Source organism: Arachis hypogaea, chromosome 19, assembly GCF_003086295.3.
Source record: "Arachis hypogaea cultivar Tifrunner chromosome 19, arahy.Tifrunner.gnm2.J5K5, whole genome shotgun sequence".
NCBI classification, from domain to species: Eukaryota; Viridiplantae; Streptophyta; class Magnoliopsida; order Fabales; family Fabaceae; genus Arachis; species Arachis hypogaea.
The window spans coordinates 103,495,521-103,567,609 of record NC_092054.1 but is presented as its reverse complement, the minus strand read 5'-3'; the positions used below and the strand labels follow the sequence as shown (position 1 = coordinate 103,567,609).

Genomic DNA, 72,089 nt, shown 5'->3' with positions numbered 1-72,089 from the left:
TTAACTGGAAGCTCTTGAGTTATCAACTATCCGTGATTGGTTGTTATGTCGGCTAAATTGACTGGTATTCCACTAACTCTAGTCTTTCCTTAAGAGTTGGCTAGGACTTAGGAATCTAACTAATTAGTTCACTTGACTTTCCCTTGCTTTCATAAGGGTTAACTAAGTGGGATTAACATCCATTCTCATAGGAGTAACTAGGATAGGACTTCCGAATTTTCATACCTTGCCAAGAGTTTAGTTTATAGTTATTTATTCATTTTACTTGTCATTTAAATTACTTGTTCCTTACTTTCAAAACCCCCAATTTACAAAACTCATAACCAATAATAAGAACATACCTCCATGCAGTTCCTTGAGAAGACGACTCGAGGTTTAAATACTTCGGATATCAATTTATTTAGGGGTTTGTTACTTGTGACAACCAAAACGTTTGTACGAAAGGATTTTCTGTTGGTTTAGAAGCTATACTTGCAACGCGAATACATATTTTTACATTTCTTTACCAATAGAAAAACCGATCGTCAAAATGGCGCCGTTGCCGGGGAGCTACAAACTTGTGCCTTATTATTGGTTATTGTAAATATTTTTCTTTTAATTGTTTATTTGTTTTTGTTTTTCCCTTTTTATTTTTATTAGCTACTATGAATTCTCACCCCTCTCGCTTTGAGTTTGTTTCTAATATTGTTGAAGGGAACGGAAGTTATAGCAGGAACATGCATCAAGGTCAGAGCAATCAAAGATGGATGGAGCCAAGAGGATCTGATCAGCCCTTTAGGCAACAACACCCTCCAAGATGTCATGGACGAGGACCACTATACAATGCATACCAAGCTAATAGACATGGTAGACCACCTTGCAATTACCAACAAGGCCCACCCTGTGCTTATAGACCATCCTCTCAACGTAGATTTGAACCACCACACTCACAAGTTTATTTTCACCATTGACCACCATATGACCCTTATCCGCCACAATCCCAATCCAATTACTCCCAAGAACCACCACATTCTTATTTTGAACCCTCTCCCCCAACCAATGAAACCTCACACCCACCCCAACCTCCAGTGAATGACAAACTTCGTGTTCTTCTTCAAGGGCAAGCAAAGATAGAAAAGGGCGTACTGGAACTCACTACTGTCGTAACTAAGGTAGTAAATTTAATAGCCTCCCGACATCTGAGAACTCAAGGTACTCCCATGGCTGCATGTGGAGAATTAAAAGAAGATCGTAGCATGAAGGAGACACTAGAGACCTCGGTGGACAATGAGGAGCATGACTTTGTACTGGAACGAGTAGAGGAAGCCATGATAGTTGTAGAGGAGGAAGTGGTTGAAGATTTAGGAGATGCTGAACCTCTATGGGAATCAAGAACCGTAAAGGATTCCGCTGAGACGTCCGAAATTGATACCAAGGAGGACAGTACACAACCTCCACAGCATATGCCTTGTGAAAAATTGGACGGAACAAACCAAGAAGTTGATTCCATGGGCAGTGACGATCTTGAATCAAGCTCTCCTAGTCATGAACTCACATCCGCAACTGAATTCCTTGAGCCTGAAGAACCTTACCCAAGTAAATACGAAGATGACGTCGAGGTAGATTTCTCTTAACCTCCAACGTATGACTTAAGTGATAAGGAAGACATAGAAGACTTTGATCAGGACGCAGTTGCAGCTGAAGAATTTTGCAAAAAAGTGGAGGAATTTACAGAAGATTACAAGGGAGTAGAACTTACAGAACCACTGGAAACACCTATCCCAAGGCCATTACCACCTAATACAAGCTTCAAGTGGGTACAATCCTTAACCTTTATCTTTACTTTTCTACTTGAATATAGTTTGCTTGAAACAGATGGCCAGCTTAGAGCTCTCTGCGGCTTTAAGAGTAAGAGGGAAATGGCTCGCACTCAGAGCTGGTGTACAAGCTTCAATAAGGTTCCACGTTTCAATTCGAAGTGCAAGGATTGGTATCAAGTTCAATTGAATGGGTCACGGAAGACGTTTGGTCATCTTGGTAAGAATACAATTTCTAAACCGCCCGGATGGAAGCATATAGATCAAGACAAAGGTGGATTTAAAAGAAAAGTTTGGGATCCTGGAATCTATTCTGACATTCGTCACCCCGGGAGCCTGACAACCTGTTTGAAGCTGCTCAAAAGCTTCACATGCCTAGTTTGGGACCCCAGAGGCTGTTGGCATTCCAAACATTGGTGGAGATTTCTGGATGAATTTAAGCATAAGCCGCCATAACAGGAAGCTCATCTAATGTCCAACTTAAGGACTTTAACTAAAAGTGCTAGGTGGAAGACAACCCACCATGGTATGGTCGTTTCTTTTTCAATTTTTATTTCGTACTGTTTGATTTTATGTTATATTATTGAACCTGGATGTTATTCATAGCATTTGCATTAGCATTACATACTGCATAATTGCATACCTGCATATATAAAAAAAAAGAGGAAGGCGTGCGACGCGACCGCACTGCTAACGCGTTCGCGTCAGTTGCGGAAACCACCTCCCACGTGTCCGCGTCAATCACGCGAACGCATGATCTGGAAATCGGCGTAAAAATCCAACGCCCAGAAATCTGGGCTGGAATCATGCGGCTGGTGTGCGTTTAGCACAAAACGGCCCACGCGTTCGCGTCCCTGATGCGAATGCGTCACTTGCAAAACACCCATCCCACGCGAAAGCGTGAGCGACACGTTCGCGTCACGTGGATATTATGGCACCCCAATGGAGACAGAGAGTTGCGCTGAAACGACGCTGGAATTATGCGTTTAGCACAAGTTTCAGCGACGCGGTCGCATGCCTCACGCGACCGCGTCATTCATCCTTTTACCCATTCCATGTGATCGGGTCACTCACGCGATCGCGTCAACCCCATTCCACTCTAGCCACGCGATCGCATGCCCCACGCGTTCGCGTGGATTCAAATTCACTAACCCCAGTGACGCGAAACCCTATTCCCCCCGCGTCCCTATTCTCCTTCTCCAGTCCCCTCTGCTCTCTTTCTTTCCTTCCTCTGCACCCATTACCACCGCCAACCACCCCTGACCGCCACCCCAGCACCAACCACCCAGAGCCACCGCGCCACCCACCCCCTCCTTCTTCCTTCTCCCCTCCTTTGTCTTCTCCTCTCCCTTCTTTCCCTCTGCCACTGCCTCCCCCCACCGCGAACCACCACCGTCCGCCCCCAGCAACACCTCCCACCATCACAACCACCCTCCGCCCCACAACCCTCGAACCCCCCTTCCCCTCCCTGTACCCCAACCCTAACCCAGCACCAATAAACCACCGCCGCGCCAACCACGGTTTGCCGCCGCACCATCCTACGTCACCGCTGCATTGCCGCCAACACCACCCCACTCCCACCACCTCTCTTCGTTCCATACTTGTGCCTCTAACCACCAGGTTCCGCCGAATGCCACCTTTCTTTCATTCGTAGTTAGTTGAATATTTTTCAGTTTATGTTTAAAATTAGGATAGTTAGAGATGTATGTTGTAGTGGATTCTAGGTGGTTAGGTAGCTAGGATGTGGTTAGTGGATTTAGGCCTGATAATTGCGCTGTTTGTGCTCCTTATTTTATCAATTTTGCAATTCTGATGTTGCTGTGATGTTAATACTGTTCATATGCTGTTCTTTACTGTTTCATGCTACTTTTTACACTGCTTTTTCATGTTCATATTCCGTATATGTTGCAGCTTTATTTTAATTTATATGAACTATTCTGCTTGCTGTTTATTATCTGGGAACATCCAATTTTAGCCAGAATGCTGCCCAATTTTCTGTAAATTGTTTTGACTTTCATTCATGTTTTGGTTTTGGCAATTTGAATTTGGCATTACTTAGCTTTTCCCAAACCACTTCATGAATGCACGGGTCAGCATTCTTATTCCTTTCGATTTCCTGGTTAATAAATTGCACTTTTGATGATTCGATTTTAATTTTTGCTATTTTTATATCATCATCAATAACCTGATATTTTTGAATATGAGTTGACTAGTCTTTAAATTTATGAATTTCTTGTTACTTAGGAAACATTTCTCAATGCCACTTACTTTGACTTTTTCCTTCTAACTCACTGCTTTCCACTTTTTCACTTTTCACCACTTTTAACTTTCTAACTTCTCCCTTTGCTTTTTAACTAACTCCTTCAACTTTTTACTTCATGGCATGATTATTGTTTTTCCTAATTAACAGGTATTCTACTTATAACATATTTTGGATTGTGATTTCTCATCTCAGCTTTTTAACTCCGAAACAATCCAAAATGCACAGTTATTCAACTCATTTCATAATTCTACTACTCCTTTGCCACTATGTGCTTATCTTGTTATTTGCCTACTTGTTTTTCTATTTTTATTATATCCTAGATTTTTGTGTCTGACCCTCAACGAAAAGGAAAAGGAAAGGCAACAACTGGCAAAAGGAAAAGAGGTGAATCCTCTATGTCTATCTTGGACATTATGCATGATGACTCCTGGCGAGAAAAGCACTTTACCCCGTAGGAGAAGGCTGACCAGCTCCTCCCTGCCAATGATCCCATTAAATTTGCAAACAGATACTATGAGCTGAAGTATCCAGTGTTTGCCACCTCCAGAAACCTGTACCTGGAGCGAACTCTGAAAATTCCAGAAGAACTACAGCAGTACACCTCTGATCAGATCAAACAGCGAGGCTGGTTCTTCTTGGAGAGAAACTTGACAGAGGTCAATGCTTCCTGGGTAAGAAAATTTTACTGCAACTATTTCAAGTCTTCCCTGGATGTAGTGCACCTCAGAGGGAAACAGATACTGGTCACTGAAGAAGCCATTGAGGATATTCTGCAGCTTCAGCCTAAGTTAGATCAGCCTGACGGTTACCAAAAGGCTGAAGAGGACATACGTTTTATGAGATTTGACTAGGATGCTGTCAAGCAGAGGATAGCCCTTGATCCGACTGTCCCATGGGTCATGGGTAAGAACACCACAATGCCTAAAGGAATCAAGCTTATGTATCTGAATGATGAGGCTCAGTTCTAGCACCAGATCCTGAGCAACTTTGTTATGCCGAGCACTCATGAGATGGAGCTGCCTGCCACTATGATCACCCTTCTCTGGTGTGTGCTGGAGGGTAAGGACCTGTATCTGCCACGACTCATCCGGCACTATATGGCCAGGGTCCATGTCAGAGGCACCCTTCCTTTCCCATACCTGGTCACCCAGCTAGGCCGTCGAGCTGACGTGCCTTGGGAGGATGCTGATGAGAAGCCACCTGCTGCGGACTGCAAGAAGATTATCCCTCACAGCAGGAAGTTTCGGGCTTTAGGCTATACACCTCCATTCCTGACCGCTTCTGATGAGACAGCCACGCCTTCAGCTACCCCTTCTTCTTCCACTGCTGCACCAGCCCCACCCACTGCACCTCCACCTGCCTCAAAGCCCGTTTACCACCTCATGCACCACTTATTCCAACAGCTGGACCAGATGGAGCACCGCAACAAGCGACGATATGAGAGATCTAAGCGTCGCAACAAGCGACGCTATGAGCACCTCAAGATGATGATCCGATCTGGCAGCGACTTTCCCTCCGAGCCTGACACACCATCAGAGCCATCTGAGGAGGAGACCCATCCACGGAGAGAGGCCGAGCAGGCAGGCTCAGAGCAGGCTACGCCACAGCAGGAGGAGCCACACCAGATTCAGGCCGCAGATCTAGAGATTCCTATCCAGTCAGAGCCTCCACTGCAGCAGACAAATCCTCCTACCCTCATCCAGTCTGCAGACCCTCAGGCCACCACAGAGACTCCAGCAGCCCATCCTTCCGGTGATGACACTCCTTCACACCCAGCTTGAGTGAGCATCGAGGATGATGCTTTATTTTAAGTGTGGGAAGGTCGCCATCTCTGGCATATCTTTTTGGTGAACCACTACAGACTCTTTTATCTTATTTTGTTTATTTTTTTGTATTTTTATCTTTATTTTTATTTTTATCTTTCAGTACTTATACATTGTTTTTTTCATGTATTTTTACTCTATTTCTGCATTTTGCACTTTAGTTCATATTTTAGCCATTTAGTTTAGTTTGCAATTCTAAACTTATTAGTTATAGAATATGTGGATTAATTAGTATAGTTTACCCTTTTAGCATATGATAGTTTGGTTTAAATTGAAAATAAAAAGGAAGTAAACTAGAGACTTTAACATAATCAAAACAATCCACACACCTTGTATATATAGCATTACATGTTAGTTAGTTAACAACATTTCATCAAGGAACAACACTAAAACTTTAAAGGCACCCTAAGATTTACATTGAGAATAATGGGAACTCTTAATTTCTACTTGCATGACATGTATAACTGATATATGATTTTTGAGCTAGAGAACACACAGCCTGTGAGTTTTGAGCTTAATTGTATGGTTACATTCAAACCATAATTTTTATTCCTATGTGTTTTGCCCTTCTTTTTCATTCTGGTGTTCTTTACTTTGTTTTAATCTATATGTCCAATTATAGAGCATAGATATATACTAAGAGATGATTGAGGCCATCATTTGGATTTTTTCTCACTTATCCCAAATTAGCCTACCTTTTACATCACCATTGTTAGCCCCCTTGAGCTTTTTAATCCCCTCTTATTCTATAAACCACAGTACTAGCCTTAAGCAGAAAAATAAAATAAAAATCCCAAGTTGAATCCTTGGTTAGCTTAAGATAGAAATTGTGTATTGTTTAAGTGTGGGGAACTTTATGGGAACATGGATGATGAAACAAAGGTAGAAAGTTAAAAAGAATAAAGATGTTTCAAAATAAAAATTTGTGAAGCATGCTCATGTGAAATAAAAATAATTGAATTACCATGTGCATTAAAAAAAATTTCGGTATTTAATTAAGGGGATACAAAAATTCCCCAATTGCAAAATAAAAAGAATCAATGCACATGGGATAAAATTAAAGTTAATGCACGAGCTTGCAATACAAAGTGAGAAAAGTTGGGCAATTAGGTTAAGAAACTTCGAATTACAAAATATGTATGTTAGGTGAGATCTTAGACTAATCAAGGATTCACTTATTAGCTCACTTAGCCTTATACATCTACCCTTACCTTTACCTTGGCCCCATTACAACCTTGAAAAAGACATCATGATTTTTGTATGCCTATATTCTATAATTGTTGATTGGTTAGATGAAGAACAAAGTTATAGAAAGTAAGGATAAAAAGAAGAATAGAGTGATTAACCCAATAAACACTGAGTGACTAGAGAGTAAACAAAAAATCCAGTGAGGGTTCAATAGCTTATCACCATATATCTCTGCTTAAATTGTTCATTGTCTTGCAAGTTTGTAAAATATTTTTACCCATCTCAATTGTAAAAGTGCTTTAACATTATCTAGGGTTTGGCTATGCATATATGATTCCTTGAGAATGTGAATTAATTTAACTACATGTAAGTTTTATATACAAGTGAATAACAATTAGAATTGCATGATTCATTTAGGTAGTTGCATTTAGGATAGATTGTATTGCATGAGATTCCACCACTTTAACCTTACCTTACTCTTTATCTTGGACTTAGCATGAGGACATGCTACTGTTTAAGTGTGGGGAGGTTGATAAACCCATATTTTATGATATATATTGTGCTCAATTTAAGTGATTTATTCAATCCTTCACCCACTTATTCATGTAAATTGCATGGTTTCACTTTCCCTTCCTTATTATGTGATATATGTGAAATACATGTTTCCTATGCTTTGAAATTATTTATTTTAATTACCCTTTATTACCATTCGATGCCGTGATTTGTGTGTTGAGAAGTTTCAGATCTTCTAAGGCAGGAATGACTTAAAGGATGGAAAGGAAACATACAAAAATGGAAGGAAAGCACAAAATGGAGTTTTTGAAGAAACTGGCAGTGACACGAACGCATGGACGACGCGGTAGCATGCCCAGCGCGAAAAGGCAGCGACGCGAATGCGTGACTGACGCGGACGCGCGCCATGAGCAGAACACAGATGACGCGTACGCGTGACCGAAGCGAACACATGATAAGGAAAACTCTGGATGACGCGACCACGTGACCCACGCGGACGCGCGACAGATGCCACGCACCAGAAATTACACAAAATGCTCCCAGCGATTTTTGAAACTCTTGTTGGCCCAGATCCAAGTCCAGAAGGCACAGATTAGAGGTTATAAAGTAGGGGAATGCATCCATTCATTATCATGACTTCAATTATTCACTTTTCATAGTTTAGATGTAGTTTTTAGAGAGAGAGGTTCTCTCCTCTCTCTTAGATTTTTAGGATTAGGATTCCTCTTAAAGGATTTAGAATTTCAACTCTTCATTAGGTTCAATATTCCTTTTACTTTATATTTCTCTTTTACTTTCAGATATTTTAATGCTATCCTTTAATTACTTATGTTGCCAGATTGGCTTATGAACTCTTTATGTTTAAATTGATTTTCTCTTATTAATGCAATTGAGGTATTTCAGATCATTGCTTCTTATTTAGCTTTTTATGTTATTGGCTTTAATTGATTAACTGGAAGCTCTTGAGTTATCAACTATCCGTGATTGGTTGTTATGTCGGCTAAATTGACTGGTATTCCACTAACTCTAGTCTTTCCTTAGGAGTTGGCTAGGACTTGGGAATCTAACTAATTAGTTCACTTTACTTTTCCTTGCTTTCATAAGGGTTAACTAAGTGGGATTAACATCCATTCTCATAGGAGTAACTAGGATAGGACTTCCGAATTTTCATACCTTGCCAAGAGTTTAGTTTACAGTTATTTATTTATTTTACTTGTCATTTAAATTACTTGTTCCTTACTTTCAAAACCCCCAATTTACAAAACTCATAACCAATAATAAGAACATACCTCCCTGCAGTTCCTTGAGAAGACGACCCGAGGTTTAAATACTTCGGTTATCAATTTATTTAGGGGTTTGTTACTTGTGACAACCAAAACGTTTGTACGAAAGGATTTTCTGTTGGTTTAGAAGCTATACTTGCAACGCGAATACATATTTTTACATTTCTTTACCGATAGAAAAACCGATCGTCAACTGGCTGAGCTTTTAACGCCCAATGGGGAGCACAAGCCTGGCGTTAAACGCCAGCCAGGGGGCACTGGCTGGGTGTTTAACGCCCAAGGAAGAGCATTAGCCTGGCGTTAAACGCCAGCCAGGGGGCCCTGGCTGGGCGTTTAATGCCCAAGAGGGAGGACCACTCTGGCGTTAAATGCTAGAATGCCAGCATTCTGGGCAGTTAAATGCCAGTAAGGCAGCATGGAGGTAATTTCAAAATTCTAATCTTCTCTTGATTCAACTCATCTTTTTCAAATTCAATTTCAAATATTCTTTGATTTTTAAGTTAAATGTTGATTAAATATTTCAATTTCAATTTAATTTCAAATTTCAAACATTTTTTTTTAAAACCTTTCAAATCATTTTTAAAAATTTCATATCTTTCCCAACTTGTTTTCAGTTTCTTTCAAAATCTTTTCTTATCATGTTCATATCTTTTATTAAACTTTCAAATCTTTTTCATATTTCTTATCTTATCTTTAAAATCTTTTTATCTTTTTAAAATCTTTTCTTATCTTTTAAATTTAACAACTTATCTTTTTCTATCTTTTTCAAAAATCTTTATCTTTCTTTCATGATTATTTTCGAAAATTCCTTCCCCCTCCCTATATATATGCGTGACCGTGCTCTTCTCCCTCACTCACCACCTCTCATTCGAATTCTCTCCTCTTTTTCTTCTTCTATTCTCTTTTCTTCTTCTTCCTTTCTTACTTTTTGCTCGAGGACAAGCAAATTTTTAAGTTTGGTGTGGCAAGAACCCTGTTCTCTCATCAAAAATTCAATTCTATGGCTCCAAAAAGTGGCAAGACCGCCCCAAAGAATAAGAAAGAGGACAACTCAACAGTTGTTTTCAAACTTGTTTGATTACTTACCAAGCAACATGAAGAACATTATCATAAGATAATGAGTAAGAGGCCAGTAATCCCTGAGGTGGGATTCAATTTAGGAGAAGAAGAATACCCGGAGATCCAAGAGCAGATTCGAAGGAGAGGCTAGGAGATTCTAAGTAATCCCGAATTAAATGTTGGATATAACATGATCCGTGAATTATGCAAATCTGTGGATGATAGATAAGCAAAAGAAAGATGGAACAACCTTCCATACTTTTCGCACCATGGTCAGGGGAAAGATCATATATTTTCACTTGGACAGGGTGAGAGAGATCTTTAAACTACGTCTGCAAAAGGATAACCATGAGTCATACAACAGAAGGGTTGTAGCAAACCAAAAGCTGGATCAAGTCCTAGAGGACATATCCCTGCCCGGAACTTAATGGATTGAGAATACAAAAGGGGAGCCATGCCAGCTAAAAAGTTCGAACCTCAAGCCTGTTGCTAGAGGATGGCTAGACTTCATTGGGCGCTCTATACTCCCCACAAGTAACCGCTCTGAAGTCAATATTCCAAGAGTTGTGATGATTCACTCCATCATGATGGGGAATGAGGTGGAAGTCCATCAAATAATCCCCTGTAAGATTTACAAGCTAGAAAACAGGGTGTCCACTAATGCAATGCTAGCTTATCCAAATCTCATCTTTCGCCTATGCCAAGAAGCTAAGGTTATGATCCCATCTGACAACTTTATTCTAGTAGAAAAACCAATCACCAAGCAGGTGATGGAGAGCTCCAAGATAGAAGACGATCACCCTAAGAGGAAGGCACCTGAGCCTTCCCAAGAGATTCATCCAATGGAGTATTGGGACTAGCTAAAGGCGTCTGTAATACAGTTGCAGAGCACTTTAGATTAGCTCAAAGAGGAGCAGAAAGATCAGACTAGCATGATTTGCAAACTGATCAAGGAGTAGGAGAAGCAAGGGTGTAAGCTGGAGGAGCTGAAGCGCCAGAAGCTCTCCCCTAAAGAGCCATGCATCCTTCACCCAGAAGAGTTATGCGTCCCTCAACCTGAAGGGCCCAGAGCCTCTCAAGCTGAAGGTTGTTGAGTTTCAACTCTGTGACTATTCCTATTCCTGTCTTGTATTTCCATCCTAATTTACATTTGCATGATCACTAGTAGTATTTAAGTCTTTATTTTTATTTTTATTTTTTTATGTCTTTTAATTTTTAGGATTAAATAAGCATTAGTAGTAATTAATTAATTTTTATTTTTCCAATTAGCTATAAATTATTCCTCTTATCATCATTAAACAATGAATAAAATTGTAGATTTTTTTAGAAGAAGTAAATATGCATAAATTTTTGAGTTTTCCAATAAAGAATAGTTAATTATTTTGTTGTGGTGACATTGCTTTAGTTTTTGAATGCATGAGTAAACAGTGCATGTTTGAAGTTGGAATCTTATGATGCTGGCTCTTGAAAGAATGAAGAAAAAGGAAAAGTATTATTGGTAATCTGAAAAATTAATAGAATTGATTCTTGAAGAAAGAAAAAGCAGCAAAATAAAAAGAAAGAGCATATTTAAAAAAATGGCGAAAAAGAAAGGAAAATAGAAAAAGAAAGAAAAATCCATTAGCTCTTTAAACCAAAAGGCAAGAGCAAAAATCCAGTAACCCTTTAAACCAAAAGGTAAGGGTAAAAGGATCCAAGGCTTTCAGCATCAGTGGATAGGAGGGCCTGCAAGGAATAAAATCCTAGCCTAAGCGGCTCAACCAAGCTGTCCCTAACCATGTGCTTGTCGCGTGAAGGTGTCAAGTGAAAAGCTTGAGACTGAGCAGTTAAAGTCGTGATCCAAGGCAAAAAGAGTGTGCTTAAGAACTCTGGACACCTCTATCTAGGGACTCTAGCAAAGCTGTGTCACAATCTGAAAAGGTTCACCCAGTTAAAGTTTCTGTGGCATTATTGTATCCGGTGGTAATACTGGATAACAAGGTGCTTAGGGTCACGGCCAAGACTCTAAAAAGCTGTGCTCAAGAATAAAAAAGAACTGAACTAGGAGAATCAATAATATCATCCAGACTCTAAGTTCCTAAAGATGCCAGCCATCCTGAGTTTCAATGGATAGTGAGATGCTAAAACTATTCAGAAACAAAAAGCTACTAAGTCCTGCTCATCTAATTGAAATTGAGCTTCATTGAAAACTCTAAAATTTATTATATCTTACTCTTCTTTTCATCCTATTTTATTTTTAGTTGCTTGGGGACAAGCAACAGTTTAAGTTTGGTGTTGTGATGAGCGGATATTTTATACGCTTTTTGGCATTATTTTCATGTAGTTTTTACCATATTTTATTTACTTTTATTAAGTTTTTATAGGTTTTAGTGTTAAATTCAAATTTTTGGATTCCACTTTGATTTTTTATGTTTTTGTACCATTTCAGGTATTTTTTTGCTGAAATTGGGGAGCTGAAGCAAAAGTCTGATTCAGAGACAAAGAAAGCACCGCAGATGCTGTCAAGATGTGACCTCCTTTCACTTGGAAGAGCATTTCTGGCGCTACAAAAGTCCAAATAGAGCATTATTAATGGCTATGAAAAGTTGACTTCCAGAGCTTTTCAGCAATGTATAATAGTATATACTTTTCTTCGGATTAAAAGGCTTAAAACTGGCATCCAACGCCAGCTTTTTGCCCCCTTCTAGGCGTCCAGCACCCACAAAGCAGAGCCCAGTGTCCAAACGCCCAGAGAGGACCCTGTAGCCAGCGTTTCATGCCCAAAATACCTCATAGCACATGGATCTCATCAAAGCTCAGCCCAAACACTCACCAAGTGGGTTTCAGAAGTGGATTTTACCACTAAAAAGACTGTTTTATCCTTACTAGTCATTAGTTTAGTATTTAAGGGATTAAATTCATGTTATTCAGACACTTTTACTTTACCTTTACCATATTTTCGAATTCATCATTGTATTTCTCATCAGTATGAGTTTCTAAACCTCTTAGGTTGAGGGGAAGAGCCCTGCTGAGTCCTATGAATTAATAAAAGTATTACCGTTTTTCTTCGATGCGTGTTTGATTTATTTCTAAGATGTGTATTCGTTCTTCAACATGGTGAGTAGGATGATCAGTGACAATCAGCTATGTTTATCATACTAAGATGAACGTGCCTGACAAACACCCGCGTCTACTTGGGTTCGTGTGAATACGTGGCCGGAAAGCGCGAACCAACAGCTATGCTTATACATCTCTCAGACGGCTAATCCACGACTTCGTTGGAGACTTCTCGAGACACCAGTTCAGCCGATTTCCAGGGAGATTAGGGTCTCCGTGGTATAGGCTAAAATTCACAGAAGCAGGATTCTCTGATCCGGAAGATTCGACCTTGTCTGTAGCATTGTGAGTAGGATCACCAAGAGAATGAATTGCTAGAGCTTCACTCTCCGTCAGATTGGATGACTACGGGAAATGGCGTTTGATCTGGAGCAGAGGAGATCAATGACCATGAGCAATCGCTTTGATCACATACAGCTTGCCATTGAAGAGATCACTCACAAGCAAAGAAGACAGTAATACCATAGTTAATTTAGAAAGTCTAAGCAACTCCAATCCTCAATTATAACCCTTTTACTGATTTCATTGACAAAATACCTTATACCCTTCTCTCATATTTCTCTTAATGCAATTAAGCCTCAATCCAACAACTTCTTGATTTCACTTGACTAAGATCTTCAGGATAACCATAGCTTGCTTCAAACCGCAATCCTCGTGGGATCGACCCTGACTCACTCAGGTATTACTTGGACGACCTAGTGCACTTGCTGGTACAGCTGTATAAAGGTGTAGGGATTCGTGCACCAATCACTCTTAGGATTTCCTTGCTTTCTAATAGTATTTTATTTTTCGTTTTATTTAAAGATGTCTTATGTATTCCACATCAAGCTTTAAAAGAAAAATCTATTAAAAAATAAGTAGTAAAATGCATAAGATCTTGAGTTATATTATGAGTTATTCTGATTAATTTGATGATGTGGCCTTATGTCTATTTTCTAAATGTATGATTTAACTGTGCATATTTGATATTGAAGTTGAGTATATTGGTTTCGGAGGAATAGGAATTTAGAGAAATATTATTGATTCTCTAAATTAAGAAAAAGATTGATTCTTGAAGTAAAAGAAACATTAAAAAGAAAAGAAATTAAAAAGAAAAATCAAAAGAAAAAGGTCCAAGGCTTTGAGCATCAATGGTTAGGAGGGTCAAAATTGATCTAAAAGCTCAAAAGAGTGGTTTTCCCTAACTATATGCTTGTGGTGTGAAAGTGTCAAGTAACCCTTGAGACTGAACACTTAAAGTTGTGACCCAATGCTGTTAAACAGTATGCCTAAGGCTCTGAGCACCACTGTCTGGGAATAAAAACAAAGTAAAAGTCGAATCCAAAGGGTTCCCCTAGTTAAGTGCTTGTGGTGTTTATGTATCAAGTTAAGCTTGAAGACAAAACACTTAGAGTCACGGCTAGGCTCAACGGTGCAAAGCACCAAAAGAAAAGAAAAGCTGTGTTCAAGAATCAACAAGAGCCTAAAGAAGAGAATCAATAATATGATCTAAGTTCTAGTTCTAAGGGACACCAATATTTTCGAGCTTCAAAGGATAGTGAGATGCGAAAACTGTTCAGAAATAAAGTGTCATTAGCTCCATGCAGTAATCAGACCTGAGCTTGACTGACAACTCTAATCTTGTGTATTTTCTCTTCCCTGATCCCATATTGTTTTTGGTTGCTTGAGGACAAGTAACAGTTTAAGTTTGGTGTTGTGATGCGTGAGCATCTTATACCCTTTTTCTAGTTGTTTTTATATTGTTTTCAGTTAGATTTTATTAAGTTTTATTATATTTTAGTGCAAAATTCATCTTTGGATGCTACTTTGTGTTTTTCTTGTGTTTTTATGGTTTTAGGTAAAATTCGGAGCAGTTTGGAGAAGCCTGGAGCAAGAAAGGAAAATGCTGTCAGCTCTCCCCTGGGCACTGAATGCCCAAACTGGCATTCAACGCCAGCAGGGGGCAAGTAGTCAGAGGCGCGTTTCCCTTCTGGTTGCTGTCCGTTTCACACAACTATTGGGCTTCCAAGTGGATTTGGCACTTCTTAGGCTTATCTTATTTTATCTTTGTAATTTTTATATTTAAAATAATATCTTTTAGGTTTAGCATTTATTATTTGGTTAGTATTTAAAGGAGAAGATCCATTAGGTTTATTAGATCTACTTCCTTCCGCACTTTTTCAGAATCTTGTTTTCTCTGTAAGTCATGAGCAACTAAACCTCCTGGTTAAGGTTAGAAGCTCTGTTTATTTCTATGGATTAATATTATTACTTTTCTATTTTAATATATGTTTGATTCAATTCTAAGGTGTGTTTTCATTCTTAATCTAATGAAACTGGGTGGAACGGAAGTTTGACCCTTTTTCTACATGTGTTCTCGTGAGACTCGGAAGAGGTATCGTGAACTATAGCTTGAGAATACACCTCCTAGATGGCTAATCCACAACCTGTTAGGGACATGGGAACATCTTCTCAGCCGAGATCTGGGGTGATTAGGGCCTTTGTGGTATAAACTAGTTTTCTAAACTTCACCCTCCAATTCGAATTGAATGACTATGGAAGTGGCATTTGATGAGGATCAAAGGAGATTAAATTGCTAAGGAATTAGAGTTTAATCACTTACAGTTTACCAAAGAATGAATCATTCATTGTTAAAATAGTTAGTAAGAAGTTTTAATCCGGAAATATAAACATATCTGAGACCTTAACTATTTTCTTATATTGATTTTACACCAACCTTTTATTGTGTTTCTTAATCACTTGTTTATGCGTTTTCAACACAACCATTTTTTACTTTTTGCCAAACTAAGTCCAGCAAGATAACTATTGCTTGCTCTGTCCGACAATCCTCGTGGGATCGACCCTCATTCACCTGAGGTATTATTTGGATGACCCGGTGCACTTGCCGATAAAGTTGTGCGAGTTCTAATTTCGCACACCAACAGAAGTTACATCCACTTAGATCTTTACAAAAACAATCAGGTACCTACTAGAAAAAACATGTTGAATAAGATTAAAAAAAAAAAGAAAAATGTATCAAAAGTGTCTCAAATGATGACGACATCCCATGTATACATTATCCTGAATTTTCTAGGTATTCTTTTTCTTCTGCGGTATGACCTTGAAAATTCCATGTCTTCAGCAATGGATGGCGAAGAAGGAAAAAAAAAAGAGATGGATAAGTTCCATAGTCGAATCCACATGTGTGTGTTTTGATGGTGGCACGTAATGGTCGGCGGTGAGACGCAGCGGGGCGGCGAGATTTTTCAATAACACAAATTAAGTGATTTTGCCGTAAAATACAACAGTACCAAACTCAATAAAGAATTATCCATATACATAGCAAAACAAACATCCTTTTGATGTGAACAGAAACATCTAAAAATTGGAGAGAAAAAAAGCTTTCCAATTCACCATCTTTCGATAACTAAATCAATTGTGATTAACATACAACATACAATCCAATTGAACATGTATAAGAAGAGTCAACTAATTACAACTATTCCCAATAAATTTAAAAACTATCCAAAGGAAAAACCAGCAGGTTCAGGACTCTGGGACGGAGGCGCTGCAGCAGTTAACGGCGGAAGAGAAAGGCGTCCAATGAACCTGGTTGGCAGGTGCTGCCGTTGGATGGTTTTGGATGATGCTGAAGTGAAATAGTGAAAGGGAGGGGGTAGCTAGGGTTAATTTGGTTCACCGGTAAATTGGGATGTTACTTCTTGCTAGTATGGTGAAATAGATTTCGGGGTCCAGCCCAATAGGAGCTGGCAGGAGTTGGCTGAACCCCCTCTTGGTTCCTAGTAGAATTGAAATGAAAAAGTAAGGCTCCCAAAGATGCATTTATGTATTATTTCAATCCGTTTTATATCAATATTTTAATATATATTTTATATAAAGAATTAATTTTGATAGTTAATTTTAGTGTACACCTAGTATAGTTGTTATAATTATAATTTATTAGTTAGTAGTAAATCTTTAAATGAAACTCTGATTCACGACAGATTAGTTCTTGATCTGTTAAGTTAAAAAATATTGTAAAAAATCAAAGAAAGAAAACATATAGTATATTTTTTATACCTGAAATTTGTCAAAAAATTTAAAAAATATCCTTAAATTTTATTTTGTTTTAATTTTATCTTAAAATTTTTCGATTTATATTAAATATATTCCTGACAATTAAATTGTCAAAAAATTTAGAACTAATCTAGTAAAAATTTTTTACAATTAGTAGCCACTATTGGCCATTAAACTATACTAATAATTTTTTTAACAAGTTTAGAATATTCAATATATTCAAAGATGCTGTTATAAGTTGCCAGCGTAAAACAGGTGGTATCTACTAAGTAAGTTTATAGTCAAAGAAAGTAAAAAATTACAAGAAGTTTATTAAGTATGCCTCAATGTTTAATCGCAGTGGGATTGTGGGAAAAAAAATTAAATTAAAGTTATGTTATATTGTTGTTGAAATATTTATGTAAATAAGTGATTTGGAGGCCAATTGATTGGCGGTTTCAAACTTGCAACTACTAATAGAACTTTGTGTCACATTTCTTGTATTGGAGGTTCTTATTATGAAATTATTAAATTAATTCTAAATTTATTGAAAAAATTAGTTTGTTAAGAATATCATATATTTGATGTGAACAAAAAATTTTGGAATAAAATTAAAATAAATAAAATTAGTGTTTTTATCTGTAATAACATTACGAAAATATAAATTTTTTGAAATTTCGTCAGCTTTTGTCTTGATATTTATAGATTATAGCAGAAAAGATTTATAGAACACAAACAATTTTTACAGAAAGATCATAGGAGACAAAAGTCTTCGTTGGCTAAGAAGATTAAGGTCTCCGCATGCAGATAAAAAAATAAAATAATAAGCTTTTTAGTTATTATTTTCATATTAAACAGTTTAATTTTTTACTAATAATTAATTTTAACATTTATTATCTAAAATTTGAAAGAATTCAATGTGTATACTTTTACATATGATTAGGTATTAAGTCAATTGTGTAAATAAAAATAATTAATTTTCAAATTTATTATTTAAAAATAATATTTTTCTCTCTATATATGAAAATATAATTAGATACTAGTATAAAAGATTTATATTAATATTTATAAAATTAACTCAAAATAATCTTTTTTTAAAATAATTGAATTTAGATTCTAATTATTAATTACAACATTAGTATTCTGTCCAAATTATATGTAAAATATTTGAAAAAGGAAAAGTAAAAATATATATGAGATAGATAAGTGGTAAAAGTTTAAAACTAAATAAAAAAATTTAAAAAGTATGCATATAATAATAATATATTCTTATGCAAATAATATTAAGGGATCATTTTTTATTATATTTAATTATAAATTTAATTAATTTTTTATAATTTATTTTATGAATTTATTTGAATTATATTATTTTATTAATTTTATTTTTTTGTAGATTAGAAATGTAAAAAGATATAGAAAATGAGATAGGAAAGAGAGGGAAAGATAAAGATGAGGAGAAATCGAGTTTATTAATTTTGAAGAGAATTTTTTTTTTAATTGTAAGGAAAGAATAACTCGTAATACATTTTCGTTTGTCAAATTAGTAATATAAAATATAAACTATAAGTTATGTATAGAGTGGGAAGGATAGAGAAAAATAGAAAAGGAGAGATAAGTAGATAATTAAGAGGATGGAAGAAGGGAGTTTATTAATTTTGTAAATAAATATTTGATCTCAATTTTAATAACACAATATCATGTGACACATTTTGATTATTAAATTAGTAATATAATATCATTATATTTTAATTTTAATTTTAATTGTAATTAGAGAACATCATATTATATATTTTGATTATCAAATTTATAATTAGTCGTTAATAATGATATATATATACATAAGAGATAAAATGGATGAAGAAATGAGAGATAAAAAAAGAGAGAGATGAGATGAAAACTCTTTAATTTTTAAAAAAATATATAACTTCAATTACAATAAGAAAATAATATGTAATATATTTTTATTATAAAATTAGTAATATATAATAAATAAAATTTAAAAATATTTAAAATTTTTTGACAAATTTCTAGTAAAAAATATTCTTCACCCTAATAACAAATAACCACATCACTTAGAACAAATAAATAAATAAATAACCACATCACAAAAGCCAATATTATGTCGTGATAGGTAAAAGCTATTTTTGCTGTTGATTCAGACTATGATATCATCATTTTCTTTTCATTAATTTTCACCAAACATAGGCAAATTCTTCTCTACTCTCTACCTTCTACGAGTGTCCCTATTAACATATGCTCTCAGTGATGGAGATTGAGTGAGAGCATCAGGAGCAATATTCTTGTTCTGCATTCTCCTTCTTGCTACGTAACCTCTGACCCAAGGAGTGACATCCTCATTGACCTTAATCATCACAAAGAAGATGATGCGGTACACGAGAATCATGCTGAAGATCACCCCTAGGTCGATCCACTTCGACCGGTTCACATTGATTTGGAAAACGTTCTCCAGGATGTATTCGCCCGGTATTTTGGGAAGGTCCGGCGATTGGTTGTCGAATAGCAAGCCCCTCAGATCATTTTGGTATTGTCCCTGAAAATAAGTTCATTGTTTTCTTCATCAAATTGAACCATAGAAGCAGCACAAATTCATTTAATTATGATCAACTAACAATGATTTGTACTAATGCTAGGTAGTTGTACCTGTAGTGACCAAAAATGGAAACTTATATATGACATTGGATAGCGCCAAAATGGCTTTGGGATATCATGTGGGAGCCGAAAGAAGCCAGAGACTAACATGAATATACCCTGATATTTAAAAAATTAAAGAAAACAGGAAGAAATATTATTAGTAACATTAACAATATGCCAAAACTTATAGTGTTATTACACACAACACTCAAATATTTATAAGTGAGGTAAAATAAAAGAGTATGAATAGGAGAACGCAGTGTAAATTAAGAGGAAAACTAAGATTACAAAACAATGAAATACGGTGTTGGAATTTTGTAATGAAAAGAAAAAAGAGCATTGTTTTGGATTTACGGAACGAGAAAATATAGAGAATCAACATTAGTCAACTTTAAAGTTTACATTTATAATTTAAATAAAGTAGATAATTTTAAAAAAGTTAGCTGATATTAGACCACAAAAAAATGGTTCCTTAATATTACCTGAATCCCTGCTCCAGTTATGATACCCATGAGGAAGTTGGGGACAACACTAGCAATGGCCATCATTAAGCTTTCTACCACCATAACGCTAGCAAAAAGGCACAAGACAAAGAACACATAATGTGAAAAGCCGGGATGCAGGCGAACCATGAAGTAACAAATGGTAGCCGAGAGAAAGGTGATTAGCATCAGGAATGGCATAGCGGATAACGTGTTGCTGATCACAAATGCTGTCACGCCATAGTGGCCATTAAGCCTCTCCCTTTGGAAAACCTGCAATTAAAAGCACACAGATAATAATCACTCACTCATATTAAGGCATTATGATATCATAGGGAAGAAATGGAATTAAATTGAATTAATTAATTACCTTCATGTCTTCAACAAACGACGGGAATCCACCAATTGACATGAAGGTTACAAAACCAAACACAAAAGATGCACATGAGCCCCTTGCCTGTGCCCCAAACAACATACAAAACGCATCAACCAAAAATAACAGATCAAAGAAAATGGAGCGTATGACTCACAAATACTAAATGACAATAACCATGCTAGGATACACAAAAAATCAATTACCAAATCAGTCATCTTTATAAAATATATTTTGAAAAATACAGGTTGAAAATAAGTTAAACAACACTTATATTATGATTTGTTTTTGATGTGCATATAACATTTTTGAAACGCAAATACCAGAATTGAGTCATAGCTTGTGCCGATGTTCAAATAAATGGTTCCAATGCAGATAGTGACCACAATGTAGATTACAAGCCTAAGCCAGTAGTAACCAAAATCTCTTGACATGTTAATCAACGAGCGCTTGGTTAAAGTGTATGACTGCCTGAAGAAACTAGCCTGACTTCCTCCGGCATCGAGCACGGTTCCCTTCTGAACCACATATTATGTATACTTAGAGAATGCAAAGTTTGATGAATTTCAACTACATATCTTGAATCACAGAAACTAGAACTTACAATTTTGGATATGTCGTCCACTTTCTGTATTGCAGCATAAGAATGCTGAGAAGTTCGGTAGTACTCATTGAGAGTTCTGATAGCTTCAGCAGTAGTTATCTTATCAAGGGGATCATCACTTGCCTCAAACTGATTGATCACATTTGTTAATGCATAAAATAAAAGTATGTACAAATAACACGTCTCATTTAAAGAAAATTATTATGATGAGTTTTATAATAAGAAAAATTAAAGGTAACACAAAAGGTTAGAGATCTGATAAGTGCCTCTAAATGAAATGGAGATTGGGAGCAGTTCAAAAATGCTATATCAATACTAAAAATTAATCATCAAATCAGTTGTTGTTTAACTTATCTTTCATATGTATATTGTATGTTAATATATATTTATAAAAAAAGCTAATTTCCTGACTGATTTTTTGTGTACACTTAATATAGATGATAAAAATTTTTACTCCAAAAATATACCTTTATGGATATATATATATATATATATATATATATATAAAGTACTTTGTTATTCTTAAAACTTTTTGATAAGAGACGAGAGATCAAAGTATTTATCATCCTGATTTTATTATTATACACATTTAACTAATTAAAAAAACATATTAAAAGGTACTTTCAGTATCTTTTAGTCTACCAATCATATGGTGTAAATAAAGTGAATGAATACCCTGAGTTTCATGGAGCCTTTAAGAGTGGCCTTGACTTTGTCAAAGTCAGAATTGATGCACCTAAGAAAGTGATCTGATGGGTTCCTCAAAGCAGGGCATGGAAATCCAGCTTGTGCAAAGAACTGTAGATATACTTATTTTATTATTATTATTATTAGCAAAACCTTATTAGAAAAAAAAAATTTTAAAAATACAAGAGTGGATACAGCGGCAGAGTTTAAGTTTATTGCCTCATATGCTGCAGAAGCGTGGCCAAAATAGACAGTTTTACCCCCAGAAAGCAAGTACAATTGATCAAATAGTTCGAAAACTTCACTGCTAGGTTGATGAATAGAAGCTATCACGGTTCTTCCATCCCTTGCCAAGGCACGTAATGTTTGAGTCACAAAGAAAGCTGATGCACTGCCACAAAACACAAAATTCCCATTTAGGAAGCATGGTTTGAACAATTGTACTTCATAATACATCAACTGGATCACGTAATGTTACCTACCTACAATATAAATACGAATCTGACACCTAATTAATCACTCACACTAAAGTAGGTAGAAACTATAAATGACTTATTTGACTGAAGACATTAAATTGTTTCTCCTTGAATTTGGAGGAATAGACCTTCCCTTACGAAAGGTATACTTACCATGTATTAAATCAGTATTCACTAGCTAATAAAATATTTCTAAACTGTCTATTTGATTAGACGGTGAAAATAAAGGTAAACTTTATCTATAAAATTCATATAATAAGCCAATTCTGTGTTAGTCTTTTATTTTGGTATTGAACCGACCAAACTTACTTTTTAAAACAAATGTCAAATTCTAAAACATTTATTAGTTTTTGTATCTTTTAAATCAAATATTGACTATTTAGTAATTTTTTTGACAAATTTAGAAACCCAATATTAAGCATGAAAACAAGCACAATTGGATCCCAACAAGAAGTAAAACTAAGGGTATGTGAACCTGTCAAGTCCACTTGTAGGTTCATCAAGGAAGAGCAATCTAGGCCTCATCAAGATCTCCAAGGCAATGCTAACCCTTCTCTTTTCTCCACCGCTTATCCCTCGCAAGTGCCAGTTCCCAATCACAGTGTCTGCACAATCCTGAAGCCCCATTGCCACTATGGTGCTCTCAACAAGTGCTTCCTTATCCGACGGCGACATCTTGTCCGGTAGCCGCAACTGAGCAGAGTATGAAATCGTCTCTCTCACTGTTAGTGTCCCAATCAAGTTGTCATCTTGTGTCACATAAGCCTGCATTTTAACCAAAATTATACCTTCATAACATTTCTTACCTCTTAGCAACAATATCCATACTTTTGGCTTCAAATGGATTTAATCGGTAATTTACATAGTCCTACTATTTGGATTGAATTTTCTAACTTATAAGAATTAAGACTTTAACAAATTACCTAAGGTTAATTCAATTTTCTTACACTATCTAGTTCAACTATACATTATCACATTACATCACTAAAAAGTTATATATATTTATGATTGGAACCTCTGTGTAATGATGCTTAATTAATTAATAATTTATAACAACATGAAAATATAAAAGACAGTATAGACTCATATCAAACTCAGAATCTTTGTTTGTGGTTCATGCCACTGTTTAGGGATTCAGGGAGACTTTCTTAAGAGAGTTTTAAATTTATTACGTTTTAACTTAAGAAAATCCAAAGCTATGAAATTAGTTTCTATCAAACCAGACATGTACTCATTACTTCCTCTGTTTCTCTATTTATCAATATGTCTAAATATAAGGAATAATAGTATCATATTTCAAATAACAAAAGAATGAAAAAAATTACTGCACAACTTTTATAAAAAAAAAAAACAAGGATATATTTGATTTGCATTTTTATTTCTATAATTTATAAAAGAATGAAAAAAAAAATTCCATTGTTTTTTCCTATTTCTTTACGAAATCTTCAACACATAAAGATAGAAAATGTAAACCAAACAAATCACTTGGTGCAAGAATACTGAAGCAAAACAGCATCTTTTAACTTAGGCTTCCCTATTCAACTAAAGAAATAATGAAACTACTTACAGCAGTGCCAAAAGAGAGATTGGCTTTGCGACCATTGAGAAGAACGGTCCCAGAGAGGAAGGCATTGGCGGCGAGGCGACCGGACAAGGCATCAAGAAGGGTAGATTTTCCGGAACCAGACGGCCCCATGAGAGCAGTGAAGGTCCCCGGCTCAGCGTAGCCAGTTAGACCTTCTAGAACATTCTGCGTCTCACCCGCCGTGCTGAGTGTGACAGTCACAGTTAAGTCCTTCCATGTCAGCCTGGCCGAGACGTCTCCAATGAGCTCTGTGTTTGTCTTTTCTCTCCAAAGAGTCTCACTCAGAGGGCTCAACCCTGGCCCCAAAGAACCCTTGTCACTTGATTCTATCTCCATAGCCGCATGCTTCATCATCCTAGCTACCTTGTATATATGTGTACTTCTAGTGTTCTGAAAGGGAAAAGGTTATGGATTGGCTGTGAAAAGACATGCAATGCAGTGATTTATAAATGGCAAATGAATGCGGAAATAGTACGACGGGGAATAATAATAAGTGAGAAAAAGTGTGAATGGTGAAACGGGGAATGTGTGATGCATGAGATTTGTCATGTTTTTGACTAAGGTAAAGGATTATTATTCAAGGGAACCTTCTATGACATGCAAAAGGAGCCTATAGACTTTAGCCCGTGGCATGAATTAATGAATCAGGAAGAAGAAAAGGAGTATATACAATATATAATATGAGAATCGAGATTCTCACTTTTATTTTGATAATGTTATTTTTTTTTTAAATTTATGCAAACGTATAAAGTAAAAAAGTCATGTATAGAGTAGCATTATAAAAAATAAGCGTAACAATATTATTATGCTGTAATAGTTGATTGCTATGCATTGATGAGGATGATGATGTAGTAGTAGTGGTAGTAGTAGTAGTAGTTATTGATAAGGTCAAACTAGTTAATACTCCCCCTAGCCTGTACAACTGATCAGCTCATTCTTTTTAAAAATCTCATTTAATTCCCTCCAATCTGATTTTGAATAGATCAAGATGATGATGACCTTTATTTTGTGAGTTGGTGGGTGAAATTTATGGCTTTCAGCTTCGTGTTGGTAGATTCATTTAATGATATGATCTATCCATTACCCCCTTAAGTTTATGATGGAATATGTACTAGAAATCTCTGATATGCGTAGTGAGATAGATCGAAGACTTGTGAGTCGAGGTGGTTGTCGAGTTGTCTGACTGGAACAACGGGGTCATATCTACAAAGACACTCCAACATCTAAGTCAAAATGGATCTAAAAGGTATATGTATGGATTAGGATCGTGAACATAGCTGAGAGGCCATTTGACTTCCTTTTGTATGACTGGATTGGAGCGCGGAGGGGGTCAGGCCCAGGTAATCAGGTCGGAGGTTGCTCCGACTTAGGTGGACTCGGAAATCGGGTCTGGAACAATTGCCCCCCGAACGAGAGAGTGAATGTGCTCGGTCTCATTGCTGAAGGAGCTTTTGGTCTCTGTTTGCGCGGCTTGGCGAGGAGTGCATCGTCCGGGTTCCTTGGTCGAGGTCAGGGATTCGGGAGGCACCTGGCCATTTCGTAGATGGGCAAGGAGTGCATCATCCGGATTTCTCAGTCGAAGTCGGGGGTACCGCCTGGCCGTTTCTTGGTTTGTCTGTTGTTTTTCTATAGGGGAGGTTTGTTCCCCTAGGCACCATGATAACATTTAATGTGAAGGGACTTTTTTTGGTTTCTTTTTCCAAATTTGCCCTTGCCTTTTCGTGTTTCTTTTTGAAATATTTTGGGTTTATTTTGTAACTGGTTTCTTTCTATTTCCCTCTATAACACCCTATCACCCTAAGCATTACCTCTAGCCGTAAAGCGAAGGTTAACAAAGTGTAATGAAAGTTCTAAAACTCATACGATAACATATATATGGAAGGAAATAATAATACTAGAAGCCCGATGAAAGGAATAAAGGATTGAAGACACATGGAATAGAGATACAAAGCGCGAAGCATTCACACACGATAACTAAAATGCATTAGCACAAAAATGACAAGGTAGAATATATATAAAAATAAACCTTGCAAATAGTTCTAGGATATGCAAGGTAATGAATAATAATAACAAGTTACACAAACACACACACACACACACACACACACACACACACACACACACACACATACACACACACACAAAAGGGAACTAACGCAACCCACGTAGTTTAGGCCGACTAGTTTAAACCTGATAAAATAGAGTTTCATAAAAAGATTACTTCCTATCTCTCAAAGTTTAAAGCATAGGCCTTTAAGGCAACAAAGTTATATATATACAAAGGTGAGAGAAACTACATAAAAATAAACAGAACATAAAAGATAGAAGCGATTCTCCGCTCCGCCACTATTTCGCAAACTCACCAAGGCGGGTTGCGACATGCATCTGAAAAATAAAAATATATGGTATGAGAATCGGAGATTCTCAGTATGGTAACAGTGCCCAATAGATAAGATATAAGGTTTCGGGTTGCCAAAGGCAATCCTAAAACTTCACATTGATACAAGTATTCAAGCTTAACGAATTATATAACTTAAAACCATATACAGGGTAATCTAACTTAAGGGATTTCTAACTAACACAAAAACTGCTATCCCACAGCCTTCGTCAGCCTAATCTCCATGCGATCCCATCGCAATCACCATTACCTATCGAGCTTCCTCAATCTCAGTAGAAAGCACAAATAATGCAAACAGGTAAAGCACAAGTAAAGTACATATATAGCAAGTAGAACAAATAGCAAGTAGGCATATGATTCATTTAGGATAATAGAAGTTAAGCAAAGCAAACAAACATATAGAAGATGCATATGATGAATGCCTGTCCTATTGGCTCGTGATATCACTTGTCAGTCCATAAATGCCAACCCGACACATCCTTTCGGATGTAGCCTTTCTGGCACGCTAGGGATATAGTGTCCTGTACACTATTGTGCACCCAAGGATATAGTGCTCTGCACACTGTAGACCCGTGGATGTAGTGCCCAGCACACTTGCATGCTTAACACAAGGATATAGTGCCTGGCACAATCTTGCGGCATAGAAGGTTATGCGAGAGGGATACTACGACAACCTTCATATTTCAATATAAGAGGGATTAACCACCGTTCTTACGCTGGCACCGCGACCTCGACAAGTGGGATTAACTACCATCACTACTAGAAATAGGGTTTTTTCGGACGAATTTTGAGACGAAATTGAAATAAATTTCGAACAAATTACAGACAAAATTTTTTTTTCAAACAAATTTGGGACGAATTTTTTTTGTCCCAAAAAGCCTTGTTGCTAAATTAAATTTTGTCCGAAATTTCGTCCGAAATTTTTTTCAGACGATTTTGTGACAAATTTCGAATAGGCATTTATCTGCTAGATTTCTAACTATTATGATGTATTTTAGACGAATTTCAGACAGATTAGCCAACATAAAAACAACGTATTTCAGACAAATTTCAAACATAAAAATATTAATTTTTAGACAAATTTCAAACAAAAAATATACTTTATTTCAGACAAATTTCTAACGAATTTAGTCAAATATAAAAAAAAATTTTCGAACAAATTTTAGACAAATCAAATATTTCTTTTCAATTAAATTTCAGACAAATTTAATTTAAAAAAATTTACGTATTTGAAACAAATTTCATACAAAATAAAAAATTATTTTCGCACAATTTTTCTACAAATTTAATATAATATTTCAAATAATTTTCATACAAAATAATTTGCTATTTAATAGATAAATATTTTAGAAAATAAATTGTATTCGATTTGCTTTCTATATTAAGACCATCATAATCATTTTTTTCATATTACATCATCCAAATTATAAACACATAATAAAATCATGAAAAAGTTAATTACCATAAAGGAGTTAAAAAAATATTTATTATTAAAATACTTTTGTCCATAAATGTAATCAAACTAAAATAAGAAAAAAAATACTTAAACTAAAACAAAGAAAGCCTTTAAAAAGGTCAAATATCATGAATAAAATAAAATATACTAACTAATTCACCTAAAATTCCTTAATCTAAATCAGAAGAAATATATACTCCAAATATCAATCGCTCATGTTATCATCACTAGAGCCTGTCCCAAGCTCATCTTCCGTAGGATCAGACAAGGTTGAAGGAAGTGAGAGATTCAACTTTTTATACAAAGCATGAATTGTCTTTTCAGTAGAACCAATTCTTTTCTGTTAAACTTTTAGTTGACGTCCTTGATCTTTTAACTTGTACTCAGCATCTTTCAACTTAACCTTTTGCTCTTCATTGATCATTTCTTGCTCCTTTGCTTTTACTTTCCACATGTGAAGTTCTTGCTCAATATTTAGATTGTCTTTGGATGCCTTTGAACAATTTCTGGAATTCAACTTTGAAGAGAGATCTAAACCAAAAGAACCTAAACCAAAGGCAGCTTTCTTTTTTTCCTTTGTCACAACTTCATTCCAAACAGTATAATCATCTGGTATATCTAGGCTTTCCTTAGATGCCTCAACATCTCCCTCATTATCCAAGGATAAAGCTACTTGAAAAAGTTCTGTCTTTCGCTTTTTGAATTCACCCTACAAAATCAATTAATGTTAATCGCAACTAAATATGTCATGAACAAATACTAACATATAGTGAAAATTAGCAGTTTAAAAAAATAAAAAGAAGAACAAATTAGCATCACATACAATGACTTTCTTAGATCTTTCATCAATCCAACTTTTGTCTTTTTTGGTGTGGCATTTAGTATAAACCTCTTCTAGAGAAGGTTTTACTCCCGTAGCTTTCTCCTATAATATAACAGTTTTAATCAATAGGAAAGAAAAAAGAATAAGAAAACATTGCACATAATAAGAACAAGAATAAAAAAAACTATTTTTATCTTACCATTCTGCGTGCATGTTCACCCATAGATATGGAACCACCAGTATGCATGGAACTTCCAGCATTTGATGCTCGATTCACAGTATTTGCTGCTGACCAGTTCTTAAATTTCGAATCTGTAGCAAAATAATGTAATAGTTCACGCCAAAGGGGTTCAGGAATATATTTTGGTACATGGTTAGGGTCTTTTGAATAATTGCTTCTCTCCTGATTCATCAACGATCTTAATCGAGCACTCCCTTTAATCTCAAAAATTTGACGAATTCTTGCATTGTGTTGAGGTTCCCACATACAATTTTTCTATAAAAAAAAAACAAACATATACATTGAATTACCCACTATGTATAATATCAAAATAACAAAAAAAATGATAATAAATACTTACCTTAAATTCAGTAAACCACAAATCTCGCATTTGCTCACTGGCATGTCCTCAGGAAGGGCAGAATTCTGAAAATTTGCTTTTAATGGCATTTGTTACATGACGAACAGCAGTACATGGATTAAACCTATAAGAAGTTCAAATAATGAGTAATTACACATGTATTCACAATAAAAACAATATAGAGAGAATGTTAAAACACAAAAGTGGTTGTTGTACTTACTCATTGCCAAAAGGCACTATTTTCAAGAGCCCTTCTTGAGTGACAGGTTCACCTTCTTGAGTAAGATATTCATCTTGATGATTTTCATCCGATGAGTGAGCATGATGTAAATTTCGTTCATTATTAGGAGCATTATCAAATGATTGAGGTTGGATAGGTGAACAGTATGGTGATTCAGTTGGTGATGGTGATGGTGATGGTGTATGGTCGGCATGGGAAGATAGTAAATTTCTCTTGAAGTTTTGTGGTGGCTGCGAAGAAGAGGGTGGTAATGTTGAAGGCTTTTTAGATACATGTGAAGGAACTGGAGCTCGTGATTTTGTAGGCTTAGGGTGTGAAAGCTTAGTTTTGTGTGCACTAATCACCTTTTTATTACCAGACTTTTGTACTTTAATTGACAAGTGTTTTTTATTTTTTTTAGAACCTGACATCTAAAACAACAAATATTTATAAGATTAGTAAGACATTGCAGTTAAATTTTAGTAACATGTACATCATCAAAAGAATTAAAAAAATAACAATGTAAAATAATATTTAACTGCCAAAATAATCAATTATGAGGTAAGATAAAGTGCTAGTATGCTTTAGTACTAAACTACTAATATATATGTACATATGAGCATTTTAAGAAGTTCATAGCAAGGATAATACTATATGTGTGAAAGGGGCAGATTATGTGAAAGGTGAAAACAGAAAATACTAGTAATTACATTATAGTTAGTAGGAGATCCTACACAAACCTGAACACGTGCTGGAACATCACTACTGTTATCCATGGCTACAGTGGATGATTCTATTCAATCTACAAGAAGAAAAATTTATACTTATGAAGAAGCCTTATATAATCTGTTTATAATATCTACTATCTACTGTATAATAATGAGTCATCACCACATGTAATATTTGTAAATTGAATTCTTTAACAGTCCTGGGACCATGTGCAACTCATATAACTCTCATCACCCCAGAAAATAAAAAAGAAGAAATAGCATGTCTTTTGAGAAAAAAAAAACGTTGAGAATGCTAAAAAAAAGGGGGTCATAAATTGATAATAATTATAAACGTTTTGATTGGACTATATACTAAGTATTTCTTAATCAATAATAGCTGAAGGCACGAAACCTATATATATAAAATAAGAGTAATTAATTAGTATATAGAGAATTGGTAGCATCTGCATATTATCAGTGGAATCTAAGCGCCATAATGGTAATATACACATATATGAAAAATATGCATTTTTCCTTTAAGATAATAACAATCAATAAGAATAAACAAAATTTATGTTGGCATACATATACATATACACATATATTATATGCAGAAAAGGGGGCAGACCAAGCTAAGTTACCAGCAATTCCATATAGTGCCATTTAATTAGAAAGTAGAAAATCAAATTTCAGTTGTGTTTGGCGTGCAACAGAGTGAAAGCAAAGCAGATTAACTAATGAAGGAAAAGCTTACTCTACAACTCACTGCGTGCAAGGTTCCCCCAAGAAGCATATGGAAGTGGGAGAAATATGATTCTGCATTCTAACTAGTACAAAATATCATCAAATCACATTCATAGCACATCTGAACCTCGGTGGCTTCAAGTTACAATATCAAACTAAATTATATATAAATTAATTATGACCTATTTATAAGTTTTTTAGTTTTCTACCATTATGGATACTAGACTAGTAATTACAACTTGTTTTCAAAATAAAAGAAATTAAATCTCTGGTTCAGCCACCAACCTACTTGACATTCTAAATTCAATAAAGTATTGAGTATTGATTATTGTAACTCAAATTAGGAATACGAAAATGATATACAGTTAGAATGCTAACAATTTAAAATAATATATCATACCATCATATCTATTTTTAGAGGAATTTGATCACACACAAACACTTCATCATCATTCACACTCTTTCATTTACTTAAACAATACCATTACCACACACAAATACTGCATTGTCATTATATATCAAAACAATCTACATGAGGTAGGCTAAAAAATATATCCTTATATATCAAAACTATAGCAAATCTCATAAAACATCATGGAAACTATGTTTGAAAACCAGACCACAGGCACCACTTCTACAATTTCTATTAATTATTTATTATTTTTTACCTATAAACACTTCTACAAGTAAAAAACACACTAAATCATAAAACAACAACAAATTAAAGAATCAGATTCCAAAATGAAAGAACATATAATAATATCTTATTGTTTGAAACAAGATAAATGGTATGAATATCAGTTTCCTATACTCCACGAACATGCATATTCTCAAAACTGCCAAAAATTTCTGTTCTATTTATATGCCTTTTGGCTTACTCAAAATAAAATCACATCCTGGGTACTATCAATTCCACCCCCATGACTGGAAAGGTAAATTTTTTTCTATTCTATTCACATACACAAATGTATATCAAGACCTGATCGATCATATTTCTCAAGCATAATTTTATAGATTTTAATTTTAGTCCATGTTTTTATATTTGCAGTATTGTTGCATGATTTTGAGAATCAATGTTGACTGCAATGCTTGCTGCCGATAATTAAGGAGAATTATTCTAAGGATTAAAGGTAAAAGGATTGTACTAATTAAAGGGAAAATTGACATTAACAACAGGAAAAACATGCATAAATAAAGGAAAAATAAAACCCTAATTCAAGCTGTGGGATGCACAAAAATTAGCAATGAAGACAGGAAATTAACAATAAACAATGAAGAAAGGAAATTAACAATGAAGGAAGGAAATTTTTGATAAACAAAGTTGAGTAACAATCACTACTCACAAAAATTAGAACCTGGCAGTGGCAGAGCACGCAAAGAGAGAAGAAGAAAACAAGGGCAATCCAGCAAAGCTAGAGGGTGGAGGTCGCCTCAAGTGCCGTGTATGAGGCTGGCGGGGATTCGGCTTCTGAGACCGGCGGAGGCGCCCACATGCAGGAGGCAGAGCAGTTGTTTGCGATTGAAAGCTGTTACCTGAAGCGCGAGTCACGATGGTGGAGGTGGTCTGAGGTGCGGGATTTGAGGCTGGAATGGTGGATGTCTTAGACCAGAGGTTCAAAGGTCTGAGAGTGTGAGGGTTGTAGCGTCGAGCGCGAAGCACCAGCGGCGACCACAGACGGGAGGCGGGAGGCAGAGCACGCAGAAGGAGCGCGAAGCACGAGCGGCGGAGCACGGAGTAGGAGGGAGGAGATCAAGAACGTAACTGACCTTGAAGCAAAAATTGAGGGTTCTGATAAAGAAAATTGGATTTTTGACAAGGTAACTTAGATGTGATACATGGTAGAAGGCACTCAAAAACTAAAATTCCTGAAACTAAAAGGCGGTTCTAAGTAAAGTTTTAATTTTTTGGCGCAAAGTAAATTAGTGACTTTGAATAACTATATATAACAAATTTTAAAATTAAAATTGTATCTAATTTTCACTAACAAATTAAACATGAATAAGATTACGACGAAAAAATATTCAATAAGTTATGAAATATTGTTATCTAAAAGATAGATATTTAAAAAAATTATATTTAATATTAATTTTAAAATGTTTAAATTAAATTATATTTTTAATTTTTGTTATATAATAATCTTTAAAGATAAATATTTAATAAAATTAAAATTTAAAATTAAATATTCCTTTTACAGTAATAGATAAGATAGATAAGATAAGATAACTGCTTCGAATTATATAAAGGAAAGCCAGAGATTCTTCAGTTATGTTCTTCATTCCACACACATATACTTCATAAATTCATTCTTACTTGAGCATCAGAATGTCCTTGCCAAGTACTCACCCCGTCGTTCCAGTCAGACAATTCAACAACTGTTTCGACTCACAAGTCCCTAATCCATCTTACAACCCGTACCAGAGACTTTTAAATAAGTAATTTTTTTCTAATTTCTTTATAGTGTTTATATAATTCTTGTATGCGTGACAAAATTTATTTTTTCATGTTTTTTAAAATATTAATGGATAGAACACTTTTTAAATTTTAATAAAAAAATTGAAAAAAAAACTTTTAAGTGGTCAACATTTTTTTAATGTTTTAATCTTATATTTATAAAATAATACTATTTACTATCTAATTTTTGTATTTTCTATATTAAACAGAAATTTTAATTCCCTAACATTCTCCATTAAATTAATGTCAAATATAAATCTGTGTCTAAACAAAACTTTATCCCGATGATGAATTGATTCATATATACATAATGTATTAGTTATATTATTTTCTTCTTCTAAGCATCACTTTATAGGTGCTTTATATTTGTATTTAAAAATCTATATGTAATAAACATTATTTCAAAAAGCTTAATGATTAATTTAACCAGTAAATTTTTAGATTAAATTTAAAGGTTCATGGAAAATCTCTACTTATTAAAACAATTTAATTATATGCATCTCGATGTTACGGTGATGCTAGTTATATTATTGTCATACAAAAAATTTTACTAACATATTACTAAGATATATATTTTGCAAACAAAAGGAAACATATATGAAAGTTTTCATAGATCAAAATTATTATATGGTTTGGTTATAAATGCTATAAGAAATCAAAAGTCAAATTTTTTTGTATATATATATACTATTGGCTCAACAGGCAGTGCCTATTCAGCCGCTTTTCTATTGAGTTAAAAAAATATTTTTTATTTTTATTTTTAAAATTATAAATTTAATATCAATTTAAAAAATAAATTATAAAAAAATAAAATATTTAATCACTCTCTTTTTCGCACAATTTTAATAGCTAAAAAATTTTATTTCTTATAATTTTATATTCAACATTTTAAATTATCTTTAGTTTTATTATTGTTTTAGAATTTTTAATTTTTAGTTTCATTATTCTTTTTTCTTATCATTATTTATCTATATATACCTCACCACCATTTTTATATTAGCTTGTTCTCTCTTTCTTCCTCCGTTTTTTATGTATGAGACATGCAATGAGTTTTGAACTCATGTCTTCTTGCTAGGCAAGGATAAGGAATGCCACCATGCTGGTGTGTTCATTTGGAAATCTATGTGCTAATTATTCTATATATTATATACATACACAACTGAATTATTTTATATTTATTTAATTTAATTTTAGTTTTATACTCAATTTTTTTTAATTTTTTAGAATTTATAGAATTATTAAAATAAGTATCAAATATTTTAATATTTACATTTACATATTAAAATGTTAGTAAAGATATTTATTTTAAATTGTTTAGAGTATTGAGTTAATAGGTCTTCGAAGATTTCGACTTAAGACTAATTAGTAGGGACATCTAAGCATCACCATTAAATTTCACATAAAAAATTAATGGAGGGGCGTAATGTGTTCATCGTTTACTATCTTGAAGGACCAAATTGATATTTTATTTTTTTTCAAGGGCTAATTAATTTGAAGTAAAAAATTTTAAGGATGGACCTAATTGTCACTTTATTCAATTTTTTACTATTTTTTATTTTTTATTTACGTACGACCGGTTCTATCGGTTCAACTAGTGACCCACTGGTTGAACCAGTGACCCAGTAACTTGACCGGTTCGATCACCGGTTCGATTCTGACAACTATGATATAGAGAGAGAATATAATTCCTTTTATAGTTATTTTTTATTATTTTATTATTATTCAAAATATGGGTCCTACCTTTATTAATCTCTCTTTCATTCTATTAAAGAAAAAATCTGTAAACTTACCTCTTTAACATATAATTCACCTATTAAATTTTTGTACTAAATAACAAAAAAGTTAAAGTGTCGGCCACTTTATTTAAACGCTTGTCAACATTATTGTTAATTTATATAAAAAAATTATTGATTATGAAAATTATTATATACTTTATATGTAGATATGGAAATTCCAGATCATCGAAAGTGGATGTACAATAGAAATTTGCCAAACCGAGGAGGATTACGACAGGAATTTATCAATGGTGTTCGACAATTTATTGATACAGTTACAAAACAACCTCAATTTGTACTTGAAGGTAGTCTACTTAGATGTCCTTGCAACAAACATAAAAATAAAGTTTTCTCAACTCCGGATGAAGTTTTACTAGATTTATATAAATATGGTTTCATGCCAAGATACTGGTGTTGGGATTCACATGGAGAGAGTCCATTGCATTTGAATGTAGATCATGATAACCAAGAAGGCACATGTTCTTCTCCGCATGTTAGTGTGCCAATAAGAAATTCATATGAATCTATGGTGGTTGATGCTGCTGGACCAGAATTAATGAGTCAATTTGAAGAACACATGGAGGAGCCTCCGAATGCAGAAGCTAAAAAATTTTATGATTTATTACAGTCTGCTCAGCGCCCATTATTTGAGGGATGTGTTAGTCATTCAGAATTATCAATGGCAGTTAAAATGTTGAGTATAAAAGCTAAAGGGAATGTATCTCAACAAATCTTTGATGATTTCGTGAAAGCTATGAAAGAAGTGATGCCTAAGAATAACTTACTTGTCTCCAATTTTTATGAAGCAAAGAAGCTAGTGTCGAAACTTGGCATGGAAAGCAATAAAATTGATTGTTGCATTAATGGTTGTATGCTATATTACAAGGAGGATGATATACCAAGAAAGGAATGTAAATTTTGTCATTCTCCAAGGTACAAGATAGGTAAAAAGGGTAAACAAGTTCCTTTGAAACGAATGCACTATTTACCACTTATACCTCGTTTAAGAAGACTTTATGCTTCAATGAACACAGCATCTCACATGCGATGGCATTTTGATCACGAGTTTAAAGGAGTTCTTGAGCATCCATCGGATTCAAAAGCATGGAAGTATTTTGATAGAAAACATCCACAATTTTCTCAAGAACCACGCAATGTCAGACTAGGATTATGTGCTGATGGATTCACCCCTTTTGGTCAATCTGGTAAACAATATTCATGTTGGCCAATAATTGTCACTCCGTATAACCTGCCTCCTTCTATGTGCATGAAAACTCCTTACATGTTTTTATCCATGATTATCCCTGGTCCTCGTAATCCCAAAACCCGGATTGATGTATACCTGCAGCCCTTGATTGATGAGCTAAAACTACTATGGGAAGATGGCGTTTTAACTTATGATATTCATTCCAAGTCAAATTTTGTAATGCGAGCTTCATTGTTGTGGACTATTAATGATTTTCCTGCATATGGAATGTTGTCTGGATGGATGACAGCAGGCAGGCTAGCATGCCCATACTGTATGGAACAAACCAAGGCATTCCAATTAAAAAATGGGGGAAAGCCATCATGGTTTGACTGCCACAGACAATTCTTGCCAAATAATCACATGTTTAGAAGAAACAAGGATGCATTCTATAAGAATAGAATTGAGAGATCAGAACCTCCACCAAGATTGACTGGAGAGCAAATATGGTATATAGTTCAGAATTATGATAAGATAAGTGATGTTGCGTAACTTGAGATAGAAGGATATGGAAGTACGCATAATTGGACCAAAAGAAGCATATTTTGGGATTTGCCTTATTGGCGTCATAATTTAATCCGTCATAACCTTGATGTAATGCATATTGAGAAGAACGTATTTGATAATATATTCAATACTGTCATGGAGATCAAAGAGAAGACTAAAGATAATGTAAAGGCTAGAATGGATCTGTCATTATACTGCAAGCGAAAAAATTTAGAACTGCCAGAACAAAGTGGAGGTAAAATTATAAAACCCAAAGCAAACTACACATTTACCCTCCAACAAAAGAGGGCAATATGTGAATGGGTGAAAGAGTTAAGGATGCCTGATGGGTATGTTTCAAATTTAGGGAGATGTGTTGACATGAAGGAGGGCAAGTTATATGGAATGAAAAGTCATGATTGTCATATATTTATGGAACGTTTACTGTCGATTGCTTTTAGTTCATTGCCAGAGCAGATATGGAAGCCAATAACAGAGTTAAGTCAATTCTTTCGAGATTTGTGCTCAACATCGTTACGAGAAGATGTTCTAAATAAGCTAGAAGAAAATATTCCAATTGTGCTATGCAAGCTAGAACGTATTTTTCCTCCTGGATTTTTTGACTCAATGGAACATCTACCTATTCATTTGCCATTTGAAGCATTGCTTGGTGGTCCTGTGCAATATAGATGGATGTATCCTTTTGAGAGGTACCTTATTTACACCTCTATATTTACTCTCAAATTTCTTTTTACTGTTTTATTAGGTCAACTATTTGTTATTTGATTTTTGTTATGAATTTTTTCATGATAGGTTTCTCCATCATCTTAAGAAAAAGGTCAAGAACAAAGCACATGTTGAAGGATCTATCGTTGAATCATACCTAATTGAGGAGATTTCTTACTTTTGTGAGTACTATTTTAACCAAACTAGCATAGATGCAAAGCAAAATGATGAAGGTGATGATTCAATTGAGCAAAATTTGTCTATTTTTAATTTGCCTGGTTGTTTTGCTGGTGAATGCAAAACCCGTTATTTAGATGACAAAGAATTCAGTGCAGCCATGAATCATATACTAATAAACTGTGATGAAATTAAGTCATATATTGAGTGAGTATTTATCTTCCTATATATATTCTTACTATTAATAATATTTTCTTATATTAATAATTTTAATTTATTTGAAATTCATGTACTATAGGATCTTTGCGGATTTCATACGCCAAGATCATATTACTTTAAGTGATGAACAAGTTGATCAATTTATTGAAGTGGAGTTTGCAAAATGGTTTAAAAATTATGTAAGTCAACATGATATGATAGTCTTATTGTACACACAATTTTTGGTAGATAACATATTATATTCTAACTTATTGGTTCTTATTTAATACAGGTTCATGATCCTTTAAATAATGTGACAGATTCGAATATTCATTCCTTGGCATGGGGTCCTTTGAGAATTGTTAAATGTTGGCCTATCTACAAAGTCAATGGCTTCAAGTTTCACACAAGATCTCACTCAAGTGGAAAGTCAACTCAGAATTATGGAATATGTGTCAAAGGCACAGGTTATGGTGAATATGAAAATGATTTCTATGGCCAGCTTGATGAAATTATCCAAGTTGAGTATACTGGGCTACCACTAAAAAGAGTTGTACTATTTAAATGTGAATGGTTTGATCCCACAATTGGCAAAGGAACAAAGGTAAACAAAGAGTATGGAATCATACAGATTCGAAAGAATCGACGATATGGTAAATATGATCCGTTTATCATTGCACATAAAGCAATTCAAGTATATTTTGCACCTCATCCAATGAGCAACACCAAGGAAAAAGCAGAATGGTGGTTTGTATTCAAGACTAAAGCAAGAGGTGAGATTGAGATTGAAACAACGGAGGATTTTGCATATCAAGAAGATGGCACAAATCAATCTAACAATCATATCTCAAATGATATTGACATTACTGTTGATTTACTGGATACCAATAGTATAAGATATGAAGAAGAAGAAGAAGAAGAAGAAGAAGAAGAAGAAGAAGAAGAAGATGATGATGATGATGATGATGATGATGATGATGATGATGATGATGATGATGATGATGATGAGCCACTTGGGGATGAAGACGAAGATATGGATGAGGATGAGAATGAAGATGAGGACGACGACGAGAACAATGAGGATGAAGATCAAAATGAATAGTATGAAAAAGTCCACTAAAAAATATATTTATTTGTATTTTTTTTAATTTTTAATATACTACAATCTTATGAAAAAGTATATGACTTTTTTATTTTACGTGATATTTTTATTATATTTTATTTTTACTATTTTTTTAGAAGATTGGATATAATTTATTGAGAAAGTCTAGGAGCTAGCACTTTTATTAAAATTTGGCCAGCATTTAATCATTAAAGGAAAAATGAGTAATTGTCCACTATTAGATGTAATCTCACACCATTAAAAACACTACTGATGGCTAATTGATGGCTACAAATCACAAAATCTGCTGACCTCTAGCACTCTTCTAATTTATTTTTAAAATTTTTACATATGTAATTCTTTGATACACTTTATCTTAAATTTGTTAAAAAATTAAAATTTGAATTATTATAACGTAAATAATTAAAAGAATAAATTAAAAATAATATTAGGTAACTAAAAAAATCAAAATTAAATATAAGATGGTTTATAAAAATTTGTATGAGAAATTTAATATTAAGTATAATAAAAATAAAAGAATAAAAAAAAGAAGATAGAGTATATAAAAAAAAATAAAAGATAGAGTCTCCTAAGTTTAACTAAAAAAAAGTCAAACATAATATACAATGATAGAAAAAAAAACTAATATAGTCAATTTAGTTCTAAATTTAGGATTGAATAAATATATTTGTTAAATTTTTTTTATTTAGTACTAAGTACGTACTATCTGAATTAAAAGAGTTACGGTGAATAATAGATTAATTTATTAGTCTTATATTTTAATGGTTGATCTATAATGATTCAATTAATTATTTTAAGATTGTAATTTATTTCATATTTGATATTATATAAAAATAAATTATTAACTTAATAAAAAATTAAATGATTTTTTTATTTTTTAAAATATTTAAAAATATATTTTAAAAATAAACCAACTAAATTTCATGGTAACCCCACCAAAAGTACCCATTTCGTTGGCGTCAGGCACAAAATGACTTTCCCACCAGAAGTTCTAATTCGTGTGCGCCTCTCCTGAGATGATGACACTAAATCCATTTCGCGGGTGCTTTGCAAACAATGGCCCTGCGCATTTTTGTAAAGCTTTCTCTGCATGCGTATTATGAGAATTAATTTTTTTATTTACTTATTTATATAAAAAAGCCTGCATAAATAAGCGCTAACGTACCTATTAATCCAATTTTAAAAAATATGTATAATAATAAATAAGATGTTAATTGGTATGATGATTATTTCATATTTTGATCAAGAGGTTTTGGAGTTGAAAGGTGCAAACAAAAACGGTATCTTTTTATAAGTTATATATAATTAAGGTTATTTTAGGAAAAAAAAACTTTATTTTAGAATAATAAAAATATTTGGGACAAATCATAGACTAATTTAAAATATAAATAATATTTTTATACTAAATTTTAAAAGTTTTTAATAAATATTTGAAATCTGTTTGAAAATTGATGAACTTTCAAACGGAATTTACAAATGATACTATTTTTGTCTCAAATTTGTGGGAAAAAAATTTGTCTACTTTGAAGGGTTAGTTATAGTAAAAGCATTTAAGACTAATTATAGACAAATTTGGTATAGAATTAACATTTTTCAAAATGCGTCCCAAATCCGTCTGAAGTTATTGCGCATATTCAGATAGAATACGGACGAATTATAGTTTTTGTTCAAAATATGTTGCTAATCTGTATGAAAATTTTGGCGCCATCTAAAAAAAATTTGGCGCCAAAATTAGGGACAAAATTTAGACAAATTTAGGACAGAATATATTATTTCAATATCTCCACTAAAAATTGTTCAACATTTGTCTCAAATTTGTCCGAAATGAAAAAGTCATTCAGACGGAATAAATTTCGTTTGAAATTTTTGTCCGAAAAAGCCCTATTTCTAGTAGTGCATCCTTGCCCGAGGCACATAGTGACTTACCAACACAATAGATCATCATAATTTATTTCATGGATATAGTGTCCTACACTATCGTCCCAAGGATATAGTACCTGACACACTAGCAATATCCAACAAGTTCATCATTCCTTTCAAAGTTTCCAGTTCATCAATAACCATCATCAATTCTCAAGTTCTCAAATTTATCACAAATATAGTACTCCGCCAATTTATCCAACGAATCCATCTAGAGTACTTCAGAAACCTAAGTCTCCATCTTCTAAACTCAAAACAAAAGTTACCAAACTAAATCACTAACTCATCTTTGCTAGTCTTAGGTTCTAATTACTAGCTAAGAACCATAAATAGAAGTTAAAGAAGTTTAGAAAGCTAGAGAACCCTTAAAAATGAAGGAAAATTATTTTTCAGCAAAACAGGAGTCATGCGTACGCATGCCCTGTCCCGCGTACACGGCACCCTGCTCGCGTACACGAGATACCCCAGACAGAAGAGAGTGCTTCTGTCGCGTATTAAAAGTCGCGTACACATTCTTTGAAAATACATGCCCGCGTACGCATGCTAGTGTCCGTGTACGCGAGAGCCCTTGGCAGTGGCCAATGCTTTTGTCGCATGCACAGGTCCGCGAACGCAAGCCTTATCAGACTTGAAAAAATTCAATAGCTGCAGAATTTCAGATTTTAGCACCAAATTTTTAAACTCGAATAACTTTTTTGTTTCAAAACATTTTCCAGCCGTTCTTTAAACATTTTTGATGAGCGGATATTTTATACGCTTTTTGGGGGTATTTTCACATAGTTTTTAGTAGGATCTAGCTACTTTTTAGTATATTTTTATTAGTTTTTATGTAAAAATCATATTTCTGGACTTTACTATGAGTTTGTGTGTTTTTCTATAATTTCAGGTATTTTCTGGCTGAAATTGAGGGACCTGAGCAAAAAATCTGATTCAGAGGCTGAAAAAGGACTGCAGATGCTGTTGGATTTTGACCTCCCTGCACTTGAAATGGATTTTATGGAGCTACAGAAGCCCAATTGGCACGCTCTCAATTGCGTTGGAAAGTAGACATCCTGGGCTTTCCAGTAATATATAATAGTCCATACTTTGCCCGAGTTGAGATCACGCAAACTGGCGTTTAACGCCAGTTCTCTACCCTATTCTGCCGTTAAACGCCAGAACTGGCATAAAAGTTGGAGTTAAACGCCCAAACTGGCACAAAAGCTGGAGTTAAATGCCAAGTGCAGCCTATGCACGTGAATGCTTCAATGCTCAGCCCAAACACACACCAAGTGGGCTCCGGAAGTAGATTTCTGCACTATCTATCTTAGTTTACTCATTTTCTGTAAATCTAGGTCACTAGTTTAGTATAAAAACTACTTTTAGAGACTTACTATGTACCAGATGACATTTTTACCAGTTTCATATTGTATCTTTGACGACATGAGTCTCTAAACTCCATGGTTGGGGGTGAGGAGCTATGCTGTGTTTCGATGGATTAATGCAATTACTACTGTTTCTCATTCAATCACGCTTGTTTCTATTCTAAGATATTCATTCGCACTTCAACATGATGAATGTGATGATCTGTGACACTCATCACCATTCTCAACCTATGAACGCGTGCCTGACAACCACTTCCATTCTATCTTAGATTGAATGTATATCTCTTGGGTACCTGGGTCACGAGTTTGTCTGCTTCTCCTGACAACAGAGCATTCAAATCCGTGAGATCAGAGTCTTCGTGGTATAAGCTAGAATCAATTAGCAGCATTCCTGAGATCCGAAAAGTCTAAACCTTGTCTGTGGTATTCCGAGTAGGATCTGGGAAGGGATGACTGTGACGAGCTTCAAACTCATGAATGCTGGGCGCAGTGACAGTGTGCAAAAGGATCAATGGATCCTATTCCAACATTAGTGAGAACCGACAGATGATTAGCCATGTACATGGACCATTTTCACTGAGAGGACGGCTGGTAGCCATTGACAACGGTGGTCCACCAATATACAGCTTGCCATGGAAGGAGACCTGCGTGCGTGAAGAAGAAGACAGTAGGAAAGTAGAAATTTAGAAGACAGAGCATCTCCAAAATCTCAACCTGTTCTCCATTACTGCATAACAAGTATTTATTTCATGTTCTTTTACTTTTTATAATTAAAACTAAGAATCATTTCTGATATCCTGACTAAGAATTACAAGATAACCATAGCTTGCTTCAAGCCGACAATCTCCGTGGGATCGACCCTTACTCACGTAAGGTATTACTTGGATGACCCAGTGCACTTACTGGTTAGTTGTGCAGAATTGCAAAAGTGTGATTGTGATTTCATGCACCAAGTTTTTGGCGCCGTTGCCGGAGATTGTTCGAGTTTGGACAACTGACGGTTTATTTTGTTGCTTAGATTAGGAAATTTTTTTTTCTTTTTTGGTTTAGAGTCTTCTAATATTATTTTTGGTTAAAATTCTTAAAATCCTTATTTTATTTTTCTTAATTATTTTTGAAAATTTTCAAAACCAATAACTTCATAATTTAGTCATCTGTTTGAGTCTAGTTTCATATTTTAAGTTTGGTTTTCTTTGTGTTTCTGTTTTCTTAAAAATTTTTCAAAAGTTTCTCTTAGTGTTCATTTTGACATTCAAGGATTCCTTGTTTGTTTTCCTTGTTTTGATCTAAAAATTCTAAGTTTGGTGTCGCTTTACTGTTTTTCTCTTTCTTCATCAAATTCAAAAATATCTTCTCCCTTTATTTTAATTGATTTTCGAATTCTGCCTTTAAAAATTCAGATTTTTATTTTAAAACTTCTTATTTTATCTTATATTAGTTTTGGAATTTCAAAATTCAAATCTTTCAAAAATCATATCCAAGGTTTTTCAAATTTTCTTAATTAATCAATTATTTTAGTTTTTGAAACTTTTATTCTATTTTCCATCTATTTTATTTTATTTTATTATGTTGCTTTTAATTAAATAAAATAAAAATAAAAATATATTTTATTTGCGATTCATGTCAATTCCCTTTTTTTTTCCATCATGGACCAAAGTGGAAATGAACAGTCCAGAAGGACTCTGGGGTCATATGCTAACCCCGTTACTGCTGCATATGGGAGTAGCATCTGTATACCTCCCATCAGAGCAAGCATTTTTGAGCTAAATCCTCAGCTCATTATCATGGTGCAGCAAAATTATCAGTATTTGGGTCTTCCACAAGAAGAACCTACTAAGTTTCTGGCATAATTTTTACAAATTGCTGACACAGTACGTTATAAAGAAGTGGATCAGGATGTCTATAGATTACTACTATTTCCATTTGCTGTAAAAGATCAAGCTAAGAGGTGGTTAAATAACCAACCCACAGCAAGCATAAAAACATGGAAACAGTTATCAGACAAATTCCTGAATAAATATTTCCCTCCAAAAAGGATGACACAACTAAGGCTGGACATCCAAGGCTTTAAACAAGAGGATAATGAATCCCTTTATAACGCCTGGGAGAGGTACAGAGGGATGCTAAGGAAATTCCCCTCTGAAATATTTTCAGAGTGGGTGCAGTTAGACATCTTCTACTACGGGTTTACAGAAAAAGCTCAGATATCTCTAGACCACTCAGTTGGTGGATCTATACACATGAGAAAGACTATTGAAGTGGCTTAAGAGCTTATCGATACAGTTGCTAGAAATCAGCATCTGTATATAAGTAGTGAGTCCTCCATGAAAGAAGAAGTTAAGGCAGTATCAACTGACTTTACTGAACTCAATCAGCAACTATCTTCTATAAAAAGGCAGTTAGCAGAATTTAAGAAGATTCTACAAGAAACCAAAAATGCTAACAAGGATATGGAATCGCAATTGAATCAGACAAAATAGTAATTATCAAAACAGATAACAGAAGAGTGCCAAGTAGTTCAATTAAGAAGTGGAAAAACATTGAATACCTCAACTCAAAGTAGCAGAAAGCCAAGAAAAGAACAGCTGACAGAGGACGAGCAACCTGCCACCTAAAATCCCTCTGAGGACAGTAAGAGCCCAGAGAGGAGTAACTCTGGCATTCAAACGCCAGAAAAGGGTGAAAAACTGGCGTTAAACGCCCAGTCCATGTCCAGTTCTGGCGTTCAAATGCCAGAAAGGGGAGGGAATCTGGCGTTAAACACCCATTCAGCCCCCAAGCCTGGCGTTCAAACACCAATGAGGGATCAGACACCTGCAAGTGCTGATAATAACTCCCTCAAGAAGGCTTCTCAACTTGCCTCTATAGGAAATAAACCTACAGCAACTAAGGTTGAAGAATATAAAGCCAAGATGCCTTATCCTCAGAAACTCCGCCAAGCAGAACAGGATAAACAATTTGCCTGCTTTGCAGACTATCTCAGGACTCTTGAAATAAAGATTCTGTTTGCAGAGGCACTTGAGCAAATACCCTCTTATGCTAAGTTCATGAAAGAGATCTTAAGTCATAAGAAGGATTGGAGAGAAACTGAAAAAGTTTTCCTCACTGAAGAATGCAGTGCAGTCATTCTAACAAGCTTACTAGAAAAGCTTAAGGATCTTGGGAGCTTTATGATACCATGCACATTAGAGGGTACTTGTACCAAGACAGCTCTATGTGATATTGGGGCAAGTATCAACCTAATCCCTGCATCCACTATCAGAAAGCTTGGCTTGACTGAAGAGGTCAAACTAACCCGGATCTATCTTCAACTTGCTGATGGCTCCATTAAATACCCATCAAGCATAATTGAGGATATGATTGTCACAGTTGGGCCATTTGCCTTTTCCACTGACTTTGTAGTGCTGGAAATGGAGGAGCACAAGAGTGCAACTCTCATTCTAGGAAGACCTTTCCTAGCAACTGGACGAACCCTCATTGATGTCCAAAAAGGGGAAGTGACCTTAAGAGTCAATGAGGATGAGTTTAGGCTCAATGCTGTTGAGGCAATGAAGCATCCAGACACATCAAAAGACTGCATGAGTGTTGATATTATTGACTCCCTGGTAGAGGAGATCAACATGGCTGAGAGTCTCGAATCAGAGCTAGAAGACATCTTTAAAGATGTTCATCCTGATCTGGAGGAATGAGAGAAAATAAAAGAACCTCTGAAAATTCCTCAGGAAGAGGAGAAACCTCCTAAACCCGAGCTCAAACCACTACCACCATCCCTGAAATATGCATTTCTGGGAGAAGGTGACACTTTTTCGGTGATCATAAGCTCTGCTTTAAATCCACAAGAAGAGAAAGCACTAATTCAGGTGCTGAGGACACACAAGACAGCTCTTGGGTAGTCTATAAGTGATCTTAAGGGCATTAGCCCAGCAAGATGCATGCACAAGATCCTATTGGAGGATGATGCTAAGCCAGTGGTTCAACCACAGAGGCGGCTAAATTCAGCCATGAAGGAGGTGGTGCAGAAAGAGGTCATTAAGTTACTAGAGGCTGTGATTATTTATCCTATTTTTGATAGTCCCTAGGTGAGCCCTGTCCAAGTTGTCCCTAAGAAGGGAGGCATGACAGTGGTTCATAATGAAAAGAATGAACTAGTTCCTACAAGAACAGTTACAGGGTGGCGTATGTGTATTGACTATAGAAGGCTCAATACAGCCACCAGGAAGGATCACTTTCCTTTACCATTCATAGACCAGATGCTAGAAAGACTAGCAGGTCATGAATACTACTACTTTTTGGATGGCTATTCAGGTTACAACCAAATTGTAGTAGATCCTCAGGACCAAGAGAAAACAGCATTCACATGTCCTTCTGGAGTGTTTGCCTACAGAAGGATGCCTTTTGGTATGTGCAATGCACCTGCAATCTTTCAAAGGTGCATGCTCTCTATCTTCTCTGATATGGTAGAGAAATTTTTGGAAGTCTTCATGGATGACTTCTCAGTATTTGGAGACTCATTCAGCTCCTGCCTTGACCATTTAGCACTTGTTCTGAAAAGGTGCCAAGAGACCAACCTAGTTTTAAACTAAGAAAAATGTCACTTTATGGTGACTGAAGGAATTGTCCTTGGGCATAAAATTTCAAACAAGGGAATAGAGGTGGATCAAGCTAAAGTGGAGGTAATTGAAAAATTACCACCACCTGCCAATGTTAAGGCAATTAGAAGCTTTATGGGGGCATGCAGGATTCTATAGGAGGTTTATAAAGGATTTTTCAAAAATTGCAAAACCTCTGAGCAATCTGTTAGCTGCTGACATGCCATTTATGTTTGACACAGAGTGTCTGCAGGCGTTTGAAACTCTAAAAGCTAAGCTGGTCACAACACCAGTTATTTCTGCACCAGACTGGACATTACCATTCGAACTAATGTGTGATGCTAGTGACCATGCCATTGGTGCAGTATTAAGAAAAAGGCATAACAAGATTCTGCATGCCATTTATTATGCTAGCCGTGTTTTAAATGATGTACAGAAAAAATTACACAACCACAGAAAAAGAGCTGCTTGCAGTGGTTTATGCCATTGATAAGTTTAGATCATACTTAGTAGGATCAAAAGTGATTGTGTACACTGACCATGCTACTCTTAAATATTTACTCACAAAACAGGATTCAAAACCCAGGCTCATAAGATGGGTGTTGCTTCTACAAGAGTTTGATATAGAAATAAGAGACAGAAAAGGGACAGAGAACCAAGTGGCTGATCACCTGTCTCGGATAGAACCAGTAGAAGGGGCGTCCTCCCCCTCTATTGAGATCTCTGAAACCTTTCCGGATGAGCAACTATTTGCCATTCAGGAAACACCATAGTTTGCAGATATTGCAAACTATAAAGCTGTAAGATTCATACCCAAAGAGTACAGCAGGCAGCAAATAAAGAAATTAATTTCTGATGCAAAGTACTACTTATGGGATGAACCATATCTCTTTAAGAGATATGCAGACGAAATAATCCGTAGATGTGTGCCCAAGGAAGAGGCACAGAAGATCTTATGGCATTGCCATGGATCACAATATGGAGGCCATTTCGGAGGTGAGCGAACAGCCACCAAGGTTCTCCAATGTGGCTTCTACTAGCCTACTCTCTATAGAGACTCCCGAGAGTTTGTACGTAACTGTGACAGCTGCCAGAGAGCTGGTAATCTACCTCATGGTTATCCCATGCCTCAACAAGGGATCTTGGAGATTGAATTGTTTGATGTATGGGGTATTGACTTCATGGGGCCTTTCCCACCATCATACTCAAACACGTATATTCTGGTGGCAGTAGACTATGTATCTAAATGGGTAGAGGCAATTGCAACACCCATTAATGATACTAAGACAGTGCTAAAGTTCCTCCAGAAATATATCTTCAGCAGGTTTGGTGTCCCTAGAGTACTAATCAGTGATGGGGGCACTCATTTCTGCAATAAACAGCTTTACTCTGCTATGGTCCGATATGGAATTAGCCACAAGGTAGCAACTCCATATCATCCACAGACAAATGGGCAGGCTGAAGTCTCTAATAGAGAACTAAAAAGAATCCTGAAACGGACTGTAATTGCCTGTAGAAGGGATTGGGCAAAAAGCTTGGATGATGCTCTGTGGGCATACAGAACATCGTTCAAGACTCCCATAGGGACCTCTCCATACCAACTGGTGTATGGGAAAGCATGCCATTTACTAGTGGAACTGGAACACAAGGCCTATTGGGCAACCAGATTCCTAAATCTTGATGCTAGGTTAGCTGGAGAGAAAAGATTGCTCCAGTTGAATGAGCTAGAGGAATTCAGACTCAATGCTTTTGAAAATGCAAAAATTTACAAGGAAAAAGCAAAAAGGTGGCATGACAAGAAACTGTCATCCAGAGTCTTTGAGCCAGGACAGAAGGTTCTGCTGTTCAACTCTAGGCTCAGACTGTTCCCCGGAAAACTGAAATCCCGGTGGAAGGGACCATATGTGATTACAACTGTGTCACCATATGGCTATGTGGAGCTTCAAGATATTGATTCTAATAAGAGGTTCATTGTTAATGGACAGAGAGTCAAGCATTATCTTGAAGACAATGTTGAGCAAGAATGCTCAAAGTTGAGACTAGATTAAAAGCTCAGTAAGGTCCAACTAAAGACAATAAAGAAGCGTTTGCTGGGAGGCAACCTAGCCATTAGCAAAGTTTATTTGTTATTCAAATAATAATTATAGGAGTTTGATATAAATTATCTTTAAGGTTAATTATCAATTGCAGGAATTCATAGAGTTACAGAAGAATTTAGAGCATAAAGCAGAGAAAAGGAGCTCACTGGCACAAAAACGCCAGTAAGAGGTATTGTGGGCGTTAAACGCCAGAATGGGTACCATTCTGGGCGTTTAACGCTAGAATTGCAGCATCCTAGGCGTTTAGAAAAACGCCCAAAAGAAGCAACAAATGGGCGTTAAACGCCAGAATGGGTGCCATTCTGGGCGTTTAACGCCAGGAATGTGGAAGGGAGGAAGTTTTTTTTCGAACTTAAATTTTTTCAATTTAAAAAAAAAATAAATTCTTCTTTAATCCTAAAAATCTTTCTCAAATCTTCTTCAATTTCTTTCCAAATCTTTTTCAAAACTCATCTATCCTTTTAATTTCTTCTCAAATCTTTTTCAACTCATCATACTATCTTTTCAAATTTAGATTTATCTTTTTTTCAAACCTCTCATATCTTTTCAATTTTAAAATTTCATCTTTTTCATATCATATTTATCTTTTACAAATTGTATCTTCTATCATATCTTTTTCAAAAATTTTCGAACCCATCCCTCCCTTATAAATTCACATTCGGCCTCCCCCTCTCCTCCATAACTCGAATTTGACTCTTCTTCTATTTCTCTCCTTTTCTTTCTTTTGCTTGAGGACAAGCAAACCTCTAAGTTTGGTGTGTTTTTCATGATCACTAAAGCTAAGATTCACTAAGATCATGGCTCCTAAGGGAAAACAAACTACTTCAAGAGGCAAGAAAGAGAACACTCCAAAACCACTTTGGAATCAAGAGAGGTTCTCAACTAAAGAACATGCAGACCATTACCACAAAATAATGGGTCTACGGCCAGTGATCCCGGAAGTTAAATTCGATCTGAAAGAAGATGAATATCCGGAGATCCAAGAGCAAATTCGAAACAGGGGCTAGGAAATTCTAGCTAATCCTGAGATAAAGGTGGGTAGAAATATGGTTCAGAAATTCTACTCAAATCTGTGGTAAACAAATAAGCAGAGAATGACTGGAACCGCCTTCTATACCTTTCAAACTATGGTTAGAGGGAAGATTATTTACTTCCACCTGGACAAAATAAGAGAGGTCTTCAAGCTGCCTCAACTACAAGATGATCCAGAATCCTTTAATAGGGGGATGGTGAGATTAGATAAGCGCTTGGACCAAGTTCTAGAGGACATATGCATCCCTAGAACCAAGTGGATAACCAACTCAAAGGGTGTCCCAAACCAACTCAAGAGAGGAGATCTCAAACCAATTGCTAGGGGCTGGCTGGACTTCATTAGGCGTTCTATACTGCCCACCAGCAACCGCTTTGAAGTTACTGTCAAAAGAGCAGTGATGATCCACTGCATTATGCTGGGAAACGAAATGGAGATTCATCATCTGATTTCTTGTGAGCTTTACACAATTGCAAACAAGAACTCCACTGATGCCAAATTGGCTTACCCAAGCCTAATCTCTCTGCTATGTAAAGATGCTGGGGTAAAGATGGGAGTGGATGAGTATATCTCAGTTGAGCACCCAATCACCAAAAAGTCAATGGAAGGACAACAAGTGCAAGATAACTCCATCAAAAGGAGGGCACAGGAGTTCCTCCCATAAATCCCTCAAATTGACTACTGGACCCGTCTAGAAGCATCTGTCACCAAGCTGCAAGAAGCTATGGATCAACTGAAAGAAGAACAGCAAATTCAAAATAGCATGCTCTGCAAACTGCTGAAGGAACAAGAGAAGCAAGGGCGTGAGCTACAGGAGCTAAAGCACCAGAAGCTGTCTCTTGAAGGGCCAGACACCCCACAGATTGAAGGAGCATCCATCTCCCAAAATAAAGGTTGTTGAGTCCTAAACTTAACTCTGTGATAACTTTTGCTATTAGGGATCTACCTTAGGAGTCACATGAATAATAGTAATTAGTATCTTTATGTTTAATTTTTTTATCTCTAAGTAAGCTATAATTTATTTTTCTCATCATCATTAAACATGAATAAAATAGTAGATTTTTTTAGAATAAGGAGGCAGTTTTATTTTCGAGTTCTTAATAAGAAAAATTCAAATTATTTATATGTGGTGGCAATATTTTTTGTCTTCTGAATGAATTCTTGAACAGTGCATAATTTTTGATAGTGAAGTTTATGAATGTTAAATTTGTTGGCTCTTGAAAGAATAATGAACAAGGAGAAATGTTATTGATAATCTGAAAAATCATAAAATTGATTCTTGAAGCAAGAAAAAGCAGTGAATACAAAGCTTGCGAAAAAAAATGGCAAAAAATAAAAGAAAAAGAGAGAAAAAGAAAAAGTAAGCAGAAAAAGCCAATAGCCCTTTAAACCAAAAGGAAAGGGTAAAAAGGATCCAAGGCTTTGAGCATTAATGGATAGGAGGCCCTAAAGGAATAAAATCCTGGCCTAAGCGGCTAAACCAAGCTGTCCCTAACCATGTGCTTGTGGCGTGAAGGTGTCAAGTGAAAAACTTGAGACTGAGCAGTTAAAGTCGTGGTCCAAAGCAAAAAGAGTGTGCTTAAGAACTCTGGACACCTCTAACTGGGGACTTTGGCAAAGCTAAGTCACAATCTAAAAAGGTTCACCTAGTTTTGTGTCTGTGGCATTTATGTATCCGGTGGTAATATTTGAAAATAAAGTGCTTAGGGCCACGGCCAAGACTCATAAAGTAGTTGTGTTCAAGAATCAACATACTAAACTAGGAGATTCAATAACAATATCTGAATTCTGAGTTCCTATAGATGCCAATCATTCTGAACTTCAAAGGATAAATTGAGGTGCCAAAACTATTCAGAAGCCAAAAGCTACTGGTCCCGCTCATCTAATGAGAATTTGAGGTTCATATAAAACTCTGAGATGTTATTGCCTCTTGATTTTCTTTCTATCCTATTTTATTTATCTAATTGCTTGAGGACAAGCAACAGTTTAAGTTTGGTATTGTGATGAGCGGATATTTTATATACTTTTTGGGGGTATTTTCACATAATTTTTAGTAGGATCTAGCTACTTTTTAGTATATTTTTATTAGTTTTTATGTAAAAATTATATTTCTGGACTTTACTATGAGTTTGTGTGTTTTTTTATGATTTCAGGTATTTTCTGGCTGAAATTGAGAGACTTGAGCAAAAATCTGATTCAGAGGCTGAAAAAGGACTGCAGATGCTGTTGGATTTTGACCTCCCTGCACTCGAAATGAATTTTATGGAGCTACAGAAGCCCAATTGGCACGCTCTTAATTGCGTTGGAAAGTAGACACCCTGGGCTTTCCAGCAATATATAATAGTTCATACTTTGCCCGAGTTGAAATCACACAAACTGGCGTTTAATGCCAGTTCTCTACCCTATTCTGGCGTTAAACGCCAGAACTGGCATAAAAGTTGGAGTTAAACGCCCAAACTGGCACAAAAGCTGGAGTTAAATGCCAGGAGGAGCCTATGCACGTGAATGCTTCAATGATCAGCCCAAACACACACCAAGTGGGCCCCAGAAATGGATTTCTGCACTATCTATCTTAGTTTACTCATTTTCTGTAAACCTAGGTCACTAGTTTAGTATAAAAACTACTTTTAGAGACTTACTATGTACCTGATGACATTTTTACACGTTTCATATTGTATCTTTAATGGTATGAGTCTCTAAACTCCATGGTTGGGGGTGAGGAGCTCTTCTGTGTTTCGATGGATTAATGCAATTACTACTGTTTCTCATTCAGTTACGCTTGTTTCTATTCTAAGATATTCATTCGCACTTCAACATGATGAATGTGATGATCTGTGACACTCATCACCATTCTCAACATATAAACGTGTGCCTGACAACCACTTCCGTTCTATCTTAGATTGAATGTATATCTCTTGGGTACCTGGTTCACAAGTTTGTCTGCTTCTCCTGACAACAGAGCATTCAAATCCGTGAGATCAGAGTCTTCATGGTATAAGCTAGAATCAATTGGCAGTATTCCTGAGATCCAGAAAGTCTAAACCTTGTCTGTGGTATTCCGAGTAGGATCTGGAAAGGGATGACTGTGACAAGCTTCAAACTCATGAATGCTGGGCGCAGTGACAGTGTGCAAAAGGATCAATGGATCCTATTCCAACATTAGTGAGAACCGACAGATGATTAGCCAGGTACATGGACCCTTTTCACTGAGAGGATGGCTGGTAGCCATTGACAACGGTGATCCACCAACATACAGCTTGCCATGGAAGGAGACTTGCGTGCGTGAAGAAGAAGACAGTAGGAAAGCAGAAATTCAGAAGACAGAGCATCTCCAAAACCTCAACCTGTTCTCCATTACTCCATAACAAGTATTTATTTCATGTTCTTTTACTTTTTATAATTAAAACTAAGAATCATTACTGATATCCTGACTAAGAATTACAAGATAACCATAGCTTGCTTCAAGCCGACAATCTCCGTGGGATCGACCCTTACTCACGTAAGGTATTACTTGGACGAGCCAGTGCACTTGCTGGTTAGTTGTGCGGAATTGCAAAAGTGTGATTGTGATTTCGTGCACCAGTCTTAAAGCTCTTAGACCCAACTTTCATAAAAATCAAGTTTCATAAAAAATGGGAGTCTGGAGACCAAGTTATGCGCGCCAAAGTTTATAAAAAATCAAGATTAACAAAATGTGACAAGTTCTCTAGGTTTTTCAAAACTTCAAAACCAAACCAATCAAAACACATTCAAATTAGCCCAAATATCCATACTAAACACTTTCCAATCATATAGCATCCAAAACCATTCAATCCTCACCACTCATTCAATTCATAACAATTCTAAATCCTCTATAATTCTTCCTTAAATCCATCATTTTTAACAAGCATCAACCAAACCTCAATCATACAATTTTACCCCATTTTCATCATTATTCATCAATATACAACATCATCGCATCACAATCATAATATCACAATCATCATATCACAACTATCATCCTCACATCCAACCACATATAACTCATATAACCTCATCATAATTCAAATATCACGTACATAATCCAATCAATCATTTATTCAATTTAATCCTATCCTAAGGTCAACTAGCCTATGTTTCATGAAATATTACATATTACATAAAGAAAACTGAAAACCATACCTTGGCCCATTCCCAATTTGTACAAAATCACCAAATTTGATTCCAACAACCCTTTAATCACTAACAATCCACAAAACTCAATTCCAATGCTCCCAATCAACTCCCATAATCACAATTTCAAGCTATACATACCAATATTACCACAATTAACACCTAGAGTTCATCAAATTCACAAAGTCACGAGGGTAAAGAGGAACTTACCTTTCCCAATGATGTTCGGAGCACAAACCAAAAACAACCCACTATTGCATGGCACCTAAATAACTAAAATAGAAAAATCTACTCAAAACTACAATCTATATTTTCGAAATTATTAGGGCTAAAGAATGGAGTCAAAATTTTGAGTTCTTACCAACAATGCCTAGCTAGAATTGATGGGCTTGGCGAGAGTGGTGCACGAATTGAGATTTTGCGCAGCTTAACCGGCAAGTGCACCGGGTCATCCAAGTAATACCTCAGGTGAGTGAGGGTTGATTCCATGAGGATTGTTGCACTGATCAAACAATGGTTGTCAAGTTGGACTTAGTCAGGTGAATCAATAAGGTGTTTGGTGAGTTGCAATTTGCATAAACAATAAGCAAGACAAATAGAGAAACAATTAAAAGTCTCGTTGATAAACCCCATTTTTAGGGTTTATCTTGTGCTTAATTTAGGAGATTTTACGACCTTTTACCCATATTTATTCAATGAAATAGCATGGTTTCATGATTGTCTCCTAATTTGTGCTTAAGTGTGAAAACATGCTTTTTAGGCCCTTAATTGCTAATTTTGATTCACCTTTGATTCTACTAGATGCCTTGATATGTTTGTTAGTGAATTCAGATTGAAAAGGCTAGGAATGGATCAAAGGGGTGGAGAGGAAGAGCATTCAAGTGGAGAACTCATAAAGAAACAAGGATTGGGGATGCTGAGATCGACGCGCACGAGCAGCAGACGCGCACGTGTGGAAAGTGACGTCGAAAGGCGACGCATACGCGCACATGACGTGTACGCGTGGATAGCAATTTGTCAAGTGACGCGTACGCGTGACCCACGCGCACACATCAGTGCTCGCACGTGATCCACTTAAAGTGAATCCACTGGGGGCGATTTCTGGGCTTCCCAGGCCCAAATCCAGCTCATTTCTGATGCTATTTAACCCAAGGATTGAAGGAAAATCAACATATGACATCACATTAGGAACTAGTGAGTTTAGATCTAGTTTTAAAGTTAGTTTCTAGAGAGAGAAGCTCTCTCTTCTCTCTAAAATTAGGATTAGGTTTAGGTTAATTTCTTAGATCTAGATCTACTTCTTCTTTTTCTTTAATTTTCCTTTTTCTTTATGAATTCTTATGTAGATTTCTATTTCTCTTTCAATGCAATTTATGAATTCCATGACTTTTCATGTTTGATTTGGTTTTCTATTATTGATCTCTTGCCATTGTAGTTAGATCTCTCTTCAATTCTTGCAATTCATGTGTTTTCCTTTATTGCCTTTTATGTGTTTGATGAAATGCCTCTTTTAGTTTTGAGTTAGATTTTGTTCCTTTTGGCCTATGTAGAATAATTGGTTACTCTTGAGTTATCAAACTCCTTTGTTGATTGATAATTAGAAGTTGCTAATTAACTTGAATGCCACTAAAGCTAGTCTTTCATCATGATTAGGCTAGGACTTGTGTAATCAATTTAATTCATCCACTTGACTTTCCTTCATAGTTAGAGGTTAACTAAGTGGGAGCAATGGGCAATTCTCATCACAATTGATAAGGATAGCAAGGATAGGACTTCTAATTCTCATACCTTGCCAAGAGCTTTTCTAGTTATTAGTTTATTTCTTTTGCAATTTACAATTCTTGTTTCTTATCTCAAAAACCCCAAAGATACTTCATAGCCAATAACAAGAACACTTTATTGCAATTCCTAGGGAGAACGATCCGAGGTTTGAATACTTCGGTTATTATTGTTAGGGGGTTTGTTACTTGTGACAACCAAATTTTTGTATGAAAGGATTATTGTTGGTTTATAAACTATACTTGCAACAAGATTTCATTTGTGAAATTTTATACCATAAAAAATCCAATTCATCACTGGTGTGAAAAAAATATAAGAAAACAGTTAAGGTTTCGGAGATGTTTATCTTTACGGATTAAAATTTCTTACCAACTATTTTAACAATGCATGATTCATTCTATGCCAAACCATAAGTGTCTAAACCCTAATCTCTTAGTGATTTAGCCCCCTCTAACCTTCATTAACCGCCACTCTCATGGTCACCTACTTCTGATTATAGGGTTAAGTTCAAAAAACCCTAATTACCCAAAGCTAACAGGATTTTATGTCACATATCCCAATCAGTTCATGTAATTAGCAATTCAGGAGGAATTTGTTTTCAAGCTGTAGTTCAAGCGAGATAACTCTCTCAAGAATCACAAGAACACAAGTAAAATAAGTGTCATAGTCTCGTTCCAGCCAGATTCAGAAGATTAAGAACAAAAACAATCCTTAGAATTGAATCAATGCATTAATTAAAATAGAAGAATAATAATTCTAATCCATAGAAATAAACAGAGCTCCTAACCTTAACCAAGAAGTTTAGTTGCTCATAACTTACAGAGAAACTAGAGTTCTAAAAACGTGCGAAGGGGAGAAGATCCCAATCCTATGTGATCTTTTCCCTTTTTTACTAACCTAATTTGTTTTGAAAATAAGATAGAATAATAAATTCTAGGCCTAAAAGATTTTTTTGTAAATAAAAAGAACTAAAATATGATAAAAGATAATAATTAAAATCTAAATCCCACTAAAGATGCTCCCTTGGCTGTGTTTGACCCGTATCTGACATTTTTCTGGGTGTTTAATGTTGGTAGGGTGGAGTTCTGGCGCTGGTTCTGTCCCTCTTGGGCACTAAACGCTAGGCTCGGCGTTTAGCGCCAGATTTGGTAGTGATTCCAGAGAAAAAGTATAAACTATTATATATCGTTGGAAAGCTCTAAAAGTTGGTTTTTCAATGCCATTAAAACCACGTCAATTGAACCTCTTTAGCTCAAGTTATGTTTGTTGGAATGAAAGAAGGTCATGGTTGACAACATTCTACTTTCTTCCTTTGTTTTTGCAAAACGTTCTGCCAAATTTGCTCGAATTTCACCTGAAATCATAAAAACACCAAAACAAATCAAAGTAAAGTCCAAAGAGGACTTTTGGAATAAAATACAATAAAACTTAATAATTTCTAACTAAAAACAACTAGAAAAAGAAGGGAAAAATGGTATAAGATGCTCGTACATCACAACACCAAACTTAAAGTGTTGCTTGTCCTCAAGCAACCAAAGCAATATAGGACCAAGAAGAGAAAACGTCTGAGACTTGAGTTGTCATTTAATCTCAGGTCTAGTTACTAAATGGGGCTACTGATACTCTAATTCTGAATAGCTTCAGCATTTCGCTCTCCTTTGAAGCTCGGAAATATTAGTATCCCTCATAACTAGAACTCGGATGATATTATGGATTCTCTTCTTTAAGCTCTAATTAATTCTTGAACACGGCTCTTTTTCTTTGGTGGTTTGCACCTTGAGCCTAGCCATGACTCTAAGTGTTCTATTTTCAAGCTTAACTTGATACAAGAACACCACAAGCACTTAATTGGGGAACTCTTTGAGTTCGAATTTCTCTTTCTTTTTCTCCCAGACAGTGGTGCTCAAAGCCTTAGGCATACTCTGTAACAGCAATGGGTCACGACTTTAAGTGTTCAGTCTCAAGGGTTACTTGACACCTTCGCACTACAAGCATATGGTTAGGAAAAACTGCTTTTTTGAGGTTTAGATCAGTTTTGACCCTCCTAACCATTGATGCTCAAAGCCTTGGACCCTTTACTTTTGATTTTTCTTTTCTTTTCAATTCTTTTTGTTGTTTGTTTTGCTTCAAGAATCAATTTTCTTCTTATTTCAGAGAATCAATAATACTTCTCTAAGTCCTTGTTCCTCAAGAACCAATATACTCAACTCCAATATCAAATATGCATAGTTAATTCATACATTCAAAAACAGAGTTAGTGCCACCACATCAAAGCAACCAGAACACGCAATATATAACTCAAAATCTCATGCATTATACTACTTCTTTTTCTTTTGATAATTCTTTAAGCTTAGTGATCAATACATGAGACATCTTTTTTTTTTTAAAATAAACTTAGAGTACTAAACTAAAATAAACAACTAAACTAGAAAGCAAGAAAATCCTACTAGTGATCATGAAACTCAGAATAGAAAACAAAAAATAGAATAAAATACTGAAAAATAGAAATTAGATAAGGGAGAGGAGAGTGAAACTCAACCACCTCAGTTCTGGTTGCTATTGCTTGACGCGTGAGCATCTTTTCTATCTTTTTCTAGGGAATTTGCATTTGAATTGCTAAGTTTAATCAAGATTTAATTATCTTTTAGCCACTATGGATGCTACTTTGAGTTGTTTGCAATTCTGTTTATTTCATGTAGCATTCAGATGGATTTGACGGAGTTTTATAGAAGAAGAGGAAGAAAGTGGATGCTGTTGTCAACCCTGACCTTCTTGCACTCTAACCGACATAACTTGAGTTGAAGAGGTTCAATTGATGTGATTCCAACAGCATTAGAAAGCTCACTTCTAGAGCTTTCCAATGATATATAATAGTATACCTTTTTCCTCCATTTTGTAGGGGCATGTTGGTGCCTAACTTGGAATTTCCCAAGTTAGGCGCCATGATGACAAGTGCTCCCATTGCATGCAGCCAAAGTGGCGCCTAACTTGAAATTTCCCAAGTTAGGCGCCATATGAAGGGAGAAGCCTCAAGTTTCAATCTACTAGGGTAGTTTGTGAAGTTAGGCGCTAGTTAAACTTCAAGCAATGGTCCCCACGTGTGTTAAAGCTGAGCAACGAAGGATTTTATTTATTTTGATTAAAACTTTTATTTTATATATAAATAGAAAAATATATTATTTAGTTTTAGAAAATATACTTTACATTAATTAGGATTAGATATAAAAGGGAAAAGAATCAGCCTTTCGGGTTCTTCTCTCTTCTCTTCTACCTCATTCCGCACTTTACAGTTTTACAGAATCCTTGTTTTCTCTCTGAACCATGAGCAACTAAACCTCCACTGTTAAGGTTAGGAGCTTTGTCTATTATATGGATTGATACTATTATTTTTCTATTTTAATTCATGTACTGATTTCTATTTCAAGAATTATTTTTGTCCTTTATCTTATGAATCTGGGTGGAATAGAAGTATGACCCTGGTTCTATATGAGTTCTTGTATAACTTGGAAAAGCTCTTTACTTGATCAACAGCTTGAAAAAATTTCTCCTAAATTTCTAATTATCTGGACTTAATGGGATACGTGACATATAAACTAGAATTGAACTTCACCCTCTAATTGGAATTAAGTGACCAAGGACTTGGTGGTTGATGAAGGTTAGAAGAGACTAAAAAGGTCTAAAAAATTAGAGTTTAGTCACATATAGTTTATCAAGAATTGAATCTTCAATGATTAGTAAGAAAAGTCAATCCGGAAGATAGATATCTCTAAAACCTTAACTGTTTTCTCCATATATATATTTTCACCTCAATTTACTGCTTGTTTTCTGACTCTCTGAATTACTGTTTGATGCATTTGAAATCTCAACACTCTTTTCTGTTTGTCTAATTAAGTAAATCACTTAACCACTGTTGCTTAGTCCATCAATCCTCGTGGGATCGACCCTCATTCACTTGAGGTACTACTTGGTACGACCCGGTGTACTTGCCGGTTAGTTTGTGGTCATAAAATCTGTACCAAGTTTTTGGTGCCATTGGCGGGATCGACTGTGATTGACAACTATTATTTGTTTGATTGCTTAGATTAGGCATTTTAGTTTAATTTTATTTAATTCTTGCTTTATGATTTTCAAAAATTTAGTACTATTGTTCTTCCTTAATTTCTGAAATTAAGTTTGGTGTTACCTAGTTAATTTTATTTTAATTCTCCTGTTTAATTTGCTTATTAAATTTTGAAATTCCTAGCTTAATTTTAGTCATCATTTTTGAAAATTTTTAGCCTTAATTAGTAAGTGTTTTATTTTATTTCTTTACACAGGTTACCTCACTGGAAATTCTCTACACTCTGATGTAGAGAATCTCACTTTTCTTGTCTTTTGTATGTTTATGAGCAGGAATAAAGACAAAGAACCTCTTACAAACTTTGATCCTAAACCTGAAAAGACTTTAAGGTGGTGTTTGCAACAAGCTAGACTTTACAAAGCTAGTGAAAATCTGAGTAAAACTCTTAAAAGGGAAGCTGCAGAGTCCACCATAAATCATATTCGTGCTGTGAATGCCAATATAGAAAATTTGAATGAGAATGAACAACCTAGAAGAGTGCTTGGCTCATACACTGCTCCTAATGCAAATTTTTATGGAAAAAGTATTGTGATGCCTCCTATAGCTGCAAACAACTTTGAGGTGAAACCACAGCTGGTCACTCTTGTACAACAAAATTGTTAGTATCATGGACTCCCTCAGGAAGATCCAAATAAGTTTATTTCAAATTTCCTGTAGATTTGTGATATGGTGAAGACTAATGGAGTGAATATTGAGGTATACAAACTCATGCTCTTCCCATTTGCTGTGAGGGATAGAGCAAAGCTGCGGTTAGATTCTCAACCCAAGGAGAGTTTGGATACTTGGGATAAGGTGGTACTGGATTTCTGACTAAATTTTTCACACCACAAAAGCTGACTAAGCTGAGGGTGGAGGTTCAGACCTTCAGACAGAAGGATGGTGAGACCCTTTATGAAGCTTGGGAGAGATTCAAGCTACTGACCAAATAATGCCATCCAGACATGTTTTCTAAATGGACTCAGCTAGATATCTTTTATGAGGGCTTATGTGAAGTGTCCAAAATGTGTTTAGATAATTCTGCAGGTGGTTCATTGTGCATGAAGAAGACACCAAAAGAGACTACTGAGCTTATTGAGTTGGTTGCTAACAACCAATATCTCTACTCATCTAACAGGAATCTTGTGAACTCTGGGACCCCTCAGAAGAAAGGCATTTTGGAAGTAGAGGCTTTTGATGCTCTTCTTGCTCAGAACAAAATTTTGTCTTAGCAAATGAATTTGATTACTCAACAATTGAGTGGGATGCAGGTTTCAGCTGTTAATACTCAGAATGCACCTCAAGAGGCTCCTTATGACATGACTGGTAGCTTCATGCAAGGTGAGAATTATGATTATGCTTAATTTCCTTCTGAACAGGTCAACTATATGGCGAATGCTCTTAGAAACCCCAATAATGATCTATATGCCAAGACCTATAATCAAGGGTGGAAAAATCACCCAAATTTAGGGTGGAGAGAACAACCTCATAGGCCATAGAATTTTAACAATAAATCTTAGGATGGTTTTCAACAGAATAATTATAATAACCATCAGTTTTAGTCATCTCAGCAAGCAACTCTTCAGTCTCAGAAGACTACTGATCTAGAATCACTAATGGTAAGCTTTATACAGGAAATCATAGAATCAATCAAGAACTTGGAGGTTCAGATGGGTCAATTAGCCACAAAAGTTAATGAAATTGATCAGAGGACTACTAATAGCCTTCCTGGTAACACAATTCTAAATCCAAGAGAGGAGTGTAAGGCTATCACCTTGATAAGTGGACAAGTGGCAAGTACGGAAGCACAAGTTACTGAGGAGCCGGTTGAAAAAGAAGCTCCAGAGCAGACTGAAGACACAGTAGTACACGCCCCTCCTAGGTGTGCAGACAACCCTTTTGCAGTTACTCTTGACACACATCCAACCTTACCTAAAGCTCCTGAGTACAAGCCTAAGATGCCATATCCTCAGAGACTTCAAAAGGAGACCAAGGACAAGTAATTTTCAAATTTCATGGAAGTTTTTAGAAAGTTACAAATTAATATTCCTTTTGCTGTAGTTTTGGAGCAAATGCCTCTCTATGTTAAATTCATGAAGGAGTTGTTGTCAAAGAAAAAGCCTTTAAAGGGAGATGAGACAGTAGTCCTGACCAAGGAATGTAGTGCCATAATTCAAAGTAACTTGCAAAGGAAGATGCCAGATCCAGGATGCTTTCATATTCCATGTACCATTGGGAGCACAACCTTTGAGAAAGCCTTATGTGATCTGGAAGCAAGCATCAATTTAATGCCCTTGTTTGTGATGAAGAAGTTGCAAATTCAAGAGGCACAACTCACATGGATAGCATTACAGATGGCAGACAAATCTATAAAGCCCGTATATGGATTAGTGGAGAATATCTTGGTCATAGTGGATAAGTTCTTCCTCCCAGCAGATTTTGTGATTCTTGACACGAGGGAGGATGAGAATGCCTCTATAATCCTAGGAAGACCTTACCTAGCCACTGGGAGAGCTCTAATTGATGTAGAAGTGAGTGAATTAGTGCTTAGAGTACATAATGAGCAAGTGGTCTTTCATGTCTTCAAAGATATATATTCAGCAGGTGAAGAGGAGAGGTGCATGCAGACTGAGCTTATTAATCCATACCTTCAAGAACCCCTTGATGATGCACGACAGAATCTGCAGCTCAAACCTCCTTTGGTGACAATCAACAAAAATCTCCCTGACATCAAACCTAAGTTTGGTGTCGAAAATGCATCATCCACCAAGGAAGAGGTTCTCAAAAAGGAGAAAGAACCCAGGGGATGGAGAAATAAAAAGATTCCCACTGAAGGCTTCTCCCTAGGAATGAAGGTGGTATTCACTACATGCATAATCCTGCCTCATACAGTGAACAGGATCCTGTCTCTTGAGCATATCGAGTTGATCCATGGGAGCATAGAAAAGAAGTTCACAGTGAGGGGTGAAGAGCTACGCCCCTATGATCATCCTCCTTAGAGGAGCTGACCATCAAGCTAGTGACAATAAAGAAGCGCTTGTTGGGAGGCAACCCGATATTTTCGTATCCTTAAGTTTGAATTTTATTTTGATGTTTTTATATTTCTTTATTTCATTAGTTTTGTTTGAGTTTCTATTGTTTTTCCTTTGTTTTATGTGTATTTTGATCATACAGAGTGTTTAGAACAGAAACGGGTGCATGAAGACAGAGTTTCAGACACCCTGGAGAAGCTAGGTTCGGACTGGGTGGCGCCTAACTTCAAAACCTCAAGTTAGGTGCCACACTCATGCCAAATTTGAATATGCTTACTGGAGGGGTGGCACTTAACTTTACCACTTGAAGTTAGGCGCCAATGCTACATACAAGTTGGTGTAACTCTCGGGAAGGGTGGCGCCTATCTTGGCTCCATCAAGTTAGGTGCCACATGAAGCGTGTTGGGAGTGATTTGGTTCTGCTTGGTCCGCGCCTAACTTGGCATTCCTCAAGCTAGGTGCCAGGGTGATATGCCAAGGGAAGTTAGGCACCAATTGTGTCAAGTTAGGCTCCCAAGGAGAGAAACTATAAAGTTAGGCGCCGTATTGTTGAAGTTAGGCACCAGGTCAAGGATTCAGCATGAAGTTGGGCGCGGTGTCCATCAAGTTAGGTGCCAGCTTGTGTTATTCCATACCAAATCAATTTGATTTTGTCCCCACCCCCTGATTAGATTCCTTTCCCTATTCCCATATCTTTGCTTTCCTTTGATCGAAAGCCCCTTATATATATATATATCTCATAACCCCCTCCCATTCCATATATATACGTCCCCCCCCTTTTATATATATATATATACACACACACACACGTTCCCCCTCTTATATATATATATATAAAATAAAAAATATAAAAAATACAAAATAAAAAAATACAAAAGTATATATATATTTTAATTATTTTAACCTCTCTTGTCCTTTTATCATTTTATTCTTCTTTTGCAATAATATTTGTTTTTACTCCTTCGTACGTCTTTTTATATCCCTCCCTATTTTCAGTTTTTCTTTACTTGAGGACAAGCAAACTTTTAAGTTTGGTGTTGTCGCTTCACTTGTGGCTTTTCTGTTTATTTTAATGGCACCAAAGGGAGGCGAATCATCTTCGAGCACAGCCTGAAGAATGAGATAGCCACTAGGATAACTGAGGTGGTTGAGTACCTTTCATTCTATATTTCCTCCCATTCTTATTATGTTATATTCCCGTTTTCTGCTATTTTACTTGGTTTCTGCATGATCCTTTGTTATTTCAATTCCTAGGTTCTAGTTTGATTTGCTATTTTAATTCTATTATTTGCTTTTAGTTCTAAAAAGTTTTCTTATGTATCACTCACTGAGCTCGAATTCAAAAGAAAAAGAAAAAGAAGTGATGTATTGCATGAGAAATAGAGTTTATATCAAAGAGTAGTCTTATTTACTTAAATGTGGTGGTATTATTTGTGATTCTAAATGCATGACATGAACATTGCATATTTGAATTTGAATCAAAGGATGTTGATGTATGGGGAACAAGAATTTAGAGAATTATTATGAATTCTCTGAAGTAAACAAAAGCTTAATCGTTGAAGAAAAAGAAACAGCAAAAGAAAAAAATAAAAGCAAAGTCCAAGGCTCTGAGCATCAATAACTAGGGAGGTCAGACATGATTAAAAGCTCAAAGAGTTGTTTCCCTAGTCATATGCTTGTGGTGTGCATGTGTCAAGTAATCCTTGAGACAGAACACTAAGAGTCAAGATCAAGTGCATTTAACAGAGTATGCCAAAGGCTTTGAGCACCACTGTCTGAGAGCAACTGAAAGAAAAATCAGAACTTAAAGAGAGTTCCCCAGTTAAGTGCTTGTGGTGTTTTTGTGTCAAGTGAAGCTTGAGACAAAGCATTTAAAGTCATGGCTAGACTCAAGGTGCAAATCACCAAAGAAAAGAGAATTGAAGGAAATTTGCTTTGTTTAAGGATTAAGCTGAAGTAAAAAAAATTAGAGAATTCATTATATTATTTGGATTTTGATTCCAAATGATAGTGACATTCCTCTGATTCAAAGTATAGTGAGATGCCAATACTATTCAGGATTATAGTGTGTAAACCCCAGTTTAAGTAGAGACAGGAGCTTAATTGAACACTCACTTCTCATGCAAATTCACATCCTAAGCCTATGTTAGTTTTGGTTGCTTGAGGACAAGACACAATTCAAGTTTGGTGTTGTGATGCATGAGCATCTTTTCTATCATTTCCTAGTGAATTTGCATTTGAATTTCTAATTTTAATAAGGATTTAATTATCTTTTAGCCACTATGGATGCTACTTCGAGTTGTGTGCAATTCTGTTTATTTCCCGGATGGATTTGACAGAGTTTTATAGAAGAAGAGGAAGAAAGTGTATGATGCTGTCAATCCTGACCTCCTTGCACTCTAATGGACATAACTTGAGTTACAAAGTTCAGTTGATGTGATTCTAGCGGCATTGGAAAGCTAACTTTCAGAGCTTTCCAACGATATATAATAGTATACCCTTTTCTTCCATTTTGTACGGACATGTTGGTGCCTAACTTGGAATTTCCCAAGTTAGGCGCCATGATCACAAGTGCTCCCATTGCATGCAGCCAAAGTGGCGCCTAATTTGGAATTTCTCAAGTTAGGCGCCATATGAAGGGAGAAGCCTTAAGTTTCAATCTGCCAGGGCAGTGCCTAACTTCACAAATGTGAAGTTAGGCGCCAGTTAAACTTCAAGCAATGGTCCCCACGTGTGTTGAAGCTGAGCAATGAAGGATTTTATTTATTTTGATGAAAACTTTTATTTTATTTATAAATAGAAAAAGATATTATTTAATTTTAGAAAGTATACTTTACATTAGTTAGGATTAGATATAAAAGGGAAAAGAATCAGCCCTTCGGGCTCTTCTATCTTCTCTTCTACCTCATTCCGCACTTTACAGATTTACAAAATCATTGTTTTCTCTCTGAACCATGAGAAACTAAACCTCCACTGTTAAGGTTTGGATCTCTGTCTAATGTATGGATTGATACTATTATTTTTCTATTTTAATATCTTTGTTTTCTATTTTATTAGAAACCTTGCGTGCTCTTCTTCTGTGTTGTTTGTTGTCCATTTCTTCTCATTGGTTTGTGGGGATTTGGCTTCTTCCGTCGATGAGGTTCCTTATGTCCTGTTCTTATGTTTGCACAACTCTTGACTACAGGTTTGGTTTCATCACAGTGACAACAGGCGTTCGTCTTGCTAGGTGAGACTCATCGTTGCTTTTTCCCTCTGACACTATGGTCATTTCAAGTGGCCTTGAACTTTTGTTGAGATCATCATCTTTACTCATGACATTGAGGTTTTTTTCTAGTGGAGCCAAGTTCATTCTGAATTCCTGTGGAATAGTCACTTGATAGTTGGCTTGAGAGGATTCGTCACCTTAGGGTATTCTTCGGTCCATTGACTCCTCTTACTAACTCAAAAATACCTCAGATGATCCTTTCATTGATTCCTGAGTCGGGCTGACTACACATCAAAGTGTTGAGGTCATTCGGTCAATGTCCTTTTGAAAATTGGCATGACTCCTTGATCTTTTGCATACGCTTTGCCAGAAACATAATTCCTAGCTTAATTAAAAGAGTTCCAACTCCTTTGCGGTGGAAGTAGTCTACGAGTCTCAGAAATACTCTGTTCTACCACGGTTGAGTATATCCTCATAGTAGGTACACAACTAACTGTAGGTGTTAGACTGCTGAAGTTCTTTGTCTTCATATAACAAATCATCTGCGTCCAAAGTGTAACACCTCGTTACCCTAAGCCTTACCTCTAGCCATAAAGCAAAGAATAACAAAGTGCCACAACAGTTCTAAAGCTTATAATATATAATATTTATCCAAAAAATTATATAACTAGAAGCCTGATGAAGGAATAAAGCTTAAAGTCGCGTAAAACGAAATTACGAAACGCGAAGCGTTCACATACGATAACTAAATGCGTAGGCATGGACAGAACAAGACATAATATATATGAAACCTTGTAGATAGCTCCAAGATACCCAAGATAATACTTAAATTAACAAGATATATATAAGTATGAAATACCAAAAAGAGAATTAGTCACAGCCTGCAGAGTTTACGCAGGCTAGTCAAATTGAAATACAAAAGAGTTTTGGAAGTTTAAAACAGCTTATACACCTTATCTCTCAAATCAAGCCTCTAAGGCTTTCAAGTCTAAAATACAAAAGGTGAGAGAATACTACAACAAAAACAAAGTGAAATAAGACATAAGGGAGATCATCCTCCGTTCTGTCATCATATCCACAACTCACCGTGGTGGGTTGCGACCTGCATCTGAAAAACAACAACATATGGTATGAGAACAGGAGGTTTTCAATATGGTAACAGTGCCCAATATATAAGATGTAAGGTTCCGGGACACCAAAGGCAATCCTAGAACTTCACATCGAAAATAGATATTCAAGCTTAAAACAATAATTAACTTAAATCAAACACCATAAATAGGGTTATCTAAACTTAGGGAATTTTTAACTAATATCAAATCACACCGCTGTATCTCACAGCCTTCACCAACCTAACCTCCATGCGATCCCGTCGCTACCGCCTACCGAGCCTCCTCAATCCTAGAAGAAAACACAAGTAATGCAAACAAGTAAAGCACAAGTAAAGTACATATACAACAATTAGAACAATTAGCAAGTAAACATGTGTTTCATTTAGGCATAACAGAAATTAAGCAAAGCAAACAAACAAGTAAGAGATGCATATGATGAATATCTATCCTATTAGCTCGTGATATCACTTGTCGGTTTATAAATGCCAACCCGACACATCCTCCCGGATGTAGCCTTCTTGCCACCCTAGAAATATAGGCTCTGTAGAGAAATCTGCCACACCAGGGATATAGGCTTTGCACACTCGTGCAGCAGGGAGTCTGCTATGCCAGGGATATAGGCCTTGTGATGCAGGCAGAAGCTAGCGATTTAGAAATTAATATGAGAAATACGTTTTGAGTACAGTTCTTAACCAGCAAGAATTCGCTTATCAATTTAGAAAGGATGTCATAAAATTAGAATAAAAATACTGGGAGTATGAATCCCAGGTCGTCTCTCAACGAGTTGACAAAAGAGTACTATTTTATTAATCAGGAGTTTTTCAAGGAATTTTGAGAGTTGAAAGACATGAATATAAAGGATTGTGAATTAAGGCAATACAAATTAAAAGAGATTTATGTATTTTGAATAAAAAAGCCTTGACCGGGGGTATGATTAATTGGAAGTTCTATCCTTGTTGGATTTTCTCAAGTGTAGTGTCAAGAGGTTGTTATTTTCACTTAGTTAACCCTTACTAAATAAAGGAAAGTCAAATGATTGAGCTAACTCTTGTTCACAAATCCTAATCCTCTCCCTTGGGAAGGACTAGCGTTATTAAATAGAGAATTAGCCAACAACTTCCAATTTAACTAATCACTTGAGCATTCCAAATCAAGGGTCTCCTTTTAATCAACCCCTATTTTTAGGGTTTATCTTGTGCTTAATTTAGGAGATTTTATGACCTTTTACCCACATTTATTCAATGAAATAGCATGGTTTCATGATTGTCTCCTAATTTGTGCTTAAGTGTGAAAACATGCTTTTTAGGCCCTTAATTGCTAATTTTGATTCACCTTTGATTCCACTAGATGCCTTGATATGTTTGTTAGTGAATTCAGATTGGAAAGGCTAGGAATGGATCAAAGGGGTGGAGAGGAAGAGCATGCAAGTGGAGAACTCATAAAGAAACAAGGATTTGGGATGCTGAGATCGACGCGCATGCGCAGCAAACGCGCACGTGTGGAAAGTGACGTCGTAAGGCGACGCGTACGCGCACATGACGCATACGCGTGGATAGCAATTTGTCAAGCGACGCCTACGCGTGACACACGCGCACGCGTCGGTGCTTGCACGTGACCCACTTAAAGTGAATCCACTGGGGGTGATTTCTGGGCTTTCCAGGCCCAAATCCAGCTCATCTCTGATGCTATTTAACCCAAGGATTGAAGGAAAATCAACACATGACATCACATTAGGAACTAGTGAGTTTAGATCTAGTTTTAAAGTTAGTTTCTAGAGAGAAAAGCTATCTCTTCTCTCTAAAATTAGGATTAGGTTTAGGTTAATTTCTTAGATCTAGATCTGCTTCTTCTTTTGCTTCAATTTTCCTTTTGCTTTATGAATTCTTATGTAGATTTCTATTTTTCTTTCAATGCAATTTATGAATTCCATGTCTTTTCATGTTTGATTTGGTTTTCTATTATTGATCTCTTGCCATTGTAGTTAGATCTCTCTTTAATTCTTGCAATTCATGTGTTTTCCTTTATTGCCTTTTAATGTGTTTGATGAAATGCCTCGTTTAGTTATGAGTTAGATTTTGTTCCTCTTGGCCTATCTAGAGTAATTGGTTACTCTTGAGTTATCAAACTCCTTTGTTGATTGATAATTAGAAGTTGCTGATTAACTTGAATGCCACTAAAGCTAGTCTTTCAACATGATTAAGCTAGGACTTGTGGAATCAAGTTAATGCATCCACTTGACTTTCCTTCATAGTTAGTGGTTAACTAAGTGGGAGCAATGGACAATTCTCATCACAATTGATAAGGATAGCTAGGATAGGACTTCTAATTCTCATACCTTGCCAAGAGCTTTTCTAGTTGTTAGTTTATTTCTTTTGAAATTTACAATTCTTGTTTCTTATCTCAAAAACCCCAAAGATACTTCATAGCCAATAACAAGAACACTTTATTGCAATTCCTAGGGAGAACGACCCGAGGTTTGAATACTTCGGTTATTATTTTTAGGGGGTTTGTTACTTGTGACAACCAAATTTTTGTATGAAAGGATTATTGTTGGTTTATAAACTATACTTGCAACAAGATTTCATTTGTGAATTTCTATACCATAAAAAATCCAATTCATCACTGGTGTGAAAACAATATAAGAAAATAGTTAAGGTTTCGGAGATGTTTATCTTTCCGGATTAAAATTTCTTACCAACTATTTTAACAATGCATGATTCATTCTATGCCAAACCATAAGTGTCTAAACTATAATCTCTTAGTGATTTAGCCTCCTCTAACCTTCATTAACCACCACTCTCATGGTCACCTACTTCTGATTATAGGGTTAAGTTCAAAAAACTAGTTTAACACGACAAAAACCCTAATTACCTAAAGCTAACAGGATTTTATGTCACATATCCCAATCAGTTCATGTAATTAGCAATTTAGGAGGAATTTGTTTTCAAACTGTAGTTCAAGCGAGATAACTCTCTCAAGAATCACAAGAACACAAGTAAAATAAGGGTCATAGTCTCGTTCCACCCAGATTCAGAAGATTAAGAACAAAAACAACCCTTAGAATTGAATCAATGCATTGATTAAAATAGAAGAATAATAATTCTAATCCATAGAAATAAACAGAGCTTCTAACCTTAACCAAGAAGTTTAGTTGCTCATAACTTACAGAGAAACTAGGGTTCTGAAAACGTGTGGAGGGGAGAAGATCCCAATCCTATGTGATCTTTTCCCTTTTTTACTAACCTAATTTAATTTGAAAATAAAATAAAATAATAAATTCTAGGCCTAAAAGATTTTGTTTGTAAATAAAAAGAACTAAAATATGATAAAAGATAATAATTAAAAAGCTAAATCCCACTAAAGATGCTCCCTTGGCTGTGTTTGACCCGTATCTGGCAATTTTTTGGGTGGTTAATGCTGGAAGGGGGGAGTTCTGGCGCTGGTTTGTCCCTCTTGGGCGCTGAACGCCAGGCTCTACGTTTAGTGCCAGATTTAGTAGTGATTCCAAAAGAAAAGTATAAACTATTATATATCGTTGGAAAGCTCTAAAAGTTGGTTTTTCAACGCCGTTAAAACCGCATCAAATGAACCTCTTTAACTCAAGTTATGCTTGTTGGAATGAAAGGAGGTCATGGTTGACAACATTCTACTTTCTTCCTTTGTTTTTGCAAAACATTCTGCCAAATTTGCTCAAATTTCACGTGAAATCATAAAAACACAAAAACAAATCAAAGTAGAATCCAAAGAGGACTTTTGTAATAAAATACAATAAAACTTAATAATTTCTAACTAAAAACAACTAGAAAATAAAGGGAAAAAGGGTATAAGATTCTCGCACATCACAACACCAAACTTAAAGTGTTGCTTGTCCTCAAGCAACCAAAGCAATATAGGACCAAGAAGAGAATATGTCTGAGACTTGAGTTGTCATTTAATCTCAGGTCTAGTTACTGAATGGGGCTATTGATACTCTAATTCTGAATAGCTTCAGCATTTTGATATCCTTTGAAGCTCAGAAATATTAGTATCCCTCAGAACTAGAACTCAGATGATATTATGGATTCTCTTCTTTAAGCTCTAATTAATTCTTGAACACGTCTCTTTTTCTTTGGTGCTTTGCAGGTTGAGCCTAGCCATGACTCTAATTGTTTTATTTTCAAGCTTAACTTGATACAAGAACACCATAAGCACTTAATTGGGGAACTCTTTGAGTTTGAATTTCTCTTTCTTTTTCTCCCAGACAGTGGTGCTCAAAGCCTTAGGCATACTCTATAACAGCAACGGGTCACGACTTTAAGTGTTCAGTCTCAAGGGTTACTTGACACCTTCGCACTACAAGCATATGGTTAGGAAAAACCGCTTTTTTGAGGTTTAGATCAGTTTTGACCCTCCTAACCATTGATGCTCAAAGCCTTGGACCCTTTATTTTTGATTTTTCTTTTCTTTTCAATTCTTTTTGTTGTTTATTTTGCTTCAAGAATCAATTTTCTTCTTATTTCAGAGAATCAATAATACTTCTCTAAGTCATTGTTCCTCAAGAACCAATATACTCAACTCCAATATCAAATATTCATAGTTAATTCATACATTCAAAAATAGAGTTAGTGCCACCACATCAAAGCAACCAGAACACGCAATATATAACTCAAAATCTCATGCATTATACTACTTTTTCTTTTGA

At 35.6% G+C, this 72,089-nt stretch overlaps 2 protein-coding genes and 1 pseudogene across 4 annotated transcripts; 1 reads left to right on the top strand and 2 right to left on the bottom strand.

Moving 5' to 3' along the window:
• Positions 1–18,986: 18,986 nt before the first annotated feature.
• LOC112779342 (ABC transporter G family member 11) lies at positions 18,987–24,561 on the bottom strand. 3 transcript variants are annotated; one of them, XM_025823585.3, is made up of 10 exons: positions 23,898–24,561; positions 22,806–23,095; positions 22,074–22,245; positions 21,843–21,965; positions 21,168–21,296; positions 20,887–21,081; positions 20,561–20,647; positions 20,191–20,463; positions 19,718–19,825; positions 18,987–19,607 (listed from the first exon to the last, which is right to left on the bottom strand). In XM_025823585.3, exons 1-10 carry the CDS (start codon positions 24,267–24,269, stop codon positions 19,281–19,283), a joined length of 2,076 nt encoding a protein of 691 aa, XP_025679370.1. In that variant the 5' UTR covers positions 24,270–24,561; the 3' UTR covers positions 18,987–19,280. The 3 variants fall into 3 exon arrangements, with proteins under 3 accessions (XP_025679370.1, XP_072084098.1, XP_025679372.1); XM_072227997.1 differs by lacking the exon at positions 20,887–21,081; XM_025823587.3 differs by lacking the exons at positions 20,887–21,081; positions 21,168–21,296 and having other exon boundaries at positions 23,898–24,414.
• Positions 24,562–35,243: 10,682 nt separating this feature from the next.
• On the top strand, positions 35,244–36,812 carry LOC112778567 (uncharacterized). The gene has a single exon (XM_025822874.1). It carries the CDS (start codon positions 35,244–35,246, stop codon positions 36,810–36,812), a length of 1,569 nt encoding a protein of 522 aa, XP_025678659.1.
• A 24,123-nt stretch (positions 36,813–60,935) lies between these two features.
• LOC112780547 (small nucleolar RNA R71) lies at positions 60,936–61,026 on the bottom strand (annotated as a pseudogene).
• Positions 61,027–72,089: the final 11,063 nt, after the last annotated feature.

Bases quoted from the DNA above. Each gene is read 5' to 3' on its own strand.
- LOC112779342 (XM_025823585.3), bottom strand. From the start codon at position 24,269: ATGATGAAGCATGCGGCTATGGAGATAGAATCAAGTGACAAGGGTTCT. The intron at 23,096-23,897 runs GTAAGTAGTTTC...GTTAAAATGCAG, and splicing joins ATCTCTCTTTTGGCACTGCT to GCTTATGTGACACAAGATGA. The intron at 20,464-20,560 runs GTAATTAATTAA...TTTTAATTGCAG, and splicing joins CGTTTGTTGAAGACATGAAG to GTTTTCCAAAGGGAGAGGCT.
- LOC112778567 (XM_025822874.1), top strand. From the start codon at position 35,244: ATGGAAATTCCAGATCATCGAAAGTGGATGTACAATAGAAATTTGCCA.